General features: G+C 41.3%; 1 protein-coding gene and 1 pseudogene across 1 annotated transcript; both read left to right on the plus strand.

The window, feature by feature from the left end:
- The first annotated feature begins 17,493 nt into the window (after window positions 1-17,493).
- On the plus strand, window positions 17,494-17,611 carry LOC126285703 (5S ribosomal RNA; annotated as a pseudogene).
- Window positions 17,612-29,013: 11,402 nt separating this feature from the next.
- Window positions 29,014-59,729, plus strand: LOC126284000 (uncharacterized). The gene is made up of 4 exons (XM_049982541.1): window positions 29,014-29,095; window positions 38,980-39,006; window positions 44,448-44,721; window positions 59,495-59,729. The coding sequence occupies exons 1-3, from the start codon at window positions 29,048-29,050 to the stop codon at window positions 44,688-44,690; spliced, it is 318 nt and encodes a 105-aa protein (XP_049838498.1). The 5' UTR covers window positions 29,014-29,047; the 3' UTR covers window positions 44,691-44,721; window positions 59,495-59,729.
- Window positions 59,730-72,089: the final 12,360 nt, after the last annotated feature.

The raw sequence follows: 72,089 nt of genomic DNA on the forward strand, positions 1-72,089 counted from the left end.
GCTTGTCTTTGAGGTGGTAGGTATTTAGTCCTGAATTGTCTCTGAACTGTAGAATCGGATCGGGATTCATAAAACCATAAACAAAGATACGAAAACATAAACAACGATATGAATAATTTATTTGCGGATGCCACCTAACGGAAACGTGAGGAATTAACAGTGTTCTGCAGGGAAAAAAGTTGAAAATATACTGCATTCAGTAATGAGATTTTCACTCTGCAGCGGAATATGCGCTGATATGAAACTTCCATTCAGATTAAAACTGTGTGGCGGACCGAGACTCGAACTCATGACCTTTGCCTTTCGCGGCCAGGTGCTCTAACAACTTTTTTTTTCGTATGTTGCATCTGCTCGGGGCTGACGTCGTAAGACATCCGTTTAAGTTCGTTGTTGATCAATTAACTCAGTTTTTTTATTACAGACGGCTGCTAACCCTCCGACCGGACACGTTGGGCTACGGTGCCGGCAACTGAGTTACCCAAGCACAACACACGCCCCCTCCTCACAGACTTACTTTTTCCAGTACCTCGTCTCCTACCTTCCAAACTTTACAGAAGCTCTCCTGTGAACCTTGCAAGACGGTCTCGTGAGTCGTGCTTGGGTAGCTCAGTTGGTAGAGCACTTGTCCAGAAAGGCAGAGCTTCCGAGTTCGAGTCTCGGAACGGCACACAGTTTCAATCTGAAAGGAAGTTTCATATTGCATTCAGTGCTGTATCAAACTCTTCTTTAAGTTTTTTACCCTTTTCACAATTACTTGTTATTTCTGTCTAATTAATTTATAAACGTCCTGTAGTTTAGCATAAAACTGTTACATGCAAATCACAAGCGCTGCAGTTCACTAGTATCATGAGATAGATTCGTATTTTTGAGAGGGGAACGAGCGCAGCTGATACGGACCGTTTGGTCGAATGGTACCGATGAACCATCATCCATCGTACGAAATACGGCGGAAAACCGTATTCATATAAGAAACAGGCGCCACTCATAGCGGCGGTCAAGTGTTTAAATATTCGCCCTTTCGTGGTTTGTAGACTGTAGCCCCAATTTCTAACCACAAGCTCGACATTCAAAACTTAAACCACGAATAGTTAACTGCTTTGATGCTTACCAGTGACTGATGTTTGTTGGATTGCATTGGCTTGTATGGCTGTCTCCAAGCAACAGGAACCAGAACGTACGTATCATCGCGTACAGTCGTGACACATCTGTACATCCTTGTGATACGCTGCGACAGCAGGGTTCCGAGTAAGGTACACTGTTAAATACGATGTCGGAATGACGAGAACAGTATCGTATATATTGATGTGTAACGAAGTTCTTACAAAAATGGGCGTACATAATGCAATAAAAAGCAGCAATAACGAAAGTAACACACCATACTCACCGTTCTCATATATGTGAGAACCCTGAAAGGTATGAAGCAGTACATTACATGATTGTTTAGTTATTACCTGTAAACCCCCGGCTCTTTAAAAAATCGAAACCCCATATATAACACACCTTCAGACTTCTGATTGTTTTACAAATGAGTTAATGTGTTAAATAGTTGACGTTAAGCATGTAGGCGATTAAAAGTTTAGAAAAGGTCTGAAATTAAGCGTAAAGGTTGTTGGAAATCGCTACGTATTCTCACTGTCAACCACTAGAATAAGTATAGTTTGCATTATTTGCAGTCCGTATAAAGAAAACTTAGTTTTTTTTGGGTATCTCAACTTTTATGACATCATATGCCCTGAAATGAGTGTTGTAAATAATATAATATTACAGGTGAATTCAATGGCACATTTGGATACTGTCTGCAAAATGTGTTGCGAATAGAATTAATAGTAAATAAGTCATAAACTAAAAGTTATACCTGATGCTGAAGGTTTAAATATTGTAAGCAATAAAAATTTTTTTTTCTTTTCGTCATTTGATGGGGGTGTCAACGAGAATAATTTTCGTCAAGGTTTGAAATTATGTCGAAGGTTCATTAGCAGTCGCTAAGTGTTCTGTTTCTCAAATCCTGGATGAAAATGGTCTGGGTAATTTGCGCTTCGTGAATCATCGAGCCTCACGGCATATATATACACAGTTCATAACTTTAATACGTGGCTTATTGTGTTAAAGCTCGTAAGACTATACTTCTTAACGTGTAAATTATGCCAGCATTTTAAATTTTTAAATTCAGTCAATATATTTATATACACTCCTGGAAATGGAAAAAAGAACACATTGACACCGGTGTGTCAGACACACCATACTTGCTCCGGACACTGCGAGAGGGCTGTACAAGCAATGATCACACACACGGCACAGCGGACACACCACGAACCACGGTGTTGGCCGTCGAATGGCGCTAGCTGCGCAGCATTTGTGCACCGCCGCCGTCAGTGTCAGCCAGTTTGCCGTGGCATACGGAGCTGCATCGCAGTCTTTAACACTGGTAGCATGCCGCGACAGCGTGGACGTGAACCGTATGTGCAGTTGACGGACTTTGAGCGAGGACATATAGTGGGCATGCGGGAGGCCGGGTGGACGTACCGCCGAATTGCTCAACACGTGGGGTGTGAGGTCTCCACAGTACATCGATGTTGTCGCCAGTGGACGGCGGAAGGTGCACGTGCCCGTCGACCTGGGACCGGACCGCAGCGACGCACGGATCCACGCCAAGACCGTAGGATCCTACGCAGTGCCGTAGGGGACCGCACCGCCACTTCCCAGTAAATTAGGGACACTGTTGCTCCTGGGGTATCGCGAGGACCATTCGCAACCGTCTCCATGAAGCTGGGCTACGGTCCCGCACACCGTTAGGCCGTCTTCCGCTCACGCCCCAACATAGTGCAGCCCGCCTCCAGTGGTGTCGCGACAGGCGTGAATGGAGGGACGAATGGAGACGTGTCGTCTTCAGCGATGAGAGTCGCTTCTGCCTTGGTGCCAATGATGGTCGTATGCGTGTTTGGCGCCGTGCAGATGAACGCCACAATCAGGACTGCATACGACCGAGGCACACAGGGCCAACACCCGGCATCATAGTGTGGGGAGCGATCTCCTACACTGGCCGTACACCTCTGGTGATCGTCGAGGGGACACTGAATAGTGCACGGTACATCCAAACCGTCATCGAACCCGTCGTTCTACCATTCCTAGACCGGCAAGGGAACTTGCTGTTCCAACAGGACAATGCACGTCCGCATGTATCCCGTGCCACCCAACGTGCTCTAGAAGGTGTAAGTCAACTACCCTGGCCAGCAAGATCTCCGGATCTGTCCCCCATTGAGCATGTTTGGGACTAGATGAAGCGTCGTCTCACGCGGTTGCACGTCCAGCACGAACGCTGGTCCAACTGAGGCGCCAGGTGGAAATGGCATGGCAAGCAGTTCCACAGGACTACATCCAGCATCTCTACGATCGTCTCCATGGGAGAATAGCAGCCTGCATTGCTGCGAAACGTGGATATACACTATACTAGTGCCGACATTGTGCATGCTCTGTTGCCTGTGTCTATGTGCCTGTGGTTCTGTCAGTGTGATCATGTGATGTATCTGACCCCAGGAATGTGTCAATAAAGTTTCCCCTTCCTGGGACAATGAATTCACGGTGTTCTTATTTCAATTTCCAGGAGTGTATTTATTTAGTCAATACATTAAATCGGCCGCCGCCGTGATCGAACCCAGTTCCCTCTGAGCAGCCGTAGTGTACGGATCTCCGCACCGCAACGTTCACAGGAGCTCAGTCCGTCAGTTCACCTGAATGATGGCGACATGTATGATCGCCGAAATATTGTGCCCGTTGGACACTGTAGACCGGCAGTGCACCCGTGGATATTTTGAATACATTTATATATTAAATTTTTAAATTCAGTCAATATACTGTATCTATACATTCACTCAACACATATTTTAAATTCAGGCAATATTTAAAATTGTTTCCCCTGGAGGCCGTTGGGCAGGCAACCTGTAACCGTACTGGGTATTCTTGCATCTACAGAGATTTGGGAAGAAAAAGATTTCTTTTTAGGAGAAAATGGATAGTAAGCATCAGAAGACAGCCCTTTACAAAAAAACTCGTCGTACATCTACACAATAACGTGAATTTTTTGCTATGCATGGAGTCAAGTGAGTTTATGAACACGAGAAACGGGAAAATGGTACTGAATATAGTACCTGCATTATTTAACGTATCAAATAAGCCACCACAACTATAACTGAAGAGAAACTGCCGCAAAAACGTTGCAATAAAACGTCAAAAGCGATAAAACAGTTTCCCGAAAAAGGAGAAATGAATTCCACAGTTATTATTATTCAGAGGTGAAAACGTCAAAATCACTAACATCAGAATCTTCAACCTAGTCTTCTTTCGAAGAAGAAGAAAATTTATTTAAAAAAAATTAGTAGTGAAAGTAAAGTCAAGTGAAATGTACAAAAAGTGCAAATTATTACACTCTGTGCAAAACTGCTGTGTATCAAGGTAGCTCCTATAATGATAAGCACAGACAGCAACAGAAATACATAGTTATTATGCCTGAAATACTATGTTTATGTTTTTAAGGGCCGGCCGCTGTGGTCGAGCGGTTCTAGGGGCTTCAGTCCGGAAGCGCGCCGCTGCTACGGTCGCAGGTTCGAACCCTGCCTCGGACATGTATGTGTGTGATGTCCTTAGGTTAGTTAGGTTTAAGTAGTTCTAAGTCTAGGGGACTGATGAGCACAGATGGTAAGTCCCATAGTGCTTAGAGAGGCGTAAATGGCGTAAAGACATGATCGGCTTCACGCCGCTAGGAGCGCTAGTGTCTCTCCAATTGTCAGACAGTAACAGTTTTCAGAGCTGTTGAGTGTCGCGATTGTGCAAAGCAGTGATCGAGTGCTGCGAACGCTTCACGTATGTGAGGCGAACAGGAAGCACTGTTTGCAGTGGGTGCACCAACGTGTACACTAGATTGCAGTTCAATAACCAACCATTGTCTTCATGGATGGGTTTTACTTAAACTTTCAAAGTGATAAAAGAAGTTTTTCTTTTCGCGGGAATCTGGGATGCACTATTCGAACCACATATCTATAAAAAGGATACCTCCTAGGCAACTGGCCCCAGGCTTTTTTTCTTTTTCCCGTCTTCACGAGTTCAAGTAGAATAAGGCCCCCGAGCCCATTTTATTAACTAAAACAATTTTTAGGATGTTTTGTTTTGCGTTGGTCTTTGTTTTACCAAATTCAATTTAGGAGAATTTTACACAATAGAATCAGAATTACTAGAATAATTATAACGAATGTAATTTTTCTTCTTTGGAGCTCGCAGTGCAAAATAGGTCTTTTAATGACATGAGTATTATGAGTAATAGCCAGATACACTGCTATGTAAATTGTTTGTATTTTATATCGTTCAGGATGAGTCCATTTGGGCATAGTGCCATCGTCAGGTGCTCTTACATGTAACATAGTGGCTGTCATGTCCTGTCTTTTTAGAATTGTTACTTTCTCCGATGTACAAGTGGGAGAAAGTAATAATTCAAAAAAGACAGGGCATGACAGCAACGATGTTACATGTAAGAGTACCTGACGATGGCAAAAAGCCAATTTGAGCTCATCGTGAATTATATAAAATATAACTTGCAGAACTGTGGGACCATTCACACAAATTGCTTGAGCACGTTACAAATGCAACTGGCAAAGACGCCGACAAAAATCGTGGAGTTACCCTTTGCCGTTTTAGTCTCGCGTATGTTAATGCTACACTCCCGCGTGCACAGGAGGGCGGCAAACAGGACTGTTGAAAAAGTATAGAACCCTTTGCTGCTTCCAATCTCGCTCAGATTTCGTCGTATAGTTTTGAATGGTCGCTAGTGGTTCCAACCTGTACACGAGAGCAAAAATTATGCTCGCGCTGGATCCCAAAGGAGTGCGATCACGTTCAATTGGGATACAGCCCATAATGTCCTTAGAGAAAGGTTGAAACGTCCGAAGTTGTCAGCAGTGTCAAAGGTTGTCAAAAACATCTTTCGTTGCTCTTCGCAACACTGCGAACTGTCGTTTCCGACCGCGAAATGTGTGGGAATCAACGCCCCGGGGAAAGAGGTGGTTTCATTGATACCCCTTATGCCACCTCTTGAGGTGCTATCGTGTCAATGTTAAGCGGCGGTCCGTACAAAATGTCCTCGGCCAGCCATAAGAAAACAGCGTGATTTCAACGCTGGGTGTCGCTGTTCTGACATTCATCACTGAGACGTCAAAAGAAGCGGTGAAATGTGGGTAAGAGGGGCTTGAGGACCTTCTCATCGAGTGACATTTCCACGGTGGCGTTGGACAGAATCTTGTCGAAATTTTGTTCCGGAGTGACATCATTAACTCACCTTATACACTACTGGCCATTAAAGTTGCTACACCAAGAACAAATGCAGATGATAAACGGGTATCCATTGCACAAATACACTATACTAGAACTGACATATGATTACATTTTCACGCAATTTGGGCGCATAGAGCTTGAGAAATCAGTACCCAGAAAAACCACCTCTGGTCGTAATTACGGCCTTGATACGCCTGGGCATGGAGCCAAGCAGAGTTTGAATGGCATGTACAGGTACAGCTGCCCATGAAGCTTCAACACGATACCACAGTTCACCAAGAGTAGTGACTGGCGTATTGTGACGAGCCAGTTGCTCGGTTACCATTGTCCAGACATTTTCAATTGGTGACAGATCTGGAGAATGTGCTGGCCAGGGAAGTAGTCGAACATTTTCTGTATCCAGAAAGGTCCTTACAGGACCTGCAACATGCGTTCGTGTATTATCCTGCTGAAATGTAGGGTTTCGCACGGATCGAATGAAGGGTAGAGCCACGGGTCGTAACACATCTGAAATGTAGCGTCCACTGTTCAAAGTGCCGTCAATGGGAACAAGAGGTGACCGAGACGTGTAATCAATGGCACCCCATACCATCACGCCAGGTGATGCGCCAGTATGGCGATGGCGAATACACGCTTCCAATGTGCGTTCACCGCGATGTCGCCAAACACGGATGCGACCATCATGATGCTGTAAACAGAACCTGGATACATCCAGAAAAAAGACGTTTTACCATTCGTGCACCCAGGTTCGTCGTTGAGTACACCATCGCAGGCGCTCCTGTCTGTGATGCAGCGTCAAGGGTACCCGCAGCCATGGTCTTCGAGCTGATAGTCCATGCTGCTGCAAACGTCGTCGAACTGTTCGCGCAGATGGTTGTCTTGCAAACGTCCCCATGTGTTGACTCATGGATCGAGACGTGGCTGCATGATCCGTTAAAGCCATGCGGATAAGATGCCTGTCATCTCGACTGCTAGCGATACAAGGCCGTTGGGATCCAGCACAGCGTTCCGTATTACCCTCCTGAACCCACCGATTCCATATTCTGCTAACAGTCATTGGATCTCGACCAACGCGAGCAGCAATGTCGCGATACGATAAATCACAATCGCGATAGGCTACAATCCGACCTTTTTCAAAGTCGGAAACGTGATGGTACGCATTTCTCCTCCTTACACGAGGCATCACAACAACGTTTCACCAGGCAACGCCGGTCAACTGCTGTTTGTGTATGAGAAATCGGTTGGAAACGTTCCTCGTGTCAGCACGTTGTAGGTGCCGCCACCGGCGCCCTTGGGTGAATGCTCTGAAAAGCTGATCATTTGCATATTACAGATTCTTCTTCCTGTCGGTTAAATTTGGCGTCTGTAGCACGTCATCTACGTGGTGTAGCAATTTTAATGGCCAGTAGTGTACTTATATCAACTTCTGAGCTGTTGCATTTTTTTCGCATGTGTCGACACTTTGCTGGTTCCAGTGTCGCCGAGTCGGAGAGTGATGTCACAATGCGCCAAGCACTTGCACCGTTACTGAAGAAGATTATGGGCACCTTTGAACCAAATTTGAAACTTTCCCACCGCAGAGAAAAATAATTACGGGATTTAGAAAAAGTGAGCCTTTAATTCCGTTACACACTGCAGATAGCGTCTCAGTGAAAATAAATAAATCGAGTGTGTGATTAATCATATTTGAAAACCTGTGATTAAGTGAAAATTTTATACTCATCCCGTCCAAACGTATCACTCCGAGCTCCTTGAAAGCGTTTATTGACTCCAAAACTGCGAATATTCTGGCATCTTAGTGCACAAAAGTAGCAACCATAATTTTGACGACTAATTTGTATAAGTTCATAATGAAGAATCACCGTATTGGATGCAACGGCGCAGACCGGAGGTCGCAGCATCCTTCGCCACTTACATGAAGGTGGTTTGATTGGTAAGAAAAGGAAGAAAAGAGGTTAGTTTTGTAGACAACTCACCTTACTTCTCGATATAGTCTCCTTTGAGGGATACACACTTGGCCTGGCGATGCTCCAGCTTTTTCACCCCAACGGAAAAATAAGTTCTGTCAAACTCTGAAAAATACTTGTTGACTGCAAATATCATGCCTTATTTGATGGAAATTTCTTCCCAACGAGCCAAAGTTTCTAGTCAGGGAACAGAAAGAAGTCTCTTTGGACTAAAACTGATAAATAGGATAGATATGGAACCAATTCAAAATCCAGTTCATGTAATTTCGCCATTGTTAACGCTGATGTGTGGAATGGTGAATTATCCTGGTGAAAGAGCAATTTTTTGTGTGCCAACCTTGGTCATTTTTAAGCCAACGCGAGTTTCAAACGATCTAACAATGAAGCATAATGGAATACAGTTATAGTTCTGCTTTTTCCAAGTAATCTATGACGAGTATTGCTTGTGAATCCCAAAAAGCAGTTGCCATCCCCTTACCATCTGACAAAATGGTCTTTGTTTCTTCGGTGCACATTCACCAGCTTTTGCCCATTATTTCGACTGCCTTTTTCACTCTGGTGTGTAATGATGAATCCAGGTTTTATCAACAGTCACAAATCACCATAAAATGTCTTGTGGATTGCGACTGAACATCGCCAGACATTGCCTTGCAGTATAGCGCCAGGTACACATTTGTCGACTATGAGAAATTGCTGCACCCGTCTCGCACACAGCTTCTTCATAGCCAATTATCCGTGCAGGATATGCTCTCACTCGGTTGAGGTACCTACATTCTCAGCAGTCTCATAAATTTGTGTTCGATCGTTTGCATTACCATATCACGGGTTTTGTCACTGGTTTCCCTTGTGGTGACCTCAACTGGATGGCTGGAGCACTCTTAATCTTTGGTGCTTGTCCAACTATAATTGATTTCATTAATCCAAAAGGAAATGGTCTTCCGTGATGGTGCACACTCCACGCAAAATTCATCCAATTTTGTTTTTATTTGTATGGCAATCCAATTCTTTAAATAGAAATGTTTAATAACAATACAAAACTCTATTTTCTCCATTTTCAATCACACTCCACATATTGACCAATTCAAACGGCTGCCAACAATGAAATGTACTACAGTGTTCATTGTTGAAATTCTCTACACTATCCTTGGAATAATCAAGTTTAACAACCATGAAAAAGCTACAAAAATGTTCCATTCTTTCATGGAAATTTGTGAGACTTACTAAACCACCTTTATACACCATCGGGTAGAAGCAGATATCGAATTTACATGTCTGGTTGCTGCAGTGTATCAACAAACGGCCCAGTAATGCAAATAAATGAAAATATGTACCAGTTAAGAGAAGATCCATCAGTTCAGTTGAATATTTGAATCAATATTGAATTACACTGTGCAGCATAATAAAAGGCAGCTCTTTTTGAAAACCAATAATTGTCTCCCATTGTGAATCTCAAATCTGAAATTTGGCTCACCCATTCAATTGAGTGGCGCACTTGTTTCTGGGCATGCAGGCTCTCAGGAGTGTCGAATGGGTTGCCTGCCCTCAGGCGCTACAGCAGCAGCGGAGCTCCACTCAGCTGAATAGGTGTCAAAATTTCTGTACAGATACATTTTTAATGTGCTTAACATAGGTGTGCTGGTGGCACCAAAGATGTTGCCGAACTGAGGAATCTTAGAGGGGCCCTTTACCGTTTTATTAACATATTTCAATGTTGCAAACCTCCCCTCCTCCCTCAATGAACATGCCACAGGAGGTGCATACCGGAGCAAAATATGAGGTTGCATTACAGTCCAAATGAGTGACATCATGTTCAATGGGGCTGTAGCCCGCAATCTCCTTACGGAAGGATTGGTCCGTCTGTAGGGTTTTAGCAATATTGAACATTGTCGAAAATGTCGTCCTGTTGCTCATCACACTACAATTTGTTTTCGACAGCAATATGTGTGGGAATCAACGCCCCAAGGGAAGAGTGGTCTCATTGACACAATTGTGCTATCTCCTGAGGCTATTTTGTCCCAGTTCTGAGTGGCGGTGTGTCCGAAATGTTTTCCTCAGCCACCCTCTAACATTCTGCGTCGTGTCTGTTTGTTCTAAGTCGTGTCTCCCTACCACTTTCACGCAACGACGCTCTGAGCGTGTTTTTTAGGGAACTGACTAGTTTGAACCTGAAACCTGTTGCTGGTAAGGAGACGCCAGACCACACATGACAGGTAGAGTTCAGAATAGTTCAGTGAGACTAGCGATGATGTAATCAAATACATAATGATTTCAGCATCAGCTCCACTGCACTCCCTGTAAAAAGAATCTTAATACTAACTAAATTTAGTGGAAGGGGTTCAAGGCTTTCCTATTTTTAGTTAGCTGGTAAAATAACGTCGAGAAAGTAGTTAAGTTTACCATTGGAATTTTTATTCCACTCACAAAACATTGTTTATAAATTGCACTATTGATAAAAGGAAATATTTTAATACAGGATGATAAAAACCAACTGCGTTCAACAAAAATGTGAACAAATATTCCCTGAATGGGTTTCCCAGTTCTACAATGGATCGAAGGATGAGCTATGCCATATCACATCTATAATCTACGTTTAAATTAAATTTCATAAAAGAGAAAAGTATCAAAAATGGTCTACAGTGACCCTTAATTATCTTTAATTGCTTATTTAACTTGTCCTAAATTACAGTGGCTGATCTGGCTTCTCAATAATTATATAACAGAAAAATCATCGCGTTTCAGATTTTAACTTCAAGTAGCAAATGTGAATACCATGAGCTTTAATTGACGATCGACACTAGTATTACGCAAAAAGGGGATGTAACAGATGAGACTTCAGCAGTTCTGAGTGAAGCCTTATGCGCTCTCATTACCTTGTCGGTGTTTAGGCAGCGTCTGGGGGCGGCAGGCAGCGCAGCTCCACACCTCGCCGTCTCGGAAGCAACTCCCTCCTAACTTCTCCTTACTACGATTTACCGAAATTGGTTTCAAAAAAGCTATCTGGCTGTGTTTTCAACTGACCAATCAGGGTCTCAGTGTTAACCTTAAGCTCCGCCTACAAAAATTCTGTCTATCCAATGAGAAACGTTATACTTTTCGTGGTGGGGCAATTTTTTAACGTTTGCAACGTAACAGAGACGCGTATAGTCTCACGCTAAAACGTGCAGCTGGTGTGGCCCTTTCAGTGTTATCGTAAGATCTATACTGTTCTTCTGGAGGGCTCTATCTCTTAACATGGGCTGTGGGTGGTCTTGTCGGTCGGCTGGCGACGTGGGTGTCCGTCCCTTATCGTAGGGCCTCCAAGCCTTTATGACTTTGCTCTCGTCTTCTGTTCTCGTTTCTCCCCTCGGAACTGCGTCTGTTTCACGGTGGGAAGGTATGACATGCATTTAGGCGTTCTTGTGTTAGTCTGTGGTATTCCATTTGCTCATTCGTTGATCGTTTTACTTTGATTAATTTAATGTTAGGATTTATTCGTAGCTATGTGACATACTGCCGGGTTTGCTATCATGTCAGGGTTTTCATGGAAGGTGTTGGATTTGCCTGACACCTTACAACCCACAGCATAACCAAATGATTCCTATGCTGGGCGTCGTGGTTCTGACCACCATTGCAGAGGCGTCAAGAGAAATGCGGATAAGAGGAGGTGTGACTCAGTTATCGTGTGACACGTCCACGTGGCGTTGGGTAGAATTGTAATGAAATTTGCTGACAGGGTGACTTCACTGACCTGTCTTACACCTCACATGAACTGTTCTCTGACCTCTTTCTCGCATGTGTTGACACCTTCCTGTTCGAAGCTTGATGAGCCCGTGATTGCTGTCACAGGGCTCCATGCTTTTCATTACAAAGAGGAAGAGACAAATTTCAAACCTGTGTGCCGTAATGGGAGACAATCAGGGTGTTTCAAAAAGCGACTCTAAATTATTGAACGGCACAGAAAAGCTGTTTTCTTTCATCTGTGAGACTTGGTAGTGGTATGAACCCTCTTGCAGGCTACATTAGACGACGGAATGTATAGAACAATCCCACTCGTAGTTGGTACACTGCACTTGTCAAACAAACTTTAATCACCAATACACTTTCTAGGAAATACTGTCCCAGAACTAAATGAAACATTCTTCCCATCATTTGTTTCTGACCAAGGTTTTCAGGGAGCTTCTCATGGTTGAAATGTAAATACCGGAACTGGAAATCGCTTCACGTATATATTCCCAATTGCGGTTGCATGTGTCCCATTACAAGCTCGCCTGGAATTTGATTGAAAAGTCTCTGACTCCACAACGGGTCGGTACTCGAACAGACCGCTGTACCCAGAGAATGAAAAACATACGACACATAATTCCAGAACTGCTCAAGTATTCCCATTTAATTATTCCCACGGCCCTACTCGCCTGCTGAGATATTTGGCTGAAAAGAACGAAATCTACAATAACTCGCCTAGCCTTCGTGCGTGGTAAACGAAAATTAAATGAATAAATACACACTCACTCATTCATTTTGTCGTCTTCTTTGGAACGTAATGATCCCGCGCCGCTCTCACTTTCTGGATTATTTAGCAGCGACATGTAGGCATCATAGTAGTGATGGATGATAGAATGAGTACAGTAGCACAAGTAACTGGTGAAGAAAAGATGAAAGGTATTGTGTTTGCAGATGATTGGGGGGGGGGGGGGGGATAAGGAGGAGGAAGAAAGAACAAGAGCAGTTGGACGTATGGGATCGAACAGTACAAGAATATGGGACGAAATTTGGTATAAGTAAGAGTGAGATGATTATCACAACAAGAAAGAAGGAGCGAGGAACAACTGCAATAACAATTGGTGGGGAACGATTGAGGAAAGTGGGGAGTTTCAAGAATCAAGGGAGCCTGGTACAGGAAGATGATAAAAAACGACAGAGAAATAAACGAGCGGGGGAAAAAAGTAGAAGCATTGCGGAAGAGTGTCAGAAGCCTGATATGGAGCAAGGATGTACCCCAAACCAGTAAAAATGTTATATACCGGTTATACTATGTCCTGATCCTGCGATGTGCAGCCGAAACCTGGGTTATGAAAGGAAGAGAGAAAAGCAAAGTACAAGCTACTGAGATGAAATTCTTGGGGAACAATATTGGAGTCACAAAGATAGACAGGTTAAGAAATGAGAGGATCAGAGACTTAATGACGGTGGAACTTACAGGAGGAGATAGAGAAATCAAGGCTGAGATGGTATGGACATGCTAAGAGAATGGAAGAGAAGAGGATACCCAGGAGGATACACGAGATGAAACTGGAAGGAAGAGACCAAGAGGAAGACCGAGGGAAAAATGGCTGAAAGAAATAGAGGAATGCGTCCAGAAGAAAGGAGAAGACTGGACCAAACTGAAGACGGATGGTGGCATGACAAAAGACGATGGAAAGGCCTAAGTGCCAAACAGACTGGGCCAGAGGCTGGAAACTGTCCAAGATCATGATGATGATGTAGGCGACTAGTCAATACATAACTACGAGCCTATATGACGCTGCTAAATTCTTAGCTCTGATGATGGTTGCTAAGCCGAAACCGGTAATAAATTTAAATAAAAAATTTTGTGACCATTACAGTGAATTTTAGAATCTAGAAAGTCTTTTCCTTCTTCTGAGTATCCGACAGTTATATAATATCGTCTGCTCTTCTGCTATATATTCGAGTTAGGCCTAGCATTGATCTATCCATACTCTGTCACTGCTGAATTTCAATTTTGCAAATTCAGCTAATGTCAATGTCTCGCACGTGTAAGTTAAAACGTGAAGAACACGTTGGCTGCAGGTTCTTCGTTTCAAGTCCACTGACATTATGGGCTTGAATAGACTATCGAGTTATTTCCAGTTTCATATGGCAGAAGATACCAGACTTAATGTCGCCTTGTTGATCACACACACTTTACTTGCTTCTAGAGTTTTTGTGCCCATGGTCATGTTTGCATTCTCCGACGACTTATTAAACATCGTGTTCATTTTTAAGATGTTTACCTTAAGTCCTACTTTTCTACAAACCAGAGATCGCAGTTTTCTTGTGCTATCAGAGAAGAGCATGCAGTTTCAAAACTGGAAAAAACACGTTCGCCATTCGTACTGACCGAGTCGCCAGTTTTAACTGACATTTTATTTCCTGGCTTCACAAGTTCTATAAGAATCGTTGCAACCGTATGTATTATTCAAGAGTCATTTTGATACTTCTGACCTGTAGAAGTACGCTTCTAGTTTTCGAACCTAATGTGTGGATTCTGGCGTTGTTTGCGTGCAGTGCTCACAAAAGACACTAGATCCCAACACAAAAACGTTCCATTAAAACAAAGAAATAAGAGCAAAACGCGAAAAAAGAAATCAACAAAAGAAAAAAACGATAATGCTTTGTACAACTCGTCACGCGTTGTAAGTGGGAAAAATTGCTCATTTCCTATTTCGGAAATGAAATAGTAATTTGACTGATCGTAGATAAATGGTGTCGCAACATAGCTCTTCCGGGAAATGAACACTTTTTCGCTTCGGACGTGATTCCAGCGTTCCAGTCACGTCCCATAATGAGGTTTACGAATCAACAATGTGAACATGAGCGTAAGAACAACTCTTCATAAATCGAGCTATGCTAGAAAACAGAGACAACGTTCTAAAGTTATCTGTTAATGTGTAGAAATCACAGTAGTAATGATTTCCTCAACACTAAAACGATCTTTCCCCCTGTAGTTAACAACATTCCGCTGTTTAGCCAAGACGAACGATAAGCAATAATCTGGATAACGAAGCAAGGGAGAAAGTGTACCGGCTTGACTCTGATATTGTTAGCACACGAGCAAGAAGAAAAATACTAGACTTGGTAGCGAAGGATTGTGTTTGTATGTCAAAAACGCACCTACACATAGTTTCTTTTTGTGTCTGTGCGCTTTGTCCATCATTTTACCAGTGCGTAGTGCCATCGCTGAAGTGCGATCCTGGAAGTTGAGAAATATTGCTGCTGCTGTAACCTCTCTATTGGACTAAACAAGATTTCCAGCAACAAATTTCTTTCAAAATGATTATGGGTGAAAATTCAGAAACTGCCAAATCTTGTGACTGGAATAGATGTTCATATAATTCGTATTTCAAATATTTTAGTTTCCCGATTTCCAAAGTAACTAGTGGGTAGATGTTATGTCCTGACCCAAAGCAGTACCGACGCTTACTTGTGTCCCTAGCAAAACTACCAAAGCTCCAACAACCTACTTGACTAGCTATTCTGGCTTGGCGTACGACATTTATGGAGAGAGGAAGCGTTCTCCATAAAAATAGAGCGGCTTGCCAGTATGTTTCAGACGTCAACGTGGAAAAAGTACAGCAGGCGGTTGCAAGAAGTCCGACAAAATCTGTGCTTAGAACCGCCCATCTCGTAGACGATCAACAGTGCGCAATGTTTTGCATAAGAGGTTGGGTCTACATCCCTAAAAGATGCAGCTGCTTCAGGTGCTAAAGGCTGCGGACAAACCTCAGCGCTAACAGTTTGCAGTGTACATGCTAGGCAAGATTGAAGACCACCTGGAAGAAGCAATGGTGCACCGTGGTCTTCAGCGATGTAAGCTCATTCTCACTACATGCAAGTTGCGGTCTTCCCAGCGTACGACTTAAACTTGATATGATCTGCCTAGAACAATGTCTTCGTCTGAGACATACTGCTCCCATCGCAGCCCTTATGGTCTGGTCGCGATAAGCTACAACTCTTTTTCATCTTTGGGCCTGTTCCAACAGGATAATGCTCGCCCCCACACTGCCAGTGAAACTCTATGTGTTCTGCAAGACCAGCACGACGATAGACTCGAGATGTGATGGGACGATAGCTGATCAGTGTGACTCGTCCACCCATAACTCTTACAGGGCCATGTGAACAGTGTAAGTTAATGCAGAATAACGTATCCCAAGACAGTATTCGTCACCTTTTTGATCGATTACACGTCAGTGTCAGTGCCCGCTTTGTTGCTTATTGAGGTTCCACTGCATCTTAATATAGCATAGGTCTATATCTGGTACCTCGGAACCGCCAGAGCTTGCCCTTTTCTCGCATGATATCCCGCAGACCATGATTGGAGAGCTAGAGGCAGATTCCGCTCCTAGATTTCCAGAAAGTGTTTGACATAGTGCCCCAATGCAGACTATTGACGAAGGTCCGAGCATGCGGATTAATAATTGGTAACCAATGCTGTACAATTGCAATAAAGTCTTGAGATGTTCAATTGACTCTTTTATTAGAGCATGTTACGAGTTTCGGGATTACACCCATCGTCAGACATCTGTTACAAAAAACTACAAAACATAAGTGAATAGCACACTCAACACGTCTCAACGTTAGAAAAAATGAGATCGGGTCATATGAGTTACATACCACAGACTTCAACTCCTTCCTAATCAATCAGGCCTGCAGCCTTGAGAACTCGAAGAAAGTGTCCAATTACATATGATTATAACTGCGACACAAGCATTCTTGAAGCAGAGAGTATACTGACGCTAAACGAGTCAACTAGCAGCGAAGCGCCCTCGGTAGGGGGGGGGGGGGGGGGGGGGGGGGGAGGGCCCTCTGCATGGCCATGTGCTCCATGCATTCACATGTAATTTAATAGTAATATACTCAGCATATAACATCTAACAGTGTGTAATTACGACTAGCAACCGGAATGGTACTTCTGTACACGTTAACACTAAAGGATTTTTAAAAAAAATTATATTAGGAATATATGAGGTATAACGCACGTTTGTGTTTTGGGATTTTATGAAAATTTCTTTCTCTCAAAAAATGGCTCTGAGCACTATGGGACTTAACTTCTAAGGTCATCAGACCCCTAGAACTTAGAACTACTTAAACCTAACGAACCTAAGGAACCTAAGGACATCACACACATCCATGCCCGAGGAGGGATTCGAACCTACGACCGTGGCAGTCACGCGTTTCCACACTGTACCACCCCGGCCGGCGTTCTTCCTCACACCATTAAACTTTTTGTTAGAGGGGTGTAAGTTGTTGCTCGAAGGATTCTATTTAGACACTCATGGCCGATGAATATCACTTGGCTGTAATCCGATAGGCGGATGGCTGCCGCCGACGTAGTTGCCGTTGGCTTTAACAGATGGTGCCTAAGACGTTTGCGTACTCGAGCTGATCACAGGGGTTTCGTTTATGATGCATAATGTTGGTTGTATTTTATTTGGTGGTATTCTTTTTAGAGGGCAACGGCCTTGCCGCAGTGGATACACCGGTTCCCGTCAGATCACCGAAGTTAAGCGCTGTCGGGCCTGGTCAGCATTTGGGTGGGTGGCCATCCGGGCCGCCATGCGCTGTTGCCATTTTTCGGGGTGCAGCTTCGTGAAGTCAATTGCGGAGCTACTCGACCGAATAGTAGCAGCTCCGGTCAAAGAGAACCATCATAACGACCGGGAGAGCAGTGTGCTGGTCACATGGCCCTCCTATCCGCATCCTAAGCTGAGGATGATGCGGCGGTCGGTTGGTCCCGATGGGCCACTCGTGGCCTGAAGACGGAGTGCTATACTTTTTGGGAGGCTGAAAGGTTTATTCATGAAGGAACTCCCCCCCCCCCCTATTATTTATTTTGATATTGACATTTGGTTTGAGTTGTGCTTAGTGCCACAGCTGGCTACATGAATAGCATGGCAATGTAAAAATTTTGGAGTCTAAAAAAATAATTTCTTTAATCCTTTAGTGTGCACGGAAGTACCATTCCGTAGCTAGTCGTAATCACACCCTGTTAGATGTTACGTGCTGAGTATACTATTATTAAATTACATGTGAACGTATGGAGCACATGACCATGCAGCGCCCCCTACCGAGTGCGCTTCGTTGCTAGTTGACTTGTTTAGCGTCAGTATACGGTCTGTTTCAAGACTGCTTATGTCGCAGTTATAGTCATATGTTATTGGACACTTTCTTTGAGTCGTCAAGGCTGTACGCCTGGATGGTTAGGAAGGAAATGAAGTTTGTGGTATGTAACTCATATGACCCGATCTCATTTTCTCTAACATTGAGACGTGTTGAGTGTGCTGTTCACTTACGTTTTGTACTTTTTTGTAACAGATGTCTGAAGATGGGTGTAATCGCGAACGCGTAACATGTTCTGATAAAAGAGTCAATTGAACATCTCATGACTTTATTGCAATTGCACAGCACTGGTTGCCAATTATTAACATAAAATGATCGCAGGCCTCAGACAGGATTTTATGTCCCTATATCATACGGATTAAGTTCCCAGATACGTGGGTGGCTCGAAGACTTTAAGTAATAGAACCCAGTACGGTGTCTTTGACTGCGAGTGGTCATCAGGGACAGGAGTGCCTCAGGGGAGTGTGATAGGTGCACTCTTATTCTCTGTATACATAAATGATCTGCCGAACGGAGATAGCAGCAGTTTACAGCTGTTTGCTGATGACGCTGTGCCGTACAGGATGGTGTCGTCGTTGAGTGACTGTAGGAGGATACAGCGCGACTTAAACAGAATTTCTGGTTGGTTCGACGAATGGCAGCTTGCTCTAAATGGAGAATAATATAAGTTAATTAGGATGAATAGAAGAAACAATCATGTAGCATTCGAATACAGAGTGAGCAGTGTTGTGCAGCTGGACACAGTCTTATTGATTAAATATCTAGGCGTAATGTTTTCAAGGCGATGATATGAAATGGAATGAGCACTTCAGGTTGGTAATCGGGAAGGTGAATGCTCGACCTCGTTTTATTGGGAGGATTTTGGGTAAATGTGCGTCCTCCACAAAGGAGACGGCGCGTAGAACGCTAGTGTGACCCAGTCTTGAGTACTACTCGACTGTTTGGGATCCCCACCAAGTCGGACTAAAGGGAGAATTCGAACCAATTCAGGAGTGTTACCGGTAAGTTCGATCAACAAGCAACTATTACAGAAACGCTTGGTGAACTCAAACGGTAATCCCTGCAAGGAAGGCGACGTTCTGTCCGCGAGGTATTATTGCGGAAATTTAGAGAACCGGCAATTGACGCCGACTGCATATCGATTCTCCGGCCGCCAACTTACATTTCGCTTAAGGATGAGATGGGCTCGTACAGAGGCTTATACGTAATCGTTTTCCCTCGCTCTATTTTAGAATGGAACAGGAAACGAAACGGCTGGCTCGTAGTGGTACGTGGTACCCTCCGCCACACATCGTACTGTGGCTTGCCGAGTACGTACGTAGATGTAGATTACTTCGCTGGATACGTCCTCAGCTCGTCGATACTCCTATTGGATAAATGTATGTAGATGCTGATGTAATGCAGATATAAATCTATCTGTAGTAGCGGTTAGAATGGGCCGATTAACAAAAATTTGTGTAAAACTTGTGTAGTGCAATAAGGTGTAACTGCACAAAACCTTTGCTTAAACATTTCTCTTGGTGTAGGTGGAGAGAAAAAGATTTTTAACCAAAAGATACAGAACGAGAAAATATTTTCTCGGACTTACGATTCGAGATGTTAACAGAACTGTCAGCTAGTATATACACTAAGTGATCAAAAGTATCCGGATCTATGGCTGAAAATTACTTTCAAGTTGTTGGAGCACTCCATCGGAAATGCTGGAATTCAGTACGGCGTTGTGCCTTGCTTTAGCCTTGATGACAGCTTCCACTCTCGCAGGTATACTTTCAATCAGGTGCTGGAAGTTTTCTAGGGGAATGGCAGCCCGTTCTTCACAGAGTGCGAAACTGAGGAGAGGTATCGATTTCGGTCGGTGAGGCCTGCCACGAAGTCGGCATTGCAAAACATCCCAAATGTGTGCCCGCATCTCGTGGTCGTGCGGTAGCGTTCTCGCTTCCCACGCCCGGGTTCCCGGATTCGATTCCCGGCGGGGTCAGGGATTTTCTCTGCCTCGTGATGGCTGGGTGTTGTTTGATGTCCTTAGGTTAGTTAGGTTTAAGTAGTTCTAAGTTCTAGGGGACTGATGACCATAGATGTTAAGTCCCATAGTGCTCAGAGACATTTGAACCATCCCAAATGTGTCCTATATCATTCAGGTCAGGACTGTGGAGGCCAGTCCATTACAGAGATGTTGCTATGGTGTAACCACTCCGCTGCAGGCTGTTTATTATGAACAGGTGCTCGATCGTGTTGAAAGATGTAATCGCCATTCCCGAATTGCTCTTCAACAGTGGGAAGCAAGGAGGTGCTTAAAACATCAATGTAGACCTGTGCTGTGATAGTTCCACGCAAAACAACAAGGGGTGCAAGCCCCCTCCACGAAAAACACGACCATACCATAACATCACCGCCTCCGAATTTTACTTTTGGCACTACACACGCTTGCAGATGACGTTCATCTGGCATTCTCCATACCATACCCTGCCATCGGATCGCCACATTGTGTACCGTGATTCGTCACTCAACACAACGTTTTTCCACAGACAATTGTCCAATGTTTGCGCCCCTTACACAAAGCGAGGCGTCGTTTGGCACTGACCGGCATGATGTGTAGCTTATGAGCAGCCGCTCGACAATGAAAACCATATTTTCTCACCTCCCGTCTAACAGTCATAGTACTTGCAGTGGATCCTGATTCAGTTTGAAATTCCTGTGTTATGGTGTGGATAGATGTCTGCCTATTACACGTTACGACCCTCTTCAACTGTCGGCGGTCTCTGTTAGTCAGCGGACAAGGTCGGCCTGTACGTTTTTGTGCTGTACGTTTCCCTGCACGTTGCCACTTCACTATCACGTCGGAAACAGTGGACCTAGTTATATTTAGGAGCGTGGATATGTCGCGTACAGACGTGTGACAAATGACACCCAATCACCTGACCGCGTTCGAAGTCCCTGAGTTCAGCGTAGCGCCCCATTCTGCTCTCTCACGATGTCTAAAGACTACTGAGGTCGCTGATCTGAAGTACCTGGCAGAAGGCAGCAGCATAATGTACCTAATATGAAAATCATTCGTTTTTTCCGTGTGCAAAAATTTTGCGTGTGTTTCAGTACTAGGACATGGCGTTCCCAGAAAGAACGCTTCTGATGATAACGGACGCTGAAGACCTTGCTGTCGTGCGCCCAAACCACTCTACTACTACTACTACGATAACGGAGACACATTACAGCATATTTATCCGTGTTACGACACTTCATAAACTACGTTTTCGCCTCCCACCGAATATTACGTGCGATTTTTACGCGTACAGGTAGGGTAAATTTAAAGCTCTGTGTCCCGGAAACGGATAAAGATATTAAGAACAGTTTCGAGATCGTTCGAGTTGGGATCTTAGGAATATAAGGTAAAAATTACACCCGTTTGCTGTGCATACCCATCTTGGAGCCTGTGGCAAGGTTTTGGTACCCAAAAGGCCATGTTTTGAAAACGGGAAGTTGACTCTTCTAGATAAATGCCTCAAAAGTATAACGTTAAAATTTGAGAGATTTGGTGCCATTATTTATTATTTAGATCTCATCTCATATCGGATTTCACGTGCGTATTTACCCCACCTGAATTAAAGATCTTGATCTTAGGAATGTATAGTATAAATTTCAGCCGTTTGCTGTGCGTAGCCGTCTTGGAATCCGCCTTTCGGTTTTGATACAAATGGTCCCTAGACCAAGGGCTTTTCAAAAGGCTTGACTAACTTTCTATCACCAATGGGAGGGCCTCGGCGAAATGTGATAGGACCGCTGTTATTTTCTACGTTCATAAATTACCTGGCGGACAGGGTAAGCAGCAGTGTACGGCTGTTTGCTTATGATGCTGTGACGTACGCGAAGGTGTCGTCCTTGAGTGGCTGAAGAATGATACACGATGACTTAGACAAAATTTCTAGTTGGTGTGATGAATGGCAGCTAACTCTAAATGCAGGAAATGTAAGTTAATGCTGACGAGTAGGAGAAACGTATTCACCATGTTCGAATGCATCATTAGTAGTGTGCTTTCGCGGAATGGCCTCTCGGTTAGAGGCGCCATGTCACGGACTGCGCGGCCCCTCCCGCCGGAGGTTCGAGTCCTCCCACGGGCATGGGAGTGTGTATTGTTCCTAGGATAAGTTAGATTAAGTTGATTTAAATAGTGTGTAAGTCTAGGGAGCGATGAATTCAGCAGTTTGGTCCCTTAGGAATTCACACACATTTGAACATTTAAACATTAGTGTGCTTCTTGAAACAGTCACGTCGATTAAATATCAAGTCGTAACGTTGCAAATTAATTTGGATTGGAATGAGCGTGTAAGGACTGAAGAAGGGAAGGCGAATGGTCGACGTCAGTTTATGGGGAGAATGTTAGGGAAGTGTGATCCATCTGTAAAGGAGACAGCAAATAGGATGCTAGTGTGACCCAGTATTGATTACTGTTCGAGTGTTTAGGATTCGAATCACGTCGGCTTAAAGGAAGACATCGAAACAATTCAGAGGTGGGTTGTTAGATATGTTACCGGTAGATTCTAACTACACGTAAGTGTTATAAAGATGCTTCTGGAATTCAAATGGGAATCACTAGGGAGGCGACGTTCTTTTCGAGGAGCGCTATTGAGAAAATTTAGGGAACTGGCTCTTGAGGCTGACTGCAGAACGATTCTAGTGCCACCAAAGTACATTTCACGTAAGATTAGAGACATTAGAGCTCTCATGGAGGCACAAAGACAATCATTTTTCCCCCGCTCTATTTGCGAGTGGAACAGATAAAGCAATGACTAGTAGTGGTGTAAGTTACCCACCGCCACGCACCATACGATGGCTTGCGCAGTATGTATGTAAACGCTAATTTAGAATAGAAGCCAAGGAATGAACTCCAAAAGAATCTCGAAAATATGCTCGGCATTTTGGAACATACTCCATGTGATCAAAAGTATCCGGACACCTGGCTAAAAATGACTAACAATTTCATGGAGCCATCCATCGATAATACTGGAATTCAATATCGTGTCGGCTCACCCTTAGCCTTGATGACATAATCCACTCTCGCAGGCATACATTCAACCAGGTGCTGGAAGTTTCTTGGGGAATGGCAGCCCATTCTTCACGGAGTGCTGCGCTGAGGAGAGGTATTTATTGAACCGTATGGCTAGGGCCCCCGTCGGGAAGGCCGTTCGCCGGGTGCCGCTCCTTCAATTTGACGCCATTTCGGCGACCTGCAGTCGATGGGGATGATAGGATGATCATGAGGATAGTGCAACACCCAGTCCCTGGGCGGACAAAATTCCCCGACCCAGCCGGGAATCGAACCCGGGCCCAGAGGATTGACTATCCGTCACGCTGACCATTCAGCTACCGGAGGCGGACTGTGGAGCGGTATCGATGTCGGTCGGTGCGGCCTGCTACGAAATCGGCGTTCCAAAACATCCCAAAGATATTCTATAGGATTCAGGTCAGGACTCTGTACAGGCCAGTCCACTACAGGGATGTTATTGTCGGTCCGTCACAGGCCGTGCATTATGAACAGGTGCTCGATCGCGTTGAAAGATGCAATCGCCATCCCCGAATTGCTCTTCAACAGTAGGAAGCAAGAAGGTGCTTAAAACCTCAGTGTAGGCCTGTGCTGTGATAGTTCCATGCAAAACTACAAGATGTGCAAGCCCTCTCCATGAAAAATACGACCACAGCGTAACACCACCGCCTCCGAATTTTACTGTTGTCACTATACATGCTGACAGATGACGTTCACCGGGCATTCGCCATACCCACACACTGCCATCGTATCGCCACATTGTGTACCGTGATTCGTCACTCCACACAACGTTTTCCACAGTTCAATCGTCCACTTCTTACCCTCCTTACATCAAGCGAGGCGTCGTTTGGTATCTATTGGCGTGACGTGTCGCTTATGAACAGACGCTCGGCCATGAAATCCAAGTTTTCTCGTCTCCCGCCGAACTGTCATAGGACTTGCAGTGGATCCCGATGCCGTTTGGAATTCCTTTGTAATGGTCTGTACTGATGTCTGCCTATTACATATTACGACCCTCTTCAACAGTCGGCGGTCTGTCTCTCAGCAGACGAGGTCGGCCTGTACGCTATTGTGCTGTACGTGTCCCTTCACGTTTCCACTTCACTATCACATCGGAAACAGTGGACCAAGGGATGTTTAGGACTGTGGAAATCTCACGTACAGACGAATGACCCAAGTGACACCCAATCACCAGACCACTTCGAAGTCCGTGAGCTCCGTGGGGCACCCAATTCTGCTCTCTCACGATATCTATTGACTACATTATGGAGTACCTGGCAGTAAGTGGCAGCACAATGCACCTAATATGAAAAACATTCTTTTTTGGGGGTGTCCGGATGCTTTTGATCACGTAGTGTATTAGACAGTGCATGCTGTCGAATGCGTACCGATTAGCATTTCCGAGTAAATATTTGAAGAACCATAAGATGCGATTTAATATCTCTAGCTATATACTCAGTTTAGTTTTATTCTTTGTCAAGAAGCAGACAACGAACACGAAGTTCGCTTCTTGACTGCCATTAGCAACCATCACGCTAAAGACCATAACACGGAGGCCACTGTAATACTGAAAGAAAGGATTCATATAATTTTAAGAGGACGTACACGGAAAATAACTGCTACAAAGATGAGCATTCAATAAAAAGTAACAATGTAACATTATCATTTAGTGCAGCATACCATTACTTAATTTACATTTTAAAGTTTGTGGCTACAGGTACTGTTTTCTTGTCTCTGTCTTGCTAGTGACATTTAATAAAGTTCAGTCTAGGTAAGTGTTAAAGTAAAATAGTTAAAGAAAGACAGGATAACATAACCAATTAAGAAAAATAACAAAGGCGCATTATGAACAGGTGACTGTGTCAGGACGTACAGATCTTTCACTTTTTCGAATTGTGGACTAGAAGCATTACAGGTTGTCTAAAGTGCATTCCAGTCCTAACATCCGACTAGCTGAATTTGGGAAACGTCCTAAACCACCTTCAGACTGGCTCGGACAGCTAATTCTTAACAGCCCAGGGCTCAACCAATGCCGTCCCCGCGGGATTCAGGGTTGCATATCGTATTTTGAGGTTTTTATTTTGTCAATGTTCTGTAAAGGTTCGAATACGCCTTGCTTCCTGGACAGTACCAAAATCGACTCCGCGCCAAGGAAAGGGCCAAAATTTCCCATGAACAGCACGATAAGCAATTGAAGCCTAGTTATGTAGCTATTGTCACACTCGCAGTATTTCTCGTCGCACTATGATATCTCCGGTTTTGTAGAGGTACTGGTAACCACTTCTAAAAATGCTTCAGAATTCTGAAAGGAAGAAAATGTCTACATACAAGTTCCGAGAAGAGAGAAGCTGCCCCGTCTTACTTTCAGTCCTCCACCCCCTACAGATGGGAAAACCAACTGATTAAAACAGATACTGGTATTTTAGTTCTGAATAAGCGGTATTTTTCTGAATTTGTTTGGTCTCCTAGTAACAGATCTTTCTTTTTTACTAATAACTTCGTAGACAGGTACTGTACCAGGTTTTATAGGAGTGATGCTATTTTTACTAATAACCGTGTAGACAGCAGGTGTGTTAGATTTTTATAGGAGTGATGCTAAAGCTTTCGGTTTTTCAATAAAACTTTTTTTAAAAACATGTAACATTTACTCATAAAATTTCCAATGGTTTGAAATATTGCGTGGTTATAGAAAATGGAAAAAGCTATCAGAGCTATGTTAATAGCAGCGCCGACAGAAACGAGCAACATATACATGATATAAGAATCGGTAGAGCATTACTGAGACATAATTTCCTTTACTATCCAGAAGCAGTGATCCTTATTTTTCTTGGAAGGGGGAGCAAAGTAGAAGGTATATGGCAGGCTTGTAATTTGCAGTCCAAAAATATTTATCGTCGGTATGAAAGTCCATGACTTTTGAATGATTAGTAGCTTCTGTGAATGATATTGTTTCCGATGACAGGAATAGGCTTATAGATCGACGCATTATATAACGAGTATTTATGCACATATTGGACAATAAATATTGGATTAATTCAACTGAAATTTCAACTCTCGACAACTGGTAAATGTTTTATTTTGCTTAATATCTCAATTGCTCATTTGAATTTTTTGAAAGAGCATTTTTAGTTTCGTCATCAAAAAGTCGATTGTATTCAAATTCCTGTTAAAAAGTAAATAAATATACACTCCTGGAAATGGAAAAAAGAACACATTGACACCGGTGTGTCAGACCCACCATACTTGCTCCGGACACTGCGAGAGGGCTGTACAAGCAATGGTCACACGCACGGCACAGCGGACACACCAGGAACCGCGGTGTTGGCCGTCGAATGGCGCTAGCTGCGCAGCATTTGTGCACCGCCGCCGTCAGTGTCAGCCAGTTTGCCGTGGTATACGGAGCTCCATCGCAGTCTTTAACACTGGTAGCATGCCGCGACAGCGTGGACGTGAACCGTATGTGCAGTTGACGGACTTTGAGCGAGGGCGTATAGTGGGCATGCGGGAGGCCGGGTGGACGTACCGCCGAATTGCTCAACACGTGGGGCGTGAGGTCTCCACAGTACATCGATGTTGTCGCCAGTGGTCGGCGGAAGGTGCACGTGCCCGTCGACCTCGGACCGGACCGCACTGACGCACGGATGCACGCCAAGACCGTAGGATCCTACGCAGTGCCGTAGGGGACCGCACCGCCACTTCCCAGCAAATTAGGGACACTGTTGCTCCTGGGGTATCGGCGAGGACCATTCGCAACCGTCTCCATGAAGCTGGGCTACGGTCCCGCACACCGTTAGGCCGTCTTCCGCTCACGCCCCAACATCGTGCAGCCCGCCTCCAGTGGTGTCGCGACAGGCGTGAATGGAGGGACGAATGGAGACGTGTCGTCTTCGGCGATGAGAGTCGCTTCTGCCTTGGTGCCAATGATGGTCGTATGCGTGTTTGGCGCCGTGCAGGTGAGCGCCACAATCAGGACTGCATACGACCGAGGCACACAGGGCCAACACCCGGCATCATGGTGTGGGGAGCGATCTCCTACACTGGCCGTACACCTCTGGTGATCGTCGAGGGGACACTGAATAGTGCACGGTACATCCAAACCGTCATCGAACCCATCGTTCTACCATTCCTAGACCGGCAAGGGAACTTGCTGTTCCAACAGGACAATGCACGTCCGCATGTATCCCGTGCCACCCAACGTGCTCTAGAAGGTGTAAGTCAACTACCCTGGCCAGCAAGATCTCCGGATGTGTCCCCCATTGAGCATGTTTGGGACTGGATGAAGCGTCGTCTCACGCGGTCTGCACGTCCAGCACGAACGCTGGTCCAACTGAGGCGCCAGGTGGAAATGGCATGGCAAGCCGTTCCACAGGACTACATTCAGCATCTCTACGATCGTCTCCATGGGAGAATAGCAGCCTGCATTGCTGCGAAAGGTGGATATACACTGTACTAGTGCCGACATTGTGCATGCTCTGTTGCCTGTGTCTATGTGCCTGTGGTTCTGTCAGTGTCATCATGTGATGTATCTGACCCCAGAAATGTATCAATAAAGTTTCCCCTACCTGGGACAATGAATTCACGGTGTTCTTATTTCAATTTCCAGGAGTGTATTTGGCTACAAAACAGGTTTATCATTAGAAGTAATTAAAGAAAAAGAACGCTACCAAATTTACCCAAAACCTTCTTATTTGTCTGTCATTTCTATGAAATACTAAAAGAGGAAATTAAAGCAACAGTAACAAACTAAAAACTTTGATTCATTGTTTATAATAAAAATATAAAGCAACTGATCTGCTGTCTATGTTTGCATAATATGCCTTTATCTGTTTGTAGCCCTTAGAAACAGACACCTTAACACGAAAAATATAGTTCTCCATCCCCAGCTTTCATACTTTAACACTGTCTATTCGTTATACTCCAATACTAGTATAATCCTCGATTGCAACATGATTTTTGAGCAGAGTTTTTCGAAAAAGTAGGATCAGTGGGAGAATACTGTTGATTTTTCATAGTATTCAACCCCTCATTACCTTTCGAGAAAAGCACAGAACAGCATATGGACAAAATTCTTTTTTTAATTGCCTATTTTATTTGATAATTTGATTCTAGGTATCTTGAAACTTAAAATGCAAATGCCTAAGTAACAGAATTTATCAATCACTATTCGATGTCTACGTTTGCTACTGAAAAGAAGAATAATAAAACACCGAAAATCGATTATTTCAGAAACCGATTATTATGAGCGGTTTCAACTGTCAGGTTAAACTAGGGATGAAAGAAACCGGAATAACCGAACCGTTCGTTTCAGCGATATCGCCATCTCTACCCTGCTCTACCCCAACCCCTTTCCAGACGCCTATACTAGTCGATAAGACAAGGTTCGTAACCGGAAAAGTAATAAATAATCCTTAGTCATTTACAAAGCGATCAAAGCTTGTTGCCTAGTTACTCCATGGTAGGTGACAAAAAATCCGTGAGGACGTATGTTCCAAGCTCGGATAGCAGGGGTCTCCAACCAGGGACGGGGAGCACAGAGATCACTAGCTGAAACGTTTCAATATGTATCCCACTATAGTTCCAGTTACTTTGAGTCGTTGACCTGTACGCTGACAACGCTGAAATTTATCCCTAGCTAGCGTGAGGCGGATGACATGTCGCACACGCGAGAACCTGAAAAACAATGCATGCTATCTGCGGCACGGGGATCAGGGCCCAGGAAGTGGCGGCGTGTAGGGCGAACCATGTTCTGCACGGATTCCTCGCTCCAGGAAGACCGCATGCCAATATAAAGCGCTCTGTGCAACAAAACAAGCTATTACTGTCCTTCGCCAACAGCACGAGCGCAGAAGCCATGAGCCACCTCGGACTGTTTGCCGTAGCAGCGGTAGTTCTTCTTTCGGTGAGCCTAATTCGCTAATTTTCTTGCTGTTAACGCTTGCATTTTGTTCTGGAAACTTTCTAAATACATGCCCGACAAGCTCGGAACGTGAATGTGAAACCATCTTTGAATGCTAACTTTAAATTTTCTTTATGAGTGGCTACCGAAATCAGGTTCTTTTTTGTTATTTTTCCGCTCAGTAGAGGATAGTGGAATGTGGTCGAATTAAGCCGGGTGGTGCTCAGGGAATCAGTTTAGGAAATGAGGCACTTAAAGTAGTAAAGGAGTTTTGCTATTTGGGGAGCAAAATAACTGATGACGGTCGAAGTAGAGAGGATATAAAATGTAAACTGGCAATGGCAAGGAAAGCGTTTCTGAAGAAGAGAAATTTATTAACATCGAGTATAGATTTAAGTGTCAGGGAGTCGTTTCTGAAAGTATTTGTATGGACTGTAGCCATGTATGAAAGTGAAACGTGGACGATAAATAGTTTGGACAAGAAGAGAATAGAAGCTTTCGAAATGTGGTGCTACAGAAAAATGCTGAAGATTAGATGGGTAAATCACATAACTAAAGATGAAGTATTGGATAGAATTGGGGAGAAGAGGAGTATGTGGCACAACTTGACAAAAAGAAGGGACTGGTTAGTAGGACATGTTCTGAGGCATCAAGGGATCACAAATTTAGCATTGGAGGGCAGCGTGGAGGGTAAAAATCGTAGAGGGAGACCAAGAGATGAATACACTAAGCAAATTCAGAAGGATTTGGGTTGCAGAAAGTACTGGGAGATGAAGAAGCTTGCACAGGATAGGGTAGCATGGAGAGCTGCATCAAACCAGTCTGTGGACTGAAGACCACAACAACAACAATGGACACGTCTTCATAAGCGACTGTGAAAACTGTTAGTTTTAAACTGTCAAAAATTGTATTAATTATTATTACCCTGGTGAAAGATGTATGGAAAATTGTAAGACTCCATCTCTGACAAAATTATCGTTACCTATACTTTTTCTCTAAAATTGCAAAGCAATCTAGTAAAACTTTATTATCGTTATCATAAAATCTGATATGAAGCCGTACAACTTGCACTTTGAAAACACTTATTCCGACATGTCTAGATTCAAATATTTTCTGGAACCACCTATTATCGAACATGTCAGTATTCTGATAGAGAACAAAAAAGTAAAATTAATTATTCTTCCTACAAATCATGAAAAAACAATTTTCTAGTATCTGACTGCGAATTTTAAAATATTCTATAATATCTCCTAACAATTATACTGCAATGCTGCTGTACGCAAAGGGACAACTTACCTTGCCTTGCAGCTGCAACTGAATGACCAGCAACATGTTAAATAATTCAAAATAAATACTGCGATTCATGCAGAGTGCAATGCATGGTTACAACTACTGATGCCACTACTAGTATGTCTTTTATACAGAATCTGAACGATCAGAAGTGGTTTGGTCAACAAGCCCTAAGCGGTGTAAAAAAATATATACAGGACATAAAATCCCGTCTTAGGCTTGGCATCATTTTTATGTTAATAATTGGCAACCAATGCTGTACAATCACAATAAAGTCATGAGATGTTCAGTTGACTCCTCTAGTAGAACATGTTACGCGTTTCGGTATTACACCTATCTTCAGACATCTGTTACAAAAAAGTACAAAACATAAGTGAACAGCACACTCAACACGTCTCAACGTTAGAGAAAATGAGATCGGATCATATGAGTTACATACCACAAACTTCAACTCCTTCCTAACCAACCAGGCGTACTGCCTTGACAACTCAAAGAAAGTGTCAAATAACATACGATCATAACTGCGACGCAAGCAGTCTTGAAGCAGAGCGTATACTGACGCTAAGCAAGTCAACTAGCCGTGAAGCGCCCTCGGTAAGGGGCGCTGCATGGTCATGTGCTCCATGTAATTTAATAATAGTATGCTCAGCATATAATATCTAACAGGGTGTAATGTAAAAATTTTGGAGTTTTTAAAAATAAAAAAAAATCCTTTAGTGTTTCGGTGTACGGAAGTACAATTCCGGTTGCTAGTCGTAATTACATTTTGTCCCCTACACTCTCGGAATATGGGACCTCATTATCTCACTCAGACAGTGTGAACGTTAAAAATTTTTACGCAAATCGGAGAATACGTTCACAAGGCAAAGTTATAATTTTATATTGTTCGTCTCTCGTTATCAATCAACGATAACCTCTATAAATAGCGCCTTGCTACAACATTATCCTTGACTCTATTAAAATTTTATCGTAATAAACTAATTCGTTCATCTCAACCTTTCAGAATTAAATGGAATAACTTTCCATTTATAATTTATCACTTTGCAATAAAACGTAAACTTGATTTCCCTATTTAAATAAATATTAATTATCCTTCTTTCCGTTGCAAGTTATTACCTGAAAAAATACTATTCCTTCTCTTCTTTTTCTTTGAACTTTCCTTGTACCAGTATCCCAGTCTTTCTAGTTTATTCACCTTTGGATTTACTTTATTCCGTAAAGATATATTGAAGATATTAGTCTGCTGTCAAATAAGCCTTTGATTATTTTTTCTTGTAATAGTTTATGGATAAAGGACATGTATGGTACTGATTATTTCAATTTAAAATCGTTTTCTTTATTTTCCTCAATTAAATCATTTACAGGTACAAGTCAGCGTCTTATTGTATTGGTGCTGGTTCTCTATTCAAAACCCCACTAAGCGAAAACGTAACTTAAAAAAAAATTAAAAAACAAAAAACCTGAGTGTCACAGCCAATTATCGGCTATATAAAGTTCAAATAATCAGGCAAACCTCAACCACTTCGGGAGTTGACTTATGCGACCCACTGATACTTAAAATCCAAAACACAACACTCGACGATCTCTTTCAGAGAGAATTAGCGTGTTCTCTAATAAATGGTTCTTGATATGTCGTTTAGGGACAAGGGGAAAAGCCATCAAATTCTCAATAAACTTCCGACTGTTTCTCAATAACTATTACGTACGACGACCGTTCTCTTTAATGTAGACTACACATTCAGTGCATTTACTATATTACGAAGCTCACGGTGAAGTCACACAATAAATCCAACCAAATATTGCTAAGTCACTATTCCTCAGTGCTTGCGTACACCTATACTAGCACAATAACAAAATGCAAGGCTACTGTCCCTTAGTGCGTGTTCGAATCCTCAACCACAAAATAACCAAACAGATTCGCGCGAGCACGTCTCTTCGGGTACCCCACCCAACGGCAAATCTCACAAAAATATTGAAGTCCGGTTACCCTGCCATCGTCTGGCTATTAAACAGCACAAGGCACTATTAATCACATCTACGAGAAACTAATCCTACACTTCAATAAATCGAGGCTTTGTGCTACACCTGGCGTGTCTGCACTCTACCAAAATCGTCGAAATAATCAATTTATACAAAAGCCGATAATCTTCCCAGAATACCTTTCTAAACAACTTAGAACTGCTTTGAACGCATTTGAGTTCTATCTCCATTGTATACCAGTTAACGTATCGTGCGTGTGAGCCGATCTCATCACACTCTTGAGATAATCTCTCTTGAGGCTCACTACTTGAGCAATCTACTGAACTTCTAGAAGGACAAACCAAGAACTATTCTCTGTGAACAAAAGAATCGCACTAATTCTCTCATTAACAAGAAGTGTTTCTTCTTAGCGGTCGCCGGCAAACGTTCTTAGTGGTCAGCTGCCTCGTAGTTGTTATCTTTGCTGCACACCGCGATTCAGCAGTCGGCTGGGCATTACAAACCCGCTGACTTGACAGGACACAGCTTTTCTCGACCATCAGGAGTTACATATCTACAACATTTCAACACAAAAAATAACAAAACTATATAAACAACTTAACTAACTCTTTATTCTTGTAGCTCATAAAAATCGATAGTACTGTGTTTTTAAACCGGAGACTCAGAAACGACGGAGAGGCTTCGTCACGCCGTAACCCTCAATAGTTCTCAACTCCACAACAGGCCACAGCAGTCCACCCATCCCACTGCCGCCCCGCACCGAACCCAGGGTTATTGTGCGGTTCGGCCCCCAGTCAACCCCCCACCCCTCCTGGGAACATCTCTTACCAAACGAGTGTAACCCTAAATGTTTGCGTGGTAGAGTCAATATGGTGTACGCATGTGTGGACCATCATGTTTCATTTGTGGGGCACTCAACTGTGCAGTTATCAGCGCCCGTACAGATTCCCAACTTTGCTCAGTCCAATATCGCCAATTTCATGAATGATGATGAAATGGTGAGGACAACACAAACACCCAGTCATCTGGAGGCAGATGAAAATACCTGACCCCACTGGGAATCAAACTCGGTACCCTGTGCTCGGGAAGCGAGAACGCGACTGCAAGGCCACAAGCTTTGGATGCGCGTATGTGCAGACAGTGTCTGCGCAGCAATCGCCAACATAGTATACCTGAGGTGGAATAAGGGGAACCAGCCCGCATTCACTGAAGCAGATGGAAAACTGCCTTAAAAACCATCTACAGGTTGGCCGGCACACTGGACCTTGACACTAATCCACCAGGCAGATTTGTGCCAGGGACCGTCACGCCTTCCCACTCGGGAAGCAGCGAGCTAGACCGCGTGGCAAAATCGATAGTAAGTTGAGGCGATACAAACCTGTGATGCGCCTTTTTTTTGGGCTCAAGACGGTTTGACGCATTACATAGTACAGCTCGTAGTTGAGGCTCTGTACAGCCTCACCACTATTTATGTATGAAAATATATTTTTCAATCATGTACAGTACTACACAATATGTCAGGAAGCAATTCGAATATTTCCCAACAGTATTAAATAATGAGAAACAAGGTTTTTTTTTAACTGCTGACATCCAGGGATGTCTACAAATAGGCAGTAGCTAGTCTTAAAGCTGTTACTTGAAATTCCATTTAACTTCATGTAGTAGAGTTTTGGGATCCTGGATGCTAAGGGGTACAGCTCCTATAGCCTACTAGAAGGCTCTGGTTGTGGAACCTATGAGTGTCCTACAATCTTCACATGATTTTCACGCTCTGATGCTAACAACGGTGGGGAACCAAGTGAGCAGCTGAACTGTCAGTCCCTGTATATCTCCATTATGTATCTTTAATCGACGTTTAATATTAATGTTTTGATAGCGGGAGAGATACTTTCTTGTTTCTGTATTTGACAATTCAGTACACTGTAGGAAAGATATGCTGCTTTTTTTTTAAATTTCTCGCTATAGTGCACCAAAATACAGTATCATATGGATCACCATCTAACTAGAGTTTCATTAATGATAGAGGAAAATAAAGGCATGAAACGTGTGCTACTACCTTCAGTTGTTAATCATTTCTTTGTTTTCTGGCGGTGTTTCCAGTATAAAGTGCGTTATCGGCAAATTTATTTTCGTGTCTATATTGTGCATATTTCTTGCAAGTTTTATTTTCTTGTGGATAACTGCCGCATATGGCGAGTCAGTAAAAAGCATAATGTGAAGTAACATGTTTAGCCGACCACATCACATTTTCCGACACATTATCACTACAAACTGTACTAAAACAGATGCGTGTCGGAGAGATTTTGAATGTATGTATATTGCTTAAACAGCATATTGTCGTAATACTGAAGTATGAGTATAAATACAAGAACTTCCTATTACAGCATGTTAGCTTCGCAACTTAAATCAATATGGCGGCTCCTTGGGTTGCTTCTGTTAGCCAACCATAGCATAGGAACTGTTACTGGAACATCATGCTTCATTGCAAACTGAACATACATAAAAAACGACGAACTTCTCTATTTCAATATTTGGCTTTTTCGTATTTATACTTTCATATTACGAAAATATTCACCTTCAGTAATATACCAGATTAAACAAAGTAAGGATGCTATGCCGATTCAGGCTCGCCAAGTCAAAAGGATTTAATTTGTTTATACTTGTGATATAATCCAAGCACACTTCTCTGCAATGTCATCATTATGAAGTCACAATCCACACCCCTTTTTCAGTGACGTCATCAGATGTCAGATGGTGGAAAATTTAAAAATTAATGATGGAGGTTGATAGTAAATTTAAAACTTATACATGGTGGATGGAAGTAAATTAAAAAAATGCAATAGGACGCTAGCAGTAAATTTTTTATATTCAGTTAGTGTAGTAAGGGTATCAATAAAGTATCGACATCTTGACATTTTTACAAAAAAGTTTAGATAAACAGGATGGTGCAGGGAAATGGGAAATTTCGAAATAACGTCATTTCCACGAATAAATTCATAAAACTAGTAATTTATTAACAAAAGTGAATGTATTCATTATGCCATTATTCAGTATGCCTTTACAATCAAAATGTTCAAAAGTGTCTCTTTACTTTTTAAAGATGACATCGGAAAGATGTGCTCCCATTCGGCATTAACACTCTAACAGCCTGTTATGAAAACTCTGGAATGCGCGGTCTAGCAAATCTTGGGGAATGGCAGTGATTTCGTTTTCAATGTTCTCCTTCAGTTCATGCATTGTTGCACGACGTGTACGGTACACCTTGCCTTTAAGATATCCCCACAGGAAGAAGTCGCACACACTAAGATCAGGGGATCTCACAGGCAATGCAATGTCACCGTTACGTGAAAAATGCGTCTTCCAAACAACTGACAAACTGCTGCCATCGATTGTCGAGCGATGTGTGACGTGGCTCCGTCCTGCTGAAACCACATGTTTTCGACGTTAAGATTAAGCTCGTACAGTCTCGGTGTAAAGAATGTTTGAAGCATTTCAACACATCAAGCGGATGTTACTGTCACTGCACTACCATCCTCACGTTCAAAAAAATAAGGACCGATAACACCATGACATAATTCAGCACACCATATTGTGATCTTGGCGCTATGTAGTGGTCGTTGGTGAAACTCACAAGGATTGTCCTGTGCCCAATAACGAAAAATCTGTTTGTTCACGAATCCATTCAGGTGGAAATGGGCTTCGTCTGATATCCATAAGTTACCAAGGAAATTCGTGTCCTCATTGATTTTAGCCAATATCTGGCTACTAAACTCCATATGTGACGCTGGGTCTCATACATGTAAGTGTTGCACAATTTGCAACTTAAAGGGATGGAAGTCTAATTCGTGCAGTATTCTTTGTAAGCTTCATCGCTTAATCTCTAGCGAAGATGCATGCTGTCGAATGGAACGGCGAGGACTTCTCTCGATTGCAGCTCTAGCAGTTGCAATGTTCTCTGGGGTATGTACCGTTTGAATGCCACATGGAGGTTTCTTTCGGAAGGCAGATCCTGTTTCTTCAAAATTACGCACCCACGTTGTAAACACACGCGCAGAGGGACACGTCCATGACGTCCAAGCTGGTAATGTTGTCGAAATGTTCTCTGCGCTGCAGTCGCACTATCACCATTTTTGTAAAACGCTCTCACAGCTACTGCACGATCCGCACCAGTCCAATTCTCTATGATTACTAAATGGCAATGCGTTCACATCAATTGTGCAAAGTTTCGAACATCTGCCAGCGCTACAGTGCTGCCAACTGTAACGTTCAAAATTTCCCGTTCCCCTGCGCCACCCTGTATATCGGCGATATTTCTTCCGCCATTATATCGATATCAAAAAGGCAATATCGAGCGCCCATATTTTTATTTCATATTTTTTTCACAATATTTGGTAAATATTTGGAGATCTTCTTTTGAAGTTGTATCAGAATACAATTTTACTTTCACTGCATGAAGAAGTTTTACTACTCTTTGAGCTTTCATCATGTCCAAACTTTCTCTTTTGACTGTATGAAGCAAGTAGATGCGGCACAAAAGAAGAAATCAGATTAAACTGGGGGTTGGCGGCGGGAATGGAATAACAAGATTTCCGATGTGAAGAATTACCACACCAGCTGCCTAAAAAAACAATTTTTAACACAACTAGTGTGCTATTTCTTCACATCGACATTCTTCAAAAACAGTTGCTCAAAATGGTGAAGAAATGACAAGACTGGTGTTTGTAGTGGGCAGAGATATGTGAGTGGAAATGCTAATGTAATCGATGCTCTTTGCTACCAACAGAAACTGTAGCGTTAACTTCCCCATGCAGTTTTGATGCTACAACTGCGAGGTCGTTGCGTTCGCAGAACTGCAAAAATAGGGAAGTCGATATCAAGTGTTCTGGACAAATCGATATATGACGAAACCTTACGAAGGGCCCCTCACACAACTTTTATTGTACCAATTACATACAGTTACCATTCTTAGCAACGTTGTTACCAGCAATCATGAACATGCATGGTTTTCTTTTCAGTTCTTGCTGTAAGGGGGATAGACAGGCTGCTAGCCTGTTAATATACAGAATATCTAATAAAAAATCAATACTTAAAAATACAGTTCTACAGCTAACATTGCATTTACAATCTGCAGCCAAAATTTTTATAGGCAAGTATATCGATAGTTTCTCGATACTCTTTTAGATGTATCAACAGCAAATAATGATATTTTTTTTAAATATCGAGATATCGGATTCCCGATATTCACTATACATTTTTTGCCAAATTCTCAATTTCAAAACTACACAGTAGTTTCCCACAGAATCATTTATCGAAAAAATTTGAAATCTCACACACGCAAAAGACATTCAACCTCCTTCATCTGAATTAGCAGCGTTTGCAAAAGTATTCGTTTATACATTAAAAAATTACATGGCTCTCTCTCTCTCTCTCTCTCTCTCTCTCTCTCTCTCTCTCACACACACACACACACACACACACACACACAAGCGCCAGAATTCTGTGCTATGTTCGAAAGTATTGTCTCTAACAGTATTTCCAATGTCAAAAATTAAATGGGTAAGCACTTGATATTCTCTCTCATTAGAAAATTTCATCTTTCTGTGTGTAGTATATTAGGGATGGATGAGTTTGTGGAGAAAAATTAGACAAAAGTATTCTATACATAAGTTTCCTTGTAAACAGATTGCATTTCCAAGAAAAAGTAATGTTTGTTCAGCACTTTCAGCTGCCCACTTTCAGTGCCAATCCAACATTATAGTAATGCCATGCTAGGGTATTAACTTTATCTTGCAGAACAAAACATTTGTCATATTCTGCTGATAGTGCTAAATTATCAAATAGAGGGAACTACATAACATTTGGCTGAAATACTATATTGCCCAGTAGCTGCTGACTGATATTACACCAATTGTAGTGACTACCATTACTATGAATGGTGACCTTCATTACCCCAGTAGTATTCATGATGCATTTGGGGTAATGTTAGCCAGCGTGAATGAGACAATGGCAGTTCCTGCCAGTCCCACCTTGCACTTTTTTTTTAATTTAACACCATTTGCCATCTTTATTTTTTTTAATTTCCTTCCAGCTACCATTTTTCATTTTTAATATTACCACTATTTTTAAATTTCCTGCCATTTTGGAGATGTCATACGCTCAAGATCATTGATGACATTAGTGTTCTTGTGATGGGGATGTTATTACCTTCATGATCATGTGATATCTATGAAGGTAAAATCAGGTCAGAATCTGCATAGCATTCCTACTACATCATCTCCAAAACCTATGATTTCTAGTACATTTGTTAGACTAAAGTATCGAAGAGAGCCCTAGAAAAACCCTTTTGACCATTGAAATGTTGCACCCCTCCCTGATATAGAAACCAAGAACCGTGTCTGCCTTAAAGTAGCTGTAGTAGCATGTATAAAATTATTTCTGTGAATGGAAGCCCACCCCCTAGCACCAAAAAAGGCAAAGTCGATTTCATTTGCAGCAAAAGTTTTGGACAGATGTTCTAGTATGTATGCTTTGACACTTTTTTGCTGAAATCCGCCTTTGTTTACTGCAGACAAGTATAAAAGGTAACTAACATTTCGTCTTCTTGTTTTTCATTTCAGGTAGCTGTTCACAGCGATGCAGCAAGCGTAAGTAATAACAGCTTGACAGTCACTAAACAAATCACCCAGTGATATAAACAAAATAGAAACAGAATCCTCAATAAATTAGCTTACAGTCTATGAACGCAGACTTAAACAAAATAAAACAAAATCTGTGTTATACACAGAGAGACAGACCGACTACTGCACCAATTTTATGCAAGAATTAGAAAATGATTATTTAATTTAATTTAATAATTTAATAATAAAACTGTAAAACTGTCGTGCTTGTCTGTTTGAACACGCTTCTCCTAAGCTACAGGACGATAACTTCAGCGCACCTTGGGGCACTGTACAGGCTTTAGCCTACAAAAATCGGATCATAGAAAAAATATCGTGGTTTAAAGTTTTACCAAAAGTTTCTTGTCTGCCCCTTTGAACATGCTAGCCTTCAAAGTTACTAGAAGAATTTTCTCGGGATTTTCGAATGTAACTTGAGAGTAGCTTGGGACACCAAATAGGCTTTATTTCATCAAAACCGCATTAAAAAAAAGATATCCATACATATTATAATAATGTATGTATGTACATATGCTACCCATCTTCCAAAGCCCATGGCCAATTTCAAGCAAACTTGGTAACATATACTTACCGTCTGAACAGAACTGCTATGGAGGTGATAACCACCTACCTATCCAAGGGATAGGGATGAAAATGAAGTGTATGTCATAACACGTGAATACCCAATTTTTATTCACCCTGTATTTAAGAACGAGAACACTTAATGACTTGCATCGGATTCTATACATAAACACTCTACAAGTTTTACGAAATTTTTTCTCGCTGTCACCCCTACAAAATGATGAAAGGAAAACAGTGTATCGCTTAATACAGATTCACTGCTCATTTTCACATCAGACATGGCATTTCAATTTATTGTTTCTTAACTACAACTGTAGGCCTATTCGTAACACATCTTGCAGTCAGTGTTCACATATAACACTGAATTTACCTCCAAAATCATTGTGCGACTCATAGTTCAAGATGTATAACGTCATAAACACTGAGATGCATGAAAAACTGTCACGTCACACATGACATTTAAATTTGTTATTACTAAACCAATCAAACGGTTGCGACGAAATTTGGTAAGGAGATAGCTTGAACCTGAGTAGGCTGCTTTAGACAGTGTGTAATACAAGATACTTATTTATTTAGAAAATATAATGCGAATTAGGAAAATATATTTACTCTTTGACATAGCTATTCACTCTTTAATTTTTGAAATTTATCATATCTGCGAAAATAGTTCTATAGGTTCATATGTATTATGTGATATGATTCAAAGTAAATTACGCAATGCTTATACAATATTCATTGTGTTTGATCCATACTTACACACTATTTCTTGCATAATGTAGGCATTGTATAATGTATAGCCACTTCAATAACAAGATGCATAGATGCGGATGCGCCCAGCTGCCCATGCTCCTCTGCAAGCACTCCTTGGCAGCACCATTGCGCATGCCGATGCGGCATGTGATGGGACAGCTTGGGATGGAGAGCAGAGCGGAGAACACATCAGGGGATATGCTTAGCCTTGAAGTATGCTGCAAACTGGGATATGCAAATGATTAGCATTTTAGAGAAACTGCACCAAGTAGATAGGAGTAACGCAACAAAATTCCTTGTATAAGGGAAGATTATGCAGCTATTTTTCCTACTGTACTGTATATACTTCCTTTATTTTCTGTCCTTTCTGGTGTTGTAATTTTATTGATGGGGACGTATTTCTGTCAGAGACAATATACATGTAGGAAGATCAGGTAAATGGACTGGATAGTATGTTAAAAGGAGGCTATTAGATCATCAAAAAAGTAAAACATTGGTAAAGATTGTAGTTGAGTTAAACCAGATGATGTAGGGGAAATTAGGTTAGGAAATAAACTAAATGTAGAAATGAGTTTTGTTATCTGAGAAGTGAAGTAACTTGCACTAGGAGAAGTAAGGAGGACCTAAATTGCAGACTGGCAATACCAAGAAAACCTTATCTGAAACAGTTAGATTGGATAAGTAGTAAAGAGGTATTGAATGGCTTCGGTGAGGAAAGAAATTTATGGACCATCTTCACTAAAATAAGGGGTTGGCTGACAGAACACATTTTGAGCCACATAAACTCAGTTATTTTCACTACACATTTTGTTAGACCAGCCAGTATACACTGACAGTCCTTGAAGTCATTTTGGCTTATTTCAGTCACAGAGGACGGTTTTTTCATCCAAGATTTGGCAATGACATGTGCCCAATCTTCAGGACCTATAGGTTTAAATAATTTTTTTATGTCATTCAATGAGGACGAAGGTCCAGTCACATGGTAAGAAGCTATGGCCAGAGACCATAATTTTCTGATTTCTAGAAATAAAATACATATATAAGGACACACTGCACCAATTTTTGTTCTGACCAACACAACAGTTTAGCTAAATTATCAACCTCCTTTCTTCACCATGGGTTAGCTTCTGAAAATTTCTTACAATATGTTTTAATATACATCATGCAATTTCTTTAGAGTCCCTTTTGACAACCGATTAATGCCATAAATACATAGAAGCAAGCCAAATATTCATGTTGTGAACAGCAAAGTTGTAACATGTGTATTATCTTTGGTAGTACATAGTTGAATGCATAAGAGAAGGGTACTAAAGTACACTCATGTTCAGAAAAAAAACAGAACACCTCGAATGAATAGAGACAGGACATTCATATTTGCAGGACATGTACATTAGTAATCTCTGCAAAAATGATTAGCATTTCAATCACATCGGCCTGTGATATCACAGTGCAACACCACCTACCGGTGAAATGTGCCTGTGGGTCTCATTGTCACTATAAACCGAAGTTAATGGACCAGTGTGACTTGAGAAAATGTGTAGGATACCTTGCAGACATATGCCTTAGTCGTATCATCAAATCAATGAGTCTGAAAGAGGGCAAATTATTGGCATGAGAAAATGTGATGCATCCATCTGGAAAATAACTGCTCGTCTTAGATGAAGTGTTTCAGCAGTGCAACAGATGTGTCTAGAATGATTGACGGATGGTCATAGGACACAACGAAATGGGTCAGGTTGCACCACCCAGACCACCCCCAAGAAGATCGACATCCCATCCAAATGACATTGTATGACAGATATGCATCCTCCTCAGCTCTGCCACACAGTTGAACAGTGTAACACATCGTACATGATCAGCAGTGACAGTCTGCCATCATTTATTACAGCATCGGTTACATGCATGTCATCCACTTCTCCACCTATATTTTATGAACGTGCAGAAACATTCTAGATGGCAATGGTGTATGTAACGACGTCACTGGGGACAGGAATGAGATCAGATAGTATTTTCAAACAAATCCAGATTCTGTTAGTGTCAAAATGATAGGAGCATATCGTTTCGCCACAGACAGGGTTTGTGGCATCATAGTGACCACATTCCCACAAGACATACAGCGCCAACTCTAGGCCTAATGGTGTGGGGTGCTATTGGTTACAACCACAAATCACAGTTAGTGTTTGTCCAGGGCACTGTGAGCAGTGTGACCTACATGAATGACATCGTGCAACCTGTAGCCATATCCTTTCTGCACAATATCCCAGACGTCATTTTTCAACAAGACTATGCACGACAACATGTTGCTGAATGAACATGTGCCGTCTTGGTGTCACAAGATGTCAGCCTTTTGTGCTGGCCCGCCAGATGAACAGACTTGTCGCCAGTCAGAAATGTGTCGAATATGGTAAAACAACAAGTGCAGTGCTGTGACCCAGTGCCAACCACCACAGATAAACTTTGGAACCACGTGAATCCAGCATGAATGGCCAAACCACAGGGCACCATTTGCGCCTTATACACATCGATGCCATCACACATGGAACAACTTATGAGGAGCCATGGCTGACCCGTTGGCATCTGCTGTTTTACTGTGTTGTATTTCATTTTATTTCTAACTGTTTCCTTTCCTTTTGTGATACATAGCCTATGTAACTATTGCAATGACTATCTTTATTAAATGCATGAGCAAAGAGACAATTTCAATTAAGAACAACATTTAAATGAATTTTACCTGTACATAGGTCCTCACCATAGCGGTCAATATGAAGACATCCTGCACCCCCCATAACCCACTCTAGGAATTGGCCAACTTACAGACTTACAGTTAGCACACTGTAGAGGCAGACTAAGTCTCGACTATACCGAAGTCACAAAAGTCATCCGATAGTGATATGCACACATACAGATTGCAGTAGCACCACATACACAAGATATAAAAGGGCAATTCAATGGTGGAGCTGTCTTTTTACTCATATGATTCATGTGAAAAGGTTTCTGAAGTGCTTATGGCCGCACCATAGGAATCAACAGATTTTTAATGCAGAATGGTAGTTGAAGCTAGACATAGGTTCATTCCATTTCATAAAATGTTTGGGAATTCAATATTCCAAGATCCACAGCGTCAAGAGTGTGCCGAGAGTACCATATTTCAGGCATTACCGTGGTAACTGAAAGCAACACTGCATGAAATAACTGCAGAAATCTATGTGTGATGTACAAAAAACGTATCCGTTAGACAGTCCAGCCAGATTTGGTGTTAATGGACTATGACGACACATGACCGACGCAAATGACTTTGCCAACAGCACATCACTTGCAGGATCTCTCCTGGGCTCGTGACCATATCGGTTGGACCCCAAACAACTGGGAAACTCTGACATTGTCAGGTGAGTCCCAGTTCCAGTTAGTAAGAGCTGATGTTAGGATTCGAGTGTAGTGCACATCCTGTTAAGCCATGGACCCAAGTTGTCAACAAGGCACTGTGGGAGGTGGCGGTAGCACTGAAATGATGGGGGCTGTGTTTACATGGAATGGACTAGGTCCTCGGTTATGTTCGGCAACTTGGAGACCATTTGCAGCCATTCATGGACTTCACGTTTCCAAACAACGATGGAATTTTTATGGATGACAATGTGACATATCACCAAGCTACAGTTGCTTGTGATTGGTTTGAAGCACATTCTGGACAGTTCAAGTGAATGATTTGGCCACCCAGATTCCTCAACAGGAATCCCATTGAACATTTATGGGACATAATCATGAGGTTAGTTCGTGCACCAGCAACACTTTCACAATTATGGATTGCTATAGAGGTAGCATAGCTCAATATTTCTACAGCGGACTTCCACTGACTTATTGAGTCCATGCTACTTGGAGCTTCTGCATTAAACCAGGCAAAAAGAAGCCCAACACGATTTTGGGAGGTATCCCATGACTTGTCATCTCATTGTATACAGTACACAGGTAAATGTGGATGTAGATTGCAGCATTTGTACAGAATTGGAGCTGTTCTTTCAGAATAGACTTGTTTGGAGAACTTCATCAAACCAGCCTTCATACATAAGACCGTAACAACAACAGTATTGCTCTTCCCACAGGTGGTGAATCACCATCAGTGGTCCGACAGCTTCAGAGGCACCTCTGGTGTCACTGATGGATCAAAGACGGTGGTGAAGCGGGAGGCAGACAGCATTGGGACAGACGGTGGAATGATTGGTGGTGGTGCTGAGGCAGCCAAAGGTGGAATTGACGCCGCCAAGATCGCCATGCAGACGCCCATTGAGATGGCCAAGACGGGCGCCGCAGGTGGCATCCAGGCTGCCGAGAAAGTTCAGGGCTGATGCCTTCTGGAGAGCAGAAAACATTCTACTGGTAAATATTGATTGTCAGAAACAGGAATACTCTTCACGGGTGGCTTATGGGAATGCTAAATGGCACATCAGTGTCACCAATGGAGGAGCAGTGCAATGGGAGTGGAGGTGACACCTATATTTACATTTGTTCACAATGTCCTGACTGAATTCACAGCAGGGTATGATGAGCTGAGGAAGCAAGCTTTGCCCACTTATGTCCAATACATTGACTGTCTCAGTGAGAAGGGGGATGTGGGTGCAACAAATTGTGCATTTCTCACACAGTGCAGAACTACACGTGTGCCTACTGCTGCGGCATAGCTGTTACAACATAATGGCTAGCGTATGCACAAATGCTGTCTCTCAAGATTGCTACTATTGGCAGCAACCAGACATAAAACACTAGTGGCCCAAAGTTGACTAACTTTTGATTCAAAACTAGGAGACTTGGTCAGGATGTTGTGAACAAATAGTACACGTAATTCTGTAATAGCCAGCTGAGAAGAATACCTGTGAGGGGTGAAGCAGTGGGCTGGGAGATATGCATACCTCTTACTCCCCTCCACCCTGCTGCTGTCCATCATTGGTATTATTGGCTGCTCAAAAAATATTTCCTCACTAGTAACGTTCATTGGCAGTCATATTGTGTTTCATTGCATGTCATTTATGGTCTCCAGTTTCTTTTTTTTTATGTACATCACTAGTGAGAAACAGACAAATCCTAGTGAGACATGCATGCAGACATGACATCCAAATTGCATCAGTAAACAGGTAAGGAAAACCTACCATTGGCAGTGGTTTAGCTGAATAAATCGAAGTGTTGATTATGACAAAAAACTCATTTAGTAGTTGCATACACAGTAACACAATTAATAAAGTATTTATACAGCAGCTGTTGATACTATCTACACACAAATAGAGAATCTGACTGATTATTTTGGAAATATCGGTAAAATGTCGTGTGACTAGGGCCTCCCATTGCGTAGACCATTCGCCGAGTGCAAGTCTTTTGATTTGACACCACTTCGGTGACTTGCGAGTCGATGGGGATGAAATGATGATGATTAGGGCAACACAACACCCAGTCCCTGAGCAGAGAAAATCTCCGGCCCAGCCGGGAATTGAACCCAGGCCTTAGGACTGGCACTCAGTCCCACTGACCACTCAGCTGCAGGGGGCAGACATTGGTAAAATGAATAGGTGATATAAATTAATATATTTATGAGAGGCAGTCAAATGAAAACTGAATACTGGCCACAAGAGGATCATGGAATTTTTGGCTAACCATGTATTATGTGAGCTCCACTGCCTCTTAGGAGCACATAAAGCTATGGCACTCTGTTGTGAATGCTTTGACAGTTAACCTCTATCATTTTAATACTCCACCCGAAGGAGTGTTTGTTTGGATTTTACACTAATGTTTCCCAGTCTCCTATAGTTATAGTTATTGGCACTAAAGGAGAGTTGCTTAATCCAAAAAGCCATAGTGTGTACACACACACACACACACACACAATCACCAATCTGGGTAGAAGCCGCTGAAGTGAAATGTGCACCTGGGATATTTTGAATGATGTAAGTGTAGGAAGTCACAGCCTAGCTTGTCACAGAACCTTTGAAGTCTCTGGTTCAAGCTTTCCACTCAACTAAGAACCAGCAGGCCAGGATCAGTTCTGAGGACAGAGCTGCAGAGTGTAATTTTTGTCGAATCTTCATGAACAAGGCTGGTCTTCAGAAAGTGCTCTGCCAGTTGCTGGAATGATCCAAATATTACCTTAGAGCCCTGATGACAGATACCATTTATTACAATGTACACCACAATTTGTCTCTTTTGCTGCTGGAACAATCTCTTAAACTTGTTGAATGAGGCCCCCACACATAGACACTGAGTGCATCTGCGTTTCTACTCCTTACTGCCATTTCCTTAAGGAGTAGTAGTATTCAAAATATCTTTGAACTGCTTGTAGTGTGTTTAAAATTAGTTGTGACTTTTGATGTTTGGCTCGCTGCAGGGTATGTGATGCCAGTGACTGAGGTAACACCAATGGCGAGCCGGCTTTCCCTACTTCACTGTCAGGTGCTTTGTTCGTAAAGAGCGACTGTCACAACACCATGGATAGACAGTACCACATGGTGTCAAGCATTAGATGCAAATCTGCATTCATCAGCTATTATTGTATTTTTGGCACTGAAGTGTTTTGCGGTATCAGGTATTGTGAACATGTGTTTTGTGTTGAAGTTGCATTAATAACAACAGTGCAGCATATCTGAACATGAGATTCACATTAAAATTTGTCATACAAGAACACATTCACTGGCTGTGGAGGTAAACATTCCTCTGAATTCAACAACAGTAATGGACAATGCTCTTATCACTCTCCAACAATGCAGTGGAGGAACATGGATATTTTGTTATGGGTAGAAAGAAATGTTCAGTTGGATGAAATTCAACATAGCATGCATAAGGCAGAGTTAATGGAACTTGTAGTGCTGTACAAGCCAAACACCCATGCTACCAGGTCAATAAACTAGCTAATGCTAAAGGAAATAATTTCATCATCCTATCTCTTTATCATGCTCATTTAAATCCAACTAAGAATCTGTGGGTCTAGATGAAAAGTAATGTGGCAAAAAACACTAAGAAATGTACATTCAGTGAGGTTGAAATGCTGACAAAAGAAGCTGTTGCAAATTTTACACCACATGACTGCTATCAAGTTGTTAGCCACACCAAGAAGCTAGTTGAGGAGAGGGTTCATGAAGGACTGTGACAAGTATTGAGTAATGCCTAACTTTTCTTGTTGCCATGTTAAGATCTGCTTATTTTGCCAAAACACAACAGAGTGTCACTAACATTATAATGCAGTTGAAAAAGAAATTATGACAGAGTACTGAAACAGTATAATATTAAACAAGCAACTAAGGGTAGAACAGGTAAATAGTTTATGAAAAACCCCATTCTCAGTATAAAAATCAATGTATAATTTCTTCACTTACATAGCTGCAAAACTCACAACAATTCTCATTTCACCAGCTATCAATGGTTCATAAAAATTGAATTATTTCAATGAAAAAAAAAATGCAGTTACTTGAATACCATGGTAGATATGGAATTTTAAATATTAAACTATGGAAAATCCAGGATGGAATGCAACAATACCAGAGAAGGAAAGTTGCTACTCACTATATAGTGGAGATGTTGAGTCGTGATAGCACAACAAAAAGATTCACACAATTAAATCTTTCGGTCATTAAGGCCTTTCTCAGCAGTAGGCACACATACAAACACACACACACTCACATAAACGCAACTTGCACACACGTCTGCAGTCTCAGCGACCTGAGACCACACTGCAAACAGCACCACAAGTGCATGATGGGAGTGGCAACTGGGTGGGGGGTAAGGAGGAGGCTGGAGTGGGGAGAGGAAGGGATAGTATCGTGGGAGTGGCAGATAGTCATGTGTTGCAGTTAAGATGGAGGGCAGGAGAGAAGGTGCAGAGGGGGGAGGGGGTAAGTAGCAGACAGGAGAGAAATAAAAGGAATTAAAAGACTGGATGTGGCTGTGAAATGACAGCTGTGCAGTGCTGGAATGGGAACAGGACAGTGACTAAGGAAGGTTGAGGCCAGGAGGGTTACTGGAACGAAGGATGTATTGCAGGAAAAGTTCTTACCTGCGCAATTCAGAAAAGCTGGCATTGGTGGGAAGGATTCACATGGCACAGACTGAGAAGCACTCATTAAGATGAGGGATATCATGTTTGGCAGTGTGTTCATCAACAGGGGGGTCCACTTGTTTCTTGGCCACAGTTTGTCGGTGGTCGTTCATGCGGACACACAGCTTGTTGGTTGTCATGCCTACATAGAATGCAGCACAGAGGTTGCAGCTTAGCTTGTAAATCACATGTTGGTTTCACAGGCAGCCCTGCCTTTGATGGTATAGGTGTTTTTAGTGACTGGACTGGAGTAGGTGGTGGTAGGAGGATGTATGGGACAGGTCTTGCATCTAGGTCTATTACAGGGGTATGACCCATGAGGTAAGGGATTGGGTGCAGGGGTTGTGTAAGGATGGCTGAGTATATTGGTGGATGGCGGAATACCACAGTAGGAGGGGTGGGAAGGATAGTAGGCAGGACATTTTTCATTTCAGGGCATGACGAGAAGTAATCGAAACCCTGGTGGAGAATGTAATTCAGTTGCTCCAGTCCCGTATGGTACTGAGTTATGAGGGGAATACTCCTCTGTGGCCGGACTGTGGGACTTTGGGAGGTGGTGGGAGACAGGAAAGATAAGGCACAGGAGATTTGTTTTTGTACAAGGATGGGAGGATAATTACGGTCAGTGAAGGTTTTAGTGAGACCCTTGGTATATTTTGAGGGGAACTGCTCATGATTGCAGATGCGACAATCACAGGTGGCTAGGCTGTACAGAAGGGACTTCTTGGTATGGAATGAATGGCAGCTGTCGAAGTGGAGGTATTGTTGGTGGTTAGTAGGTTTGATATGGACGGAAGTACTGATGTAGCCATCTCTGAGGTAAAGGTTAACATCTAGTAAGGTGGCTTGCTGGGTTGAGTAGGACCAGGTGAAGGAAATGGGGGAGAAGTTGTTGAGGTTCTGGAGGAATGTGAATAAGGTGTCCTCACCTTCAATTCAGATAGAAAAGATGTCATCAATGAATATGAACCAGGTGAGGGGTTTAGGATTCTGGGTTTTTAGGAAGGACTCCTCTAAATGGCCCATGAATAGGTTAGAATAGGATGGTACCATGCGGGTTCCAATAGCCGTACTGCAGATTTGTTTGTAGGTGATGCCTTCAGAGGAGAAGTAATTGTGGGTGAGGACATAGTTGGTCATGGAGGCTGGGAAGGAGGTTGTTGGTTTGGAATCCATAGGGTGTCTGGAAAGGTAGTGTTCGACAGCAGTAAAGTCATCGGCATTAGGAATGTTAGTGTACAGGGAGGTCGCATCAATAGTGATGAGCAGGGCACCATGTGGTAAAGGGACAGGAACTGTGGAGAGTCAGTCAAGGAAATGGTTGGTATCTTTTATATAGGAGGATAGGTTCTGGGTAATAGACTGAAGGTGTTGGGTCTAAGAGAGCAGAGATTCTCTCAGTGTGGGCACAGTAACCAGCCACAATGGGGCGTCCTGGGTGGTTGGGTTTATGGACTTTTAGGAAGCATGTGGAAGGTGGGAGTGTGGGGAGTGGTAGGTCCATGTAGAGAGATGGACTCTGGGGAGAGGTTCTAGGACGGGCCTAAGGATTTGAGTAGTGACTGGAGAAATTCTGGAAAGTTAACAGGATGTGGTTTGGAGGCAGTGGGGGTGGATCACAGTTGGATGGAGGAGAGAACTGAGTTAGGCAAGGTTCAATATTGGTCTTTGGTTGAGTCTGATTGGTCGGGTTGGTAGCGAAAAAGTGTTTCCACTGTAGGGACCGGAAGAAGGAGAGAAGGTCTTTAACAAGGCCTGCATGTTTGAATTTGAGAGTGGGGCAAAATGTGAGGCCTTTGGAAAGGCCTGATATTTCTGTGGGCCTAAGGGTTCTGGAGGAAAGGTTCATAACTGTGTTGTGGGTCTGTTTAGGTTCTGGGTTCTGTGTGGTGGTGGGAGGGAGTTTTGGAGGGTGCGGTAATTGTAGTAGGTCTGCGGGACAGGATTTGTCAGCCATGAGGGGGTGTGGGGGAGGTTTGGAGGTGGTTTTAGAAGGGGTGGACAGTGGCACACCAAGGTGGGAGCAGGAAGTGAGAAGGATGGGGAGCTTTTTGAGGTGGTGTTGTGCATGGTGCCCAAGTTCCTGCAGGGCAAGAGTTTCAATGTGTGTTATGGTTTCCAGGAATTTGGGATTGCATAGCAGGAGAATTTTGAGGATCGAGAGAAGGTACTGCACAGAGGATTGGGCTTGGTTGACACGGTTTTGCAGGACTACGTTGGTGAGGGCTAAGGATTGGCCTAATCTGAACACGTGGAGGTCACTGTAGAAGGAGGGGTGGCAACCAGAGATGGGTAATTTGATGGTAAGGCCATTAGGGGGGATTTAATGAGCCAAGCAACAACACAGGAACAGTATGTGGGACTGGTATCTGGCTAGGGATAAGGAAACTTTTCTGTATTAACGCAGGTGGAAGGAGCAAGGATCCACGGTGGTGCAAAAAATTACATAAGAAAGTAGAATTACATCCGAAAAATTACGCAAAAATACGCCCAAATACATGTGTAAAGTACGGAAAGCACGAAATGGACGCACAAGGGGGGGGGGGGGAGAGGGGGGGGGGGGAATGAGATGTAATCTGAGGAAGATGACAATAATGGAATGTGAAAACTCACTAAAATGTGCAAGAAGTCACAAGAGTGAAAGTAGAGAATAACTAATCAATAATAAATATATATTTCTGTGGGTAGCAGGTTTATGGGTGGATAAGCATAAGGCAGACAGCAGATGTGACTGGACAAGGAGGATTTAGTGGGTGCGATCAGGCATAGAATGGTGAAAGTGTTTGGGGTGGGGAGAGGTTCGTAGTTAGAGATGTAAGATCATGTTGCACTGGAAAAGTGTGGGAGATAACATGCAAAAATCTGGGAACTGAAACAGGGAGCGTTATCAGTTTGATGGTATAGGCTTCATTATATCAGCGGGAGTAATGTGGGACCTAAGATGCTGCACTAGCAATCAGCGTGGTCTTGAGGCCATCTGTTGCACATGGTCGAGACGGTTGATACAGTGTGGCAGTGCGGTTTGTATGGCAACAAGAGAAACACAGGAAAGGAAAGAAAGAAGGGTGGACATTGAGTATAGTGGATGAAAAAGAAAGTAGTTACAAAGGAAAGCAGCATAGGGTTAGGATCAAGGAAAAGCTGTCAGGCAAAAATCAAACAATGGAAATTCCAGGATGGAATGTAACAATACTAAAGAAGGAAGGTTGCTACTCTCTATATAGTGGAGATACTGAGTCGCGATAGGCACAACAAAAAGATTCACACAATTAAAGCTTTCGGCCATTATGGCTATTAAGGCCGAAAGCTTTAACTGTATGAATTTATTTATTTATTTATTTTTTGCCTATCATAACTCAGCATCTCCAGTATATGGTGAGAAGCAATTTTCCTTCTCTGGTATAGTTTTAAATATTAATCATATGCTGTCATTCACCAAAATTGTGTTTCAATATCTCAGACCATTTATCAGATACAAGGGATTTATGAATACTTCATTCTGCCTCCTTCAGAGGCTTTCATATAATGCAACATGTTATCTACATCTCATATGCAGCAACATATGACGTAACATATACCAAATGCAGATTCATAGCGACCCATATTTTGCACTTGCAGTAGTTTACCTAATACCAAAATATCACAATAACTGTGACCATTAGTGATATTATGGGCAGTTCATCATGAAGCTGACAAAATAAGCTATGGGGTGTGAGAATCAGATTATTATTGAATAATTTCTTTAAAATAATTTGAGGAAGATCACAGATTGGCCAGCTCATGCAGCTTGCTTTTCACACAGTCAAAAAAGCTTGACAGATTCTGCACCAAGTAGGCCTGGCATCATCATCACCTGCTGATACACTCAGCACATTAGGTTTCCAAACAAGTGAAGTGAGTCTCAGTGGCTCAATTTCAGTTTTGATGGAAGACAGTATCTCAAACTTGTTGGTTATAGGAATTGTTATAACAGCCTATGTTCTCCCAGGTCCCTGCCTCCCTTGATTGGGACACCTGCCCTACCATTGCTTTCCTGATCCCCGTGTGTAGGAAGAACATGAAGAATGATTTCTTAGATGACTATGTGCACACTGTAATAAGGCTAATCCTGTATTCACAGTCATGACGAAAGCAATACTAGGGGTTTCCAGTAGATTCCTGGATTCCTCACTTAGTTGTGGTTCTTGAAACTTTATCAGTCAATCAATATCCTTCTTCAAGGACCTGCTAATTCAGGTATTTCAGCATCTCTGTGACATTCTCCTGTGGTTCGAACAAACTTGTGAATATTTGTACTGCTCTTCCTTGTACAGTTCAATATCATCTATAATTCATATCTGCTGTGGGTCACACACACTTCAGTAGTATTCTGGGATGGGTTGCACAATATTTCATAAGCAATACACTGTGTAGCCCAATTGTATTTTTCCCAGTATCCTGACTATTAGCCAAACATCTGTCACCGACTTTACCTGTGACTGAGCCTAAGTGATATATCTCTACAAATTTATACAAACAAGTATTTGTATCAGATGACTGATTCCACTTGTAACTCATTATTACTGCAGTCATGGATAGTAGTGTAACTGTTTGGAGTCTGGATAGTACATTAGGTGACAGTATTGGGTTGTCAAGCTCACGATCAGGCCAGACTATCAGACCTTAGGCATGAGAGATAAGTGGCTTGGTGTGAGACATCCTGCTCTGTACCCAAACTCGCTAATAAAACATAATAAACAAGCATTTATTGTTCCAAAATGCATTTTGTCTTCATTCACACCTGCCGGCAGGCAGCAAGGTGCTATCTGTGCCACAGTATGCTGACACATAAACATGCACTGAACTGTCTGAGCCATTGCAATTGTTGGGGTGTGTACTCAGCAACCTGTGATGTAATAGCATGTTAGCCATAGCATTGCTGGTATTGTCTGCACTGCCTCTGGTTTTAGGAGCATAGGGTTACAAGAGCATGCTCATTGACATCGTAGACTGCACCCTGGTAAGTACCCACTGGCCCTGCACAGAGTGTATGGCACCAGACTGGGTTGCTCTGCAGCCTCCAGCAGGAGTCAGGTCCACAGCATCAGAGCATGTCTGCAGGAACAGAAGGTGGGTAGTGGCTGTGGCATGTCATTGTGCAATGATGATTATTGAGTGCTCCCTGATCTACCAGTTAGGCCTCTATAAGGCCTGATGGCAAATGTCACCCACAGCTTCCCATTAGTCTTGACTTGAATGGCAGCACTGTGGCTTGCAGTGGCAAAGCCCACCTGGTAAGACTCGCTGTTCCATCAGACATTAAAGATGGTCTTAACAGTTACAGGATGTAACGACACACATCCTACCCACAAGTTTGTCAACTGTGAACTGAGTACAAGTAGATCAAGCCATTGGACAGGTGTAATATTTATAAAGGAGCTACCTCGAGTGTGTTGCTAACGCTTGGTGATGATGACTTCACTTCACCAGCTTTTCATGACAGGTCAGATTTCTGGATGCTTCAGCTGTAGCTGAAAGGCATCTTAACTTCATCTGTCAGAAAAAGTGGAGGACATATTTTGCAGCATTGGTGCTCTGAATAACCATTCTTACATCTGACTTATGGCTTGTTACTTGATTCTGCATGGTCAACACAGTGACAGCATCTTCCTCTCTCTGTGATGCCATTCTGTTTTACTGGCACTTTGGATACTCAGCTCTTACAGTGTGTATGAATTACCTCTATCTTGTGATGACTTTACATGCACCATCAGCAGTCCTTCCTTGTTGGCATTCTGCCCAACAGGTGCATATTGCTCTGCTTTCCTCACCTCTTATATTAACAGGGGAAGACTTCTAAAATTCTACTTGAACATGAGCCTATTATTATGGGACACTTCATTCCTTCATCCTTCAATAATTTTTCCTCATTTAGTTAGTAACACATTGCTCTTATGCACACTTAATTATTCTTTATTCATATTGGTATTCCAGCTAAAGGGTGTCTAATAAACTGGTGACTCTGAAAGATATACTGGTTTCATCTAATTTAGAAGGTCACATAAATCACATTAAAACCACTAAATTACTGGAAACTGTGACACTTATAGTCATGATACCATTATGCTGTCTACTACAATACTGATGGAAATACTGAAGCATTTGCTCCACTGAGATTCAGCCCTTCTGCGACACTACTAATTCTTCTAGTGAGCACAGGAGATCCGTGTTCAAGGTAACATTCAGGAAGGATAATTCTAAATCCCCCACCCCCTCACCCCCATGAGCCATGGACCTTGCCATTGGTGGGGAGGCTTGTGTGCCTCAGTGGTACAGATAACCGTACTGTAGGTGCAACCACAACAGAGGGGTATCTGTTGAGAGGCCAGACAAACGTGTGGTTCCTGAAGAGGGGCAGCAGCCTTTTCAGTAGTTGCAGGGGCAACAGTCTGGATGATTGACTGATCTGGCCTTGTAACACTAACCAAAACAGCCTTGCTGTGCTGGTACTGTGAACAGCTGAAAGCAAGGGGAAACTACGGCCCTAATTTTTCCTGAGGGCATGCAGCTTTACTGTATGATTAAATGATGATGGCGTCCTCTTGGGTAAAATATTCCGGAGATAAAATAGTCCCCCATTCAGATCTCCGGGCAAGGACTAATCAAGAGGACATCGTTATCAGGAGAAAGAAAACTGGTGTTCTACAGATCGGAGTGTGGAATGTCAGCTTCCTTAATCGGGCAGGTAGGTTAGAAAATTAAAAAAGGGAAATGGATAGGTTAAAGTTAGATATAGTGGAAACTAGTGAAGTTTGGTGGCAGGAGGAACAAGACTTCTGGTCAGGTGAATACAGGGTTATAAATACAAAATAAAATAGGGGTAATGCAGGAGTAGGATTAATAATGAATAGGAAAACAGGAATGTGGGTAAGCTACTACAAACAGCATAGTGAACGAATTATTGTGGCCAATATAGATACAAAGCCCACCCCTACCACAGTAGTACAAGTTTATATGCCAACTAGCTCCGCAGATGACGAAAAGATTGATGAAATGTTTGATGAGGTAAAAGAAATTATTCAGATAGTGAAGGAAGACAATAATTTAATAATTATGGGTGACTGGAACTCGATAGTAGGAAAAGGAAGAGAAGGAAATGTAGTAGGTGAATACGGAATGGGGCTAAGGAATGAAAGAGGAAGCCGCCTGGTAGAATTTTGCACAGAGCATAACTTAATCATAGCTAACACTTGGTTTAAGAATCATGAAAGAAGGTTGTATACATGGAAGAACCCTGGAGATACTAAAAGGTATCAGATAGATTATATAATAGTAAGATAGAGATTCAGGAACCAGGTTTTAAATTGTAAGACATTTCCAGGGGCAGACGTGGACTCTGACCACAATCTATTGGTTATGAACTTTAGATTAAAACTGAAGAAACTGCAAAAAGGTGGGAATTTCAAGGAGATGGGACCAAGATAAACTGAAAGAACCAGAGGTTGTAGAGACCTTCATGGAGAGCATTAGGGAACTATTGACAAGAATGGGGGAAAGAAATACAGTAGAAGAAGAATGGGCAGCTTTGAGAAATGAAACAGTGAAGGTAGCAGAGGATCAAGTAGGTAAAAAGATGAGGGCTAATAGAAATACTTTGGTAACAGAAGAGATATTGAATTTAATTGATGAAAGGCGAAAATATAAAAATGCAGTAAATGAAGCAGGCAAAAAGGAATACAAACGTCTCAAAAATGAGATCGACAGGAAGTGCAAAATAGCTAATCAGGGATGGCTAGAGGACAAATGTAAGGATGTAGAGGTGCGTATCACTAGGGGTAAGATAGATACTGCCTACAGGAAAATTAAAGAGGCCTTTGGAGAAAAGAGACCACTTGCATGAATATCAAGAGCTTAGATGGAAGCGCAGTTCTAAGCAAAGAAGGGAAAGCAGAAAGGTGGAAAGAGTACATAGAGGGTCTATACAAGGGCAATGTTCTTGAGGACAATATTATAGAAATGGAAGAGAATGTAGACGAAGATGAAATAGGAGATATGATACTGCAGAGCACTGAAAGACCTAAGTCAAAACAAGGCCCTGGGAGTAGACAACATTCCATTAGAACTATTGACAGCCTTGGGAGAGCCAGGCCTAACACAACTCTACCATCTAGTGAGCAAGATGTATGAGACAGGCAAAATACCCTCAGACTTCGAGGAGAATATAATAATCCCAATCCCAAAGAAATCAGGTGTTGATATGTGAAAATTACTGAACTATCAGTTTAATAAACCATGGCTGCAAATTACTAACACAAATTCTCTACAGATGAATGGAAAAAGTAGTAGAAGCCGACCTCGGGGATGATCAGTTTGGATTCCATAGAAATGTTGGAACATGTGAGGCAGTACTGATCCTACGACTTATCTTATAAAATAGATTAAGGAAAGGCAAACCTACATATCTAGCATTTGTAGACTTAGAGAAAGCTTTTGGCAATGTTGACTGGAATACTCTCTTTCAAATTCTGAAGGTGGCAGGGGTAAAATACAGGGAGCAAAAGGCTATTTACAATTTGTTCAGAAACCAAATGGCAGTTATAAGTGTCGAGGGACATGAAAGGGAAGCAGTGATTGGGCAGGGAATGAGACAGGGTTGTAGCCCATCCCTGATGTTATTCAATCTGTATATTGAGCAAGCAGTAAAGGAAACAAAAGAAAAATTCAGAGTAGGAATTAAAATCCATGGAGAAGAAATAAAAACTTTGGGGTTTGCCGATGACATTGTAATTCTGTCAGAGACAGCAAAGGACCTGGAAGAGCAACTGAACAGAATGGACAGTGTCTTGAAAGGAGGATATAAGATGAACATCAACAAAAGCAAAACGAGGATAATGAAATGTAGCTGAATTATGTCGGGTGATGCTGAGAGAATTAGATTAGGAAATGAGATGCTTAAAGTAGTGAATGAGTTTTGCTATTTGGGGAGCAAAACATCTGATGATGGTCAAAGTAGAGAGGATATAAAATGTAGACTGACAATGGCAAGGAAAGCGTTTCTGAAGAAGAGAAATTTATTAACATCGAGTATAGATTTAAGTGTCAGGAAGTCGTTTCTGAAAGTATTTTATGGAGTGTAGCCATGTATGGAAGTGAAACATGGATGATAAATAGTTTAGACAAAAAGAGAATAGAAGCTTTTGAAATGTGGTGCTACAGAAGAATGCTGAAGATTAGATGGGTAGATCACATAACTAATGATGAGGTATTGAATAGAATGGAGAGAAGAGAAATTTGTGGCACAACGTGACTAGAAGAAGGGATGGGTTGGTAGGGCATATTCTGAGGTATCAAGGGATCACAATTTAGTATTGGAGGGCAGTGTGGAGGGTAAAAATCATAGAGGGAGACCAAGAGGTGAATACACTAAACAGATTCAGAAGGATGTAAGTTGCAGTAGGTACTGGGAGATGAAGAAGCTTGCACAGGATAGAGCAGTGTGGAGAGGCATCAAACCAGTCTCTGGACTGAAGACTACAACAACAACAATTCTAAATTGACAAAACTTACGGTTGTTTTCTGGACCAATACAAAACTGACTGTTTCAGTTTAATAATAGTCATACCATTGACTGTAGCCAGGAGATGGAATGTTTTGCACACTGTTACAGGTTGTACCCTTAATTTGTATCCTGCTGTCCTGCAATTCCATCCCAATCATGTCCTTTGGTTATCCTTGCTCATAACAGTTTACTATTATTATATCTGGAGTAAAAGCTGAATAGATCCAGTGCATACCCACATTCTGGAAATAAGGGTTTAGCAACAGCATTTCTTTTTTACATTCAACTGCTTCCATCTCCTTATGTGCCTTTTCCCCAATCTGAACTTTTCTAGTTGGACAGATCATAATGCTCTCTCTGTGACACTCTTGTAGTTCCTATATTGGCATTAGCAAAGGGTTCTGTTGTCATTGCAGTATTAATAATACTTATTGGGCCTTCATTTGTACCTATTTCCATCTAGTTCCCCATCTCAATAGGTATGGATGAACTGTGCAGCTGTGATAATGTGCAGCCATGTTTACTATCGAGAACTGCACCAACACATTCAATCTTGCTCCATCGAGGCTGATTTCAACTGCTGATGTATGGTGAAACAGTGACAGGCTACACAATTCCTCTACACATTGCAATTCCACAGTGAATTCTCCTCATGCCTTCCAAAGCCCAGATAAGAACAACTGAAGGTAATAATATAGAGCTTAGTTGTCCATGCACAGTGTGATGGACTGACTCCTGCAATGCAGATACTTACATTTCTGCTTCATTCACACAATCTGCTAGCATGCACAGTTATCTCACCACAATCATTCTACCATTCAGTTAATTCAGCAGGTCTCCACTTTATTCAAATTGTTCTTTACTGCTCATACTGTATGCCATGTATATTGCGCCAACTCTGTGGTTAATTCTCATACTACTTTGGTGTTATTTAGACACTGTACTCTAAGTTTGTGAAGTTTGTGGTTTGCCACAGTTGTTTTAATATTGTCCACTACACTGCTTCAGGAGCCTGATCTAATTTCTGTTTAGTTTGATGTCTTCATCAGTTTATCAATAATTATTGAATGTTAATGTTTTGTATTTTCATGTTTATTTACATTGTATTACACACTCTGTCATATGCAAAACAGAGAATTTCAAATGGGTTTAAATTGTTACCATTACTCCCGCCTATAGTTAAGAGGTCAGATTGACCACACCACAGCGTTAGTGTCCCATGTTTGCCACTATGTTAGTTAAAGATTAAGGCACAAGCAGCCGCTTGGGATGCTAAGCTGATAGGGGCACTAGAGGCACCCCTGACACTAAGTTAGTTCACAGGATAAATCATAATCAGTAGCAAAAATAACCCATTTCCACACTAATAGATTTCAGTTTATTTTTAAAGGCCTTACCAATAGCTCAAGGAATAGCAACTAAGTTAAGAGGGAAGGAGGAAAATGGGGGGTGGGGGGACAATTTGTCACTTGTATGAAAAAATGTTCTCTTATGTGCATCACTCAGCATCAAATGGCGTTCTTTGTTTTATGTTCCAGCATACCTGTCATCTCTCCAATCCACACTGATGACACCAGAAACAACATTCCAGGCCTTCAGGAGCATCATTGCACATTTCAGTGGAGTCTTATTTTTTTTTTTATTTCTGACATGAAATGCAATTTATAACTGACAAGGAAAAAATACAAGATAAAGTTAAAAAGAAGTTCATCATGTAGTCATTATGCTATAAGACAGAAGGAAGGCAAATAAAACATTGTGACAGAATGATAACAGACTATTATTTTTTACTCAATTGTGCTTGCTATATATGTACAAATGTAGCCCCTAGTACCTAAAATTTGCCTGCTGAACAGTAAGATTGTATTAAAACAAAATGGTAATTACGGTCAACGTTCTACTATTTAGTGCCCTGAGAGCACCAGTGGAGAGAATCTGTGTGTACTAATGACACTGAAAACTGGTAAACATTAGTAGTTTCACAAATTCATAACGTACTAAAATCCACCCCTGTAACCAAGTGTTCAGCATTGATTGCTACCACGAGAAGAGCCCAGGTGCAATTCCCAGCCCTGCCAAGGGTTTTTCCTTGTTGAGAGGACTTGTGTGGGATCCATTTAGCCTTGTGACGCTAATTGAGGAGATTCTCAATCGAGAAGTAGCAACTCAAAAGATCTGGAAAGTTGGCAAAATGGCTGAGAGACTGGAATGCTGACCACATACCCCTCCACACTGCATCCGAATGACTCCATGTGTCCGAGGATGACAGGGTCATCGGTTATCATTCATTAGGCTTTCAGGGTCTGGATGAAGATCTCATATATAACATACTATAAGTCTCAGATATGATAATTTCACCTCAATCCTTTCATTGAGGGGTTGCATTGGAGATAAATTTTCTCTTTCAGAATGTATGTGCCTCAACAATAATTAAACAAATTCTAATCAGGATTTCATCAAATTTTGGTACTAGATCTGTTAGTATTCATAATATTTGTCAATTATCTATCAGTACATTGAAGTAACGATGGTCTACATGTCCAAATAATAGCTTTTATACATGTGCATTTAATGAAACCACAAATTCCTCGGTGTCCAGAGGAATAGCAAATTGAAGTGAAAAGAACACAGTGATATGTTTCCAGAAGTATCTCTGTGTTGGTCTGCACACAAAGTGTTTATGTATTTTAGTTACTTTGTAATAGGCTGCTCCAGTACTGCCCCTTGGGCATGAGTGCTGGACAGGACCCCGCAACTCACTCGAAAGCCGGTGCATTTGGTTAAGGCTACCTGCCACATAACACAACTTCAAGCATTCTATGCGTGTGTGAGTCACTTGGCCACTGCTGCTCACGGGTGTGAGCCCTGGGAATATGGTCATGTACTCTACAGCCAGGCTGGCTGGCTACTCATGCCTCAACTGTTTGCACCCCGCCCCCTCCTGCCCTTGCCTGTGAGCAACTGGCTATCCACAGGTGGCCACTCAAGCTGGAACAGCCTACTTTATAATGTCTCTGCTCACATTTTGAGCACCAATGTACTACGTCTTCTATTCTGTTGTGCAGCCAGGAGGCCTGTCTGTAAAATGGGAATGTTACACGTTCTCCTGTTCCCCCAGGTATAAGCTACATCCGTGGATTAGCAAATGTAAGAACTGTTATTGTGCTTATAAAGATAGGTATCAACAAAATCTCAGCAATGAGTATTGAGGATTCAACTTCTATTGCATTTCCGGATCAAAAAAGTGAATGGATTCTCACGAATATGATATGCAGTATACCTGATCACAGTGAATGCAACTCAAATGTATCCCTAAAACTGCTACCACATCATTACAGGAGATGTCATGCTCACTTGAGCTGATGGACATTAGACAATGTACAAGGCAAGTTACAAGGGAGATCAGAAGTCCCCAGCTGCTACCATCAAAGCAGCCCTACTGGCTGCAATGGGAAATATACCTGAGAAACCAGCTGAAGACCAATGTGTGGTGAAAGCCGTCTAAAACATAGACAGAGAAAATAAAAAATCAATCATTTTATCAACAGTGAAAACCAAAGATGGATCAAAGACTCATGAATGGAGACAGTCAGCTGAATAACTGCTTGGCAAACACTTTCTGGATGGTGTTCAAGCAGATTACTAACTCCCAGTGCAATGTAGATTTGTGCTAAACAATAAATACATAATTTGTGTAATAACTACACTGTTCACTGAAGAAGAAATAGCCCTAGCTATAATGAAATTGAAAGACAAGAAAGTTCTAGGACTAGATAATATCCATGCCAAAGTTCTCAAACAAATAAAAGTACAAACTGTGCCATTCATAAGCAGAAGTACCCAACAATTCCATAATAATGGGTAGGGTGCCTGCTAGCTGGAAATCAGCAAAAACTGTTGCAACAAAAAAGCCCAAGGACAAAGTTCTGGCCAATCTCAAAAGCAATAGATCAATCTGTTTAGTTAATACTCTTGCAAATATTCAGGAAAGGCTCCTCTGAGACAGGCACAAGGAGCTTCACAGACTTAATCAATGCCAGTTTGGTTTTAGGAAAGGAAAACTGAAGTGTTACAATCAATAATTTCAGTGTCAGATGGAACATTATGATCTCTGTAGAAAAACACTAAGTATGTTAAGCTTGATGTTGTTTTTAGGGTTGAATAGAGCTCAGGCAGATGGGAGTATGACTCATTCATTAGTTAACCAGTGCACATAGTTATTTTATTATGGTCCTGTGGAACCTTTTACTATATGGAAGGCAAAGGAGTTAGCTGTACTTAGAGGCTGTAAAAGGAGGTAAGTAAAAACGGATTAATGTCTGGCTGGCTTGGACTGTGTCCAAATGGCCATTTGTGTTATATGTAAAAATTAAGTTAGCATAATTCTCTTCCTTTTCAAGACCTTGCAGACTTTAACTTTCCAATTTCATGGTCAAAACATGAAAGGAAAAATGGTTGTCTCCAGGTCATCTCTCCAGGGAAGCCTTCTGCCTCTTGCATACCAATCTAAAATGAGACAGGTATTATTTTTTTCTAGATCATAAAATTAACCATAATCATGAAGTATGGCACTAGAAAATAATCCTTTGGTACCTCTCTCTGTAATTTAAATCTCTTTTATGTGCTGTGAGTAACAATTTCATTGAGAATCATTCTCAGATTGTGGGCATATCTGATTTTCAAAATTATTAAATTATTTTTCTCTCACTATGCAGTCAACAATTTTTCTATCCCCATCCATAAGCAAGTCACACAGAAGGAGCTTTTACAAAATGTACTGAAGATACATGTAACCAGGCCATCCAAACAGTAGACACATATAACAAAAGATGCATAATAACAATATTAACTGACATCATGGGAGCATTTGATAATTTATTGTGACTCACAATGTTTGCCTAATGCTGTAAACTGCAGGTCCCCCAGTGTCTATACTACAACTTTATAGATTACTGTTGGGAAAGAATTGTGGAATGGTCAGCCAGCAGACAAAAAGTAATAAAAGAACTACCAAAAGGCGCCTGCGGGAGTCAATTTGCAAAGCAGTATTTAGAGATTTTGCAATAAAATCTCAGTTATGCCAAATGGAAGTAGATCACCAAATCGTTGGAGTGGTGGCATATGCTGATAGTGTTTTCGCTGTGGTATCAGAGAGCTCAAGAGCTGATTTGAAGGAAATGGTGAATGGGGTCCTCTCCTGGATGCAGCGATGGTGCATAAACAACAAATTAACCATATCCCCACAGAAAATCACATACATGCTTCTTGAAGGTCAACTTTCATTACATAGAAATCCTATATCCTTTGGCAAAATTTCAACTGAGCTTTTTTGGTGTTCCTCAGAATCTACTCATTAGACTTTAAGATGTGCAGATCTTAGACTAAAGGGTAATAGCCAAAGCTGGAGTTCTGAACAGTTATGACATGGTACATTGTCTAATTGGATATAGTCCATATTGTAATGTACCCTCTTTCGTCCGGGGTGAAAATCAAATATCAAGCGACAAACTTTCAATTCATTTAAATGCTATTTCAAACCCTGAGATTATGTTGATCAATTGACGACACCCCGCCAGCTTGGGTGGTCTGTATCTACAACAGACGATGTTAAGCTTAATATTTAGACAAAAGAATGATACATCACAGAATACTAAAACTAATTAAAATATCCTACCTTTAGATGCTGAATTTGGTCTCATTGTCTTGATTCTCGCTATGGTGCATTCCATCCATCTAACATTGTTAATATTAGGTCCGGGTCTTTGTGTGCTAATGAAAACTGGTACTCACTTTTTGTTTTACTATTGATTCTTCATTTTTATTAATTTAACTTTTTCATAATAATTTCCATCTTCATATCACATACTATTTATAGATACTCTCTATATAAGACGACAGACTTCCTTCCGTACTCCCATCAACAGTCCACCTCTCAAAACCACACTCTCCCCTCCACAGTCCAACTAACTCACTCCAACAGTCACCTTAACAATGTCCGAATCTCTACCTTTCACACACGAATGTCTTTGGCTCACACTGGTGCCAACATATTCTTCAGAAATAAACAAATAAAGTTCACATTATAGAATAATATAATAAAAAAGATTTGGGCAAAATTAAATACTACATACAATAATAGCAAATAAAAAAATCATAGAAATGAAATTGGAGCACTGACCCTGCAAGAGCAGATGCGACTATAAGGGTGGTATCGCACTCTTCAGTAGTCCGTTACATTACACACACCCCTCGAGATTTCATGCAAAAGAATTTTGCAAGAGATCTCGACAGATACGCAAAGCAACGAACCACTGTTTTTTTTTTTTTTTTTTTTGTAATTAATGTAATCTTCAATAGTTGTCTTCTCATCTCTTTCTGCTGGTCTTCTCCTCTTGAATTTGTCCCCTTAATCGCCTCATCTGTCTAATTATATAATGGTAATTTTCCTGAAATCATACAACACTTAATTAGTCACATATAAATACATTGGTATCTCACCCAGGATGCCTCTTCCCTGCCATACTGGGTTTGATTACCAGAGTTCACTTACATATTTATATAATGATGGTACAAATATATTAGACACTAAAAGTAAGACATAAAAGAGATAAATGTGGTGTTATATTGACTTGGTTTTAACATCAGCTAAAAAGGTTATTTTCAATTTAGTTCAGACATCTACTGAGAAATATGTGGCTAATATTTTTTTTTTATGTAAAGAGTATCATTTGAACAATCTCAGTTAAATAAGCGTCTCGGCGTCCTCATATCAATAAGTTTTCCATAACATAATGTAAAATAGCTAAAAAGTGAGAGTTTAGAAATGGCAGTGCAATGGGATCATGTTAACCCAGCCATCATCAGTGGTATCATGCTTCACTTGTGCATATGTATAAAATAATTCAAATGTACAAATTCAGAGGTGGCATTGCAATGGAAATCTGTAAACCCCATCAAATACTTTTTTCACAAATATAAATTAAATAGTAATAAAATGAATACATGTAAATACTACACAAAGTTTTGTGTTTGTCAGTTCCTGCATGTACTTTATCCTCTAATCCTAATCCACTCCATGCTGACACTCATCCAACCTACCCTTATCTCATATTCTGTGTCTATAAAAGATCAATTTCTTTCAGAGTTAGTCAATAAAACATAAATCTGTGGAAATACAGAGCTCCATCCACATAAAAGTGTTGTTGTTATCTCAACTGATCAGAACAGAAGCTAGCAATTGCTTGGTCAGGTCAGTTTTTCAATATAAGATAATAAAATAGCAAACACACTTCTAATCCTAAAATTCAAAGAAAATATAAATACATATATATGAAAATTCCCTCTACTCATGGCATAGGCAATGTGTAATCATGTAAAGTGTACATCTATGTACAGTGTGTAGTCCTCTCTCCATACCCAGTTCCTTTGTCACATAAAACATGTAGATTAGTTAATTATATTGCATAATCATCCACCTTCTGCCACCAATACTCAGTCTTCAATCAATCTTGGCCATATGCACAGGACGCAAGACTAAACAGTATGCAGAAGTCCAACCAGTACCAAGGCGCACAGTGTCTATGTGTCTCCATGAGTATACACAACTGTGGCAAAATAGGATCACCATCACTATTAGAGTATGAACGCTGGTTCACTCAAGATTAATTGCAGTTTTTCATCCTCATACTTCAACTCACATAGTTTGTAGTAAAGACAGGTTACTCTGGTCATAACTTCTCGCAGTCACATATCCATATCGTAGCATATAAGTCACTTCACAAGTGTAAATTTGTGGTTAGTGTAGTTGCCTATGTCATAAGACATGACGTCTACTCCCCATTTCATTAACCCCTACTGAGCTGACCATACAACAAAACCAAAGTTTCATAGCTTTGTGCATAATTAAGTGAAACAGTCAGCATTTTGATATCTGCAGTTTCAATGTATATCTTCAGTAAGTGATTATTCCAGATTTCTAATGTAATTTAGAGTGTGCAGTTTTATCATATATAGACTGCTTTCACAGTTATTTCATAGATCTCAGAATCAAATCTTGACAGAATTACCTAAGTGTTTGTATATTACAGACACAATATTGTCAGTGGCAAGGTAAGTTTCGAATGAGATGTCTCAAGGGTACAGAACAAACGTCACACCTCCGGAATTTTGACTAAGTAATAACACAAGGCATAAAGAAATTTAAATATTACATAAAAAGGATTCACAAATAAAAGTTTAACACTGAAAAATCTCATCTACTGTTATTTCTCTCCAGTCCTATCATTGTGTTTTTATGTTAGGTATCAGTAAATCAAAATGTACATTTCTAAAGGGTATGGTATCCTATTAAATCCATATATACTTGAGGTAATAGTAGATAAGCCTCACAACAGGCAATGGTACAAATTATTATACTTAAGTATTCATATTCTGTGAGTTATGCCTCAACAAGAAAAACAATGTATAGCGTATATAAGTGTTCTAAAACTATAGTTCAGGTAAGTTTCTCACAGAAATGATAATTGTTTCACTGGTTCAAGAGTAAATGCCTGTCCAGGTATCTACTTATGTGCACAGTGCACATGTTTTCAAACAAGATAAGACTAATGATCTGTCTTGAAGCAACAGGGCCCTATACTGCGTTAAAAGTCCACAGTTATTGGACAAGACAAAGTTATGCAATAAAAATGATAATACTCCATAAGCATAAACAAGAATAGAAACATGAAAACTTCTCTCCCCAACACAAATACTTAGCATAAGAGTGTGTTGGTCAGTTACTCATAAAGTCTGGTTCATAAAGGATCTTCGGTAACAAAATGTTACAAACAGTTTACACTGTGTATAATAAATATCAATAACAAAGATATTAAGCATAATGTCTAAATGAATAAGCTCTTTTGAACACAACATAGCCATATTCAAACAGATGAAGTATGGCCTCATCAACTTATACTAACACAATGATACTAAGATTAAAAATTTATATTTTCAAATCACATGAGTATAAAGAAACATTTAAGTTTTGCACTCATCGTGCAAGGCAAGAGCATAAGATATTCATTGTAATAACCATAAATATATACAAAGCAAAATGCAAGATTAAACAGCAAAGATACAGATCAAGACAGAGTCCCAAGTTTTCAAAATTGTGACACTGTAAACTTAGCTTGGACTTTTATAATGCTTCAACTCCGTGATGTTACATAGACCAAAAAGTTTTCTAGATTCAGGATAGATCAACCTATAGGCATTTGGATGTGGGTTCTCAGATATCACAAATGGTCCTATACAAATTTCAAAGAATTTCTTAATTTCCCCACACAATGATTTTGACTTTTCTACTGTTTTCACTAGGACTAAATCTCCCACATTAAACTCGCACATTTTCCCCCTCTTATCATTTCTACTTTTCCTAATTTCCCCTTGCTTTTTCATGTTGTTCCTTACAATCTCCTCTCTTTCTTCTTTTGACAAGCTGTTACATGCTAGAAACTCAATCAATTCACTAATAAGATTTGGTGGCTTTTTATCATAAAGTATCTCATGTGGAGAGAATCCTGTTAAACTGTGCTGTAAGCTATTCATCACATCTTCAAGTTTGCTAATGTAACGTATCCAAGTGTTGTGGTCAGTATGACAGTAAGTCCTAAATAATCTCCCAATTTCACGCATGTATCTTTCGGCTGGGTTGCTGGATGGGTGATAAGCTGAAATAAGTATGTGGGTGATCTCCTCTCTATATATAAATGTTTCCCAACTTTTGGATGTAAACTGTGATCCGTTGTCACTAAGAATTGCCTTGGGTACACCTACACATTTAAAATAGTCACGGGTAAAACATGAAATATTGTTTTTGCTAGTAGCATTCCTCAATGGGTACAACTTAATAAATTTGGAAAATAAGTCCACCAATACAAAAACATACATAAACCCTCCTCTAGTGGTTGGCAGTTGCCCATACAAGTCAATTGCTACAACATCAAGCTGCTGTTTCGGAAGTATATTTTGCATCTGACCTCTGCTCGTTTGATTGGTTACCTTGACTCTCTGACACAAGTCACAAGTGGACAAGATTTTCCTCACAGTCCTCGCCATATTGTAAAAGTAAATGTTTTCTTGAATCTTTTGTATACATTTTGCTGCCCCACAATGACCATAACTTTCATGGGTATATTTTACAAGTAATTTGACAAATTCATATGGCCAACATAACTTCCATACCTCACTATCTTCCTTCATCCTCCGAAATAATATTCTCCTATGAACTTTCACGACATCTTTCTCCTCATTTATCCCTTTTAGATACATAATTTTAAATTCATTCCCTCCTACATCACCATTGTCACCAATAGATTCTCCCAAAGGATGCCTTGAAAGAGCATCTGCTATGCAATTTTCATCACCTTTAATATATTTGATGGTGTAGTTAAACTGCTGAAGAAAAAGTGCCCATCTCATGATTTTACTATGGTATAATTTACATTCTTGTAAGTAGATAGTGCTTTATGATATGAAAAGACTATCACCTCGTGACCCAATAAATAATTCTTATATTTGGAGAAAGCCCAATGAACGGCTAATAGTTCCTTTTCTGTAATGGTGTACTGCCTCTCGTGTTTCTGCAATGTCCTGCTGGCAAAAGCAATAGATCTATGTTCTTCCACCCCATTCTGACCTCTTACTTGGAAAAGGTGTGCCCCTAAACCATAGTTACTACTGTCAGTCATAATACAGAAAGGCAACCCAAAATCTGGCCTACACAAGATTTTACTATTTACCAACTGGTGTTTAATATCTTCAAAAGCAATCTGACAATCTTTATTCCAATCCCATATAGTATTCTTTTTAAGCAAATTCCCTAAACAAGGTGCATTAAGAGCCTGAGTAGCACAATACTGCCTATAGAATCCACACAGTCCGAGAAATGACTTTAGCTGTTTCTTATTCCTAGGTGGTGGAAACTTTGCAATTGCTTCAATTTTCTCATCATCTGACATAATTCCATTGTCAGATATAATGTGCCCCAAAAATTTTAATTGTTTCACTGCAAATTTACATTTCGATAACTTCAGTGACATTCCTCCTTTTCTAAACTCCTCACAAATTTCCTTAAGTAACCCTCACAAATTTCCTTAAGTAACCCTATGTGTTCTTCCCAACTTTTATTGGGTACCAAAATATCATCTACATATATAGTTAATTTGTGTAACAATTCCTTTCCCAACACATAATCTAAAGCTCTGATAAACTCTGCAACAGATACATTCAGCCCAAATGGTACTACAGTAAAGGTATAACATTTTCCATTATATAAGAATGCTGTGTATTTCTGAGATTCCCTTGCTAATGGTATTTGATGAAATCCAGAGGTCAGATCGAGGTTAGACATAAACTTTACATGTCCAAACTTGTGTAGTAATTCATCAGTGTTTTCAGGATGATCAGTTTCCTTACATAATGATTTATTGAGGAACCTAGAATCTAGGACAAGTCTTACACTATTATCCTTCTTGGCAATGGCTATGATAGGATTATTATATTCGCTATTACACCTCTGAATAACCCCCTAAGTCTGCATCTTTTCCAACTCCCTCTCTACAGCTTTCCTCCTGCTTAATGGAATCCCATAAGGTTTAATGAAAAATGGATCATGCAGTTTGAGTACAAGTTTAAATTCATACCCTTTCACTCTGCCTGGTCTGTCACCAAATATACCAGAATATTCCCATAAAAATTCCATGAGATCAGATTGTTGTTCCCTAGTTAAACTCTCTGCTCCAGCAATCTTATTTTTTACTATGCTTTGATAATCTTTGTCATCAATAGAAGTCTGTTTTTCAAAAGGATCAGTGCATCTCCCATCATCTAAATAATCCACCCCCCTGATCTGATTATGACTATTACTATTCTTCTCAATGAAGCTCTCTGTATACAACTTATTTTTATCTGTTGGTTCCCTAAATTTGACAGTTTTGTTTTTCCAATTAAATCCCATATCCACTTTTACTATCCAATCCATACCTAGAATTATGTCCTCACTCAGGTCCGGAATGACAAGACAACCCTGATCAAAGACCACATCTCCAACTTTGAAAGACAAAAGAATTTGACATTTTACTGTTTTACTGAATCTTCCTGTCGCTCCCCTAATTTTAACCCCAACTACTGGTAATTCTGCAAATTCATGGTTTTTATTTATCCTATCCCTCAATTTTTCACTGACTCCTGATATCGGGCTTCCAGTATCAATCAAACAATAACCTGTCGAATCATTAATACAAATTTGCATGTATGGGCTTCCTACAATTTCACTCTCCTGCTCACCAACATCTTCATGCATCAAGTCATCTTCTACGCTTTTAAAATTAATCTTCATTTTGTTTGACATAAGCTAAACTATTTTCAGTCTGCACATCATGCAGAAGCCAACTAGGATTCTCAACACAAACATAATTAGACATATTATTATCAGTAATCAAAGGCAATTCTTTACATTTTATACCTGCTTTTGCTTTTTCCCACCAAATAGGATATACCTTCTCGCAGATGGATAACAATTGTATCCAAAACATGTTATGTTTGTTAGCCTCATTAAGGCTGTCCCACAATCTACAAATGAACTCTTGTCCCTGGTTTCCTAAGTTAATAATTACCTTCTCTTCATTTGCAATATTAATGTCATCCCTGTCTATCCCCTCGATTACTGGTGACGTATTAACCCATGTGACTGCAGCCTGATCCTCTTGTACTGAATGATTATTTTCTCTAACACTATTACCCTCCTCCTTCATAACTACATCTGCATCATTCTTAATCACAACAAATACTCTTATCTCACTTCTATATTCCTTATCATCAACTGCCTCTTCCTCAGCATCATTTAACATCTCACCATTTGACTCACCTTAGCTACTTCAACACGACTTCTCACATCAACATCACACTCTACTTCTTCTAATTCTACAACCTTATTATTCAGTACTTGATTGACATTCTCGCCCACATAAGTTTTTACATCACTCAGATCTCGATTTAGTACAATTTCATCAGAATACATTAATGCATTTATTCTGAAGGTATCATAACTATTATTAACATAGGGACACCCACCTACATCCCCCTTCACATCACTTTCTTCCTGCCTAAACAAATTATTCATTATCTCCCCACTAACCTCTGAATCTTCATTACTAATGTGTCTAGAATTATCTGTGCTCATAGCCTTCTCACTGACTTGCTGCCAAAACTGTTTATCAAATGGTCTCTTATCAATTTCCGGTGCTCTTGTCATGTTATTACTATGTCTTTTTCTGTAATCATTTTGCCCATACCTATTCTGATTCCACTTAGCCTGATTTCTAGCATTATATCTGTTCGTCCCAAACTGACAGGCCCTCATTGAGACGGCTCTTAGTTTAACCGGCCTTGCCCATTCCCATCTTGTCTTCTACCTGAATTTTCCCATTGTCTATTTCTGTTCCCACCATAATAATTACCTCCCTTATTCTCATGTTGACGCCAGTTGCTATTCTCTCCTCTATTGAAATCTCCGTGAAAATTACCTTGACGACCCTGCTGATTATTCCCATTATGATTATTTCGCCTACCATTATTCCCATTATTAGAATTTTGGTTCCACCCTTCATGATTTTGTTCATAATGATGCCCATTAAATCTTTTGCTTCTTTCTAATGCACGATCCAATTTCTCCACGTAATTCAAAAATTGTTCAACTGAATCATCTGGCCCATATACCAAGTCCCACTGAACTCTATTTGGTAACCTCCTTTTTAGAGCGTCTATTTGCGTTAGTTCATCAAAAGGTCTGTCTAAATGCGCCAACTTTCTTAGCTGTTTCTCGCAAAATTCCCTCATTGCACCATCACATTCTTTATAATTAGCCCCATTAAGAAAATCGCTTTTGATTTTGGCCTGAACAGACGCTGAGAAAAATTTGTTCAAAAAACTTTTTTCGAATTGACTATAGGTTAAATCAGAACTGCCGGTTAGATTAGCCCACGACAATGCTTCTCCATCTAAGAATTTTTTAACAAATTTGATCTCTACAGTGTCACTCATTTCGAACGAAAAATTGTCACGACAGTACATAATGAAATCAACTCGGTGTAA

Source organism: Schistocerca gregaria, chromosome 8, assembly GCF_023897955.1.
Source record: "Schistocerca gregaria isolate iqSchGreg1 chromosome 8, iqSchGreg1.2, whole genome shotgun sequence".
In the NCBI taxonomy this organism is placed as follows: Eukaryota; Metazoa; Arthropoda; class Insecta; order Orthoptera; family Acrididae; genus Schistocerca; species Schistocerca gregaria.

Coding starts and splice junctions, on each gene's coding strand:
- LOC126284000 (XM_049982541.1), top strand. CDS start 29,048: ATGAGCCACCTCGGACTGTTTGCCGTAGCAGCGGTAGTTCTTCTTTCG. Junction 29,096..38,979: donor CAGCGGTAGTTCTTCTTTCG/GTGAGCCTAATT, acceptor TTTTCATTTCAG/GTAGCTGTTCACAGCGATGC. Junction 39,007..44,447: donor TTCACAGCGATGCAGCAAGC/GTAAGTAATAAC, acceptor CTCTTCCCACAG/GTGGTGAATCACCATCAGTG.